Source organism: Vicugna pacos, unplaced genomic scaffold, assembly GCF_048564905.1.
Source record: "Vicugna pacos unplaced genomic scaffold, VicPac4 scaffold_20, whole genome shotgun sequence".
Classification (NCBI taxonomy): domain Eukaryota; kingdom Metazoa; phylum Chordata; class Mammalia; order Artiodactyla; family Camelidae; genus Vicugna; species Vicugna pacos.
The window spans coordinates 37,373,030-37,435,192 of record NW_027328741.1 but is presented as its reverse complement, the minus strand read 5'-3'; the positions used below and the strand labels follow the sequence as shown (position 1 = coordinate 37,435,192).

Sequence of the window (62,163 nt, the reverse complement as noted above, 5' to 3'; positions counted from 1 at the left end):
CACCAACCTAGGTCTAATTTTGTATTTGTAATTTTTTTTCTTTTTATAAAATAGAAATCCCCAATTGCATAGCCTTCAGGTCACCAAAACCTGACCACAGAGATCATGATGGCAACCCTCCTTGGTGAAACAATAAAATGAAAAGCCATTTCCACAAGACCTGTGTGTAAATCTACTAGGGAACTTCATCCTGGACTGAGAGGAAGAGGACTGGGGAGGAGGGGGCAATCTGAGGCACACAGACCCATGGGCCACCTGTCCCACGATGGACATTACACTCAACCCTCACCCTCCAGGAACTTCAAAATACACACAGACAGAGTGATGTGGACAATATATATGTATTTTTAAAGAAATTCCGACTCTCTAGCAGGTCTTGTATCTACCGAGACACAAATGGCTTATGTGTATAATGTTTCACAAAAGCCTTAAAACATTACCACCCCAACTTGACACATTAAGAAACTAGGGATAGAGGTTTATCACATTGTGCAAGATTAGAGAGATGCCACATCAGACACTGTATTTAAACCCAAGCTTTTGCTCCAGTGCTCACACAAGAAAGTGTGACATACTGCCCCTTTCCTGCCCTCTCCCTACAATAAATCTCTGAAGAGTCTTTTCTGTGCCACGTGGAATCACAATCACATCAATTTACCACAAAGAGCTATGTGACTCCTTGGAGGACGTGTCAAAATCTAAAGGGTTGTGATGGGAGGAGAGATTTGAATTTTCTGTTTCTCAAAGGAAACATGGCTTTAAAAGAAACTGAAAAGCACTTATCTAGTCTAAGCCCTCATTGTGCAGAGAAGGAAATGGAGGCTCAGAAGAGATGAGGAAAGGGACTTATTAACAAATATTGCCTCAGTGCAACACCAAGCCAGCCCTGGGCCCTTCTGGGGGAGTACCTGGAAGGCCCAGGAAAATGATTGTTAGAAAAAGGAAAGAGAAGAAGCATACAAGGCCCTGTCTCTACACCACCATACCATGAAGTTCCACGAAATTATCCAGTATTGGGTGAAGCCAAAATTTAGGTGGGCTAAAGAGGTTATAGAAACCTGGAAGTCTCAACCATAGTGGAAATTCCAACATTTACTGTTTTTTTCCAAGTTCAAGCATCAGTTCAGTGGGCGCTCCATACAAGGGACTACACGAGGCCTGGAGTTCTCCCAAATACAGATCTCTATTATCACGTGTGCAAACCACACACAGGCCCACCAGAAGAAAAACGCCCACACATAAGATGGAACTACTGAAACAGAAAAGAGCCAACCAGCATATATTGCTAGCAAAAAAGGTGCTGCTAGAAATAGACTCATGGACATAGAAAGCCAACTGTTGTTAGCAGGCAGGAAAGGGAGGATTAACAGATACACATTAATAAATATAAAATAAATGACAAGGACCTACTATATAGCACAGGGTACTATTTTCAATTTCTTGTAATGAGTTGTACTAAAAACAATCTGAAAAACATTTATATACATATGCATAAGCTTATAACTGAATCTCTGCTGTACATCTGAAGCTAACATGGTAAATTTACAACACTTCAATAAAAAATAATTTTATATAATAAGTAAAAATAAAAGCAACGCCATAAAAAAAAAAAAAGTAAAAGAACACGGTAATCCCCTTAGCTGTAGGTGGTGGAGAACTCTGCAAGCACCAAGTCCACTCGAATACTCCAGCACTGGCGGTCACTCATTCTAACCATCAGAGAATCACTTGGCTTCTACGAGGTTACTTTTCTCTTCAGTGAAAGGCTACAGTTGCATGTAATGATGTATTGAATCTCATCATTCACAAACCCAAGAATTAATGAGGATTTCCCATAGGCCTGGCTCTGGACAGATGAAAAGATAGGGTCCCACATATATTCATGTGTAGAAGAAGTTTATGCCATAAAGACATTAATTCTTCCTGCTTTGATAGACAGATTCATTGCAATTCTGATTAGAATTCCTCCCAGATATTTCATGGAATGTAACAAGTTAATTTATGGTCAGGAACAGCCAAGAAAATTCTTTAGAACCACCACTGGGAAGGGGTGGATAGGTCATGCATTTCAACTGGTCTTTCTGATGTGATGAAAACGTTCTGGAATAATAATGGTTGCACAAATGTGAATATGCTAAAAGCTGCTGAATTGTAACATTCAAGTGGGTGGACTTCATGGTGTGTGAACAATAACACAATAAAGCTGTTAAATGAAAAAATCCTTCTTGCCAATTATTTTTCCCTCTATACTACTAGTCTGTCCCACAATTTAAGTAAAACAAACAAACAAAAAAAAACAAAACAATCCAGATTTTGCCAGGAGCTCTTTAGGAGTGCAATGTCCCTGGGTCTCCAACGCCTCAGGTTGTGCTGTTCCTGTTAACACACAATAGCTGGGCTGGACTAGTTAGGGACTATAAGTATCTTTTTAAGATCGACGGTCTCACGTTTCACCCTGGGAGAGTGAATGATGGAGGATGAGACAGCCTCATGCCTTCAGCTCATTTTTAACTGAACCAAGCCCTGCTTTCACCACTGTAATCCCTCTCAGTATAAAAACATGTGACATCAACAAGCACCGCCATCATAACACCTGAAAGTGTTCAAGGTACTTACCTGGGGCAGAAATCCTGATCAAGGAGACAGAAGCTCCCTCAGCACTGCCGCTCCCTTTTCCCGACTCCACCAGGAGAAGCTGGGAGTTACAGCCGCGGGCTCTCAGCCTGGGGAGCAGCGCCCACGCCGCTAATCTGGACCTCAGGGATCGGGAAAGGGAGAGGAAGGCAGCCCCGGGGTCGCGGGGCAGGGAGAGCGGGGTGGGGGACGCGGGCTGCAGCCCCGCTCGGAGGCCAGCCCCAGCCCCAGCCCAAGCCGCCCGCCCCGTCCGGGTGTGCAGACCCCGCCCGCCCGGGACACAGCCCGCCCAGTGGTGGGGACGGGTCGGCGGCCAAGGAGAGGAAGCCCGGGAGGGGAGGACTCGCGGGCGGGAGAGGGGAAGCGGACGCCAGCCGCGGACTGAGGGGAGCCCGGCTGGGCCAAGAGGCGGCAGGGGCACACCTGGCCCTGGACAGCTGTGGCCGGGGCGCCGGGGCAGGTGGCGCGGGCAGAGGGGTCTGGCCCGAGCAATCCAGCTGAACACACGCTGACTGGCGCCCTGGGGGGCTGTGACACGCCGACCGCCCTCCCGCAGCCGCCTCACCCCTTTCCCGATATCCCCTCACCTTGCACTTCCACAGCCAGAGGCCCCGGCCCCAGGCAGTAGCCAAAGGCCTACAGGGCGACAGAGCTGAGAAGCCATTGGGGCCGATCCCCGGCTCGGAGCTGGAGCTTCCAACCCGCGGTCCAGCTGGCAGCAACTGCGCATGCGCAGGAGGGCCAGCGATCCGCTCTGGGTCCTGAGAGAGAAGGGGAACCGAGGGAGGGAGAATAGGGGAGGAGGAGGGGAGGCGGGGAAAAGTGGAGGGAGACACATGGACAGGAGGAGCAGAGGGAAGGCAGTTATCTGGAATTGGGAGGGGAGTAACAGAGATGGGGAGAAAGCGTTTTACCTCTTGTGGCACCCCGAAGGAGGCAGCAGTCCTGCCTATACACCCTTCTCTTACCCGTCATTGCCCACAGCTCATATTTTACGTCCCTGGCCCAGCCCTCCAGCTAAGGTCTCTGCAGAAACCCTACGGGTATCATACCCGTTGCCCCCACAAGGAGCTAGGTTTACTGTTGCTCAGGGAACCAAGCACCCGCAGGTGTTGTTTCTCAGAACTACCTTGGGAAGAGTACATATTCCCCTTTTACACGTTGGGAAACAGGCAGGCACGATCTCTGCCTTAGCTCCACTGTCCCAAATGTTGGGCTGGCAGGGAGCGGGAGGTAAAATGTCAGAGCCCCAGAAGGAGCAGACTGCCTGAGTGTTGGTGTAGAGTCCCCATCCCTCCTGGGTAAACCACACCCCAACCTCGGGGAATAATCAAGGGCTCACCGTAGGCCCCTGTGTGTGGGAGAGCTGCCCTCAGTCCCAGTGTCCAACTTGCTAGGTAGGTAGAAGTGTTATTGAGTCCAAATTCATTCTCCTCAGTGCAGGACAGGCCAGTAAGTTGGGAGACCAAGTGTTGGGGCATGGAATAGCAAGTTTCTGTAGACCTAGATGGCAAACTAATGTCCTGGAAAACCATCTCCCCAAGTCACAATTCAGGCTGCTTTCCTATGTGCTTGGTTTTTGCAAACTTCTTGGTGTAGGAATTCCTTCTTGTTAGAATCCTTTGTTCTTGCAGCTATCTCCCTGGGTCAGATCCCTGTAAACCTCCAACAAAACAAACGTTATTTTCTATTCTGCAACGTGTTATCTTTATATGATTGGAAAAGTGTTAAATACCCTTAAAGGTCAGAGCCTTCAGAATAGGCTCTCCTGTATATTTTGGGCTCTAGGCAACATTGTTTTACAAGCAAGAAGAAGCCTAGGAGACAGAGCACAGGGTTAAAGTCAAAGGAACAGATCTAATATGGAGTCAGATTTCTTCTTTTCTATTACTGTGGCAGAAGCCACTTGAGGATTTAAATCCCTTAAAGTTAAAAATAAGTAAAACTTTAAAGGAATTTACATACATTGGTGGGAACTTGCATAGCATATCTGGAAAAGCACACAAAGGATTGTAAACATTGGCATCTCCAGGGAGGCGTGTAAGAACAGAGGATGAGGGAAAACTTCTTTCACTTGAGTATTTTTTGCTCTGTTTGAATTTTTTTAACCATATGCATATATTTCTTTTTCAGTTAAAATACATGTGTAATGGAGCAAAGGAGTAACTAGTTCAGCAAATACAGCAGCCATAGACTCACTGAGTCATCATTTTCGATTTAAGCCAGGAAGCATTAATTGTCTCTCTCCTATGTGCCCAGTGCTGTTTTAAAACTTTTTTATATTTTTTTTATAAAATAATAACATGCTATCCCTCACCCCTGCTCAGGGCTGGTGGGAAACCAACTGAGTTTTTATTGAGTTGTTTTCCAAGGAGTAGAGATGAGTTATAAACAGAACACAACTTCAGGGCAAAACAGGCGGACTGGTTTTCCAGCAGGCCAGATAGCGATGACGGGTTTTCAATAGAGGCGCACAGAGGCTGAGAGAGAAAGCCTCCAGGACCCTACAGAAAGCTGCCCACAGTGCCTTCTCCATGGCACTACTGAAATAGGAAAGAACAAATCTGACTCCATATTAGATCTGTTCCTTTGACTTTAAACCTGTGCCCTGTTTCCTAGGCTTAGTCTTGCTGTTTCTGCACCTTTTGTGAAACAATGTTGCCTAGATCCTGAAATATACAGGAGACCCTAATCTCAAGGCTCTGACTTTGAAGGATATTATCACTTTTCCATTCGTATAAAGATAACAAGATACAGAGTAGAAAATAACATTTGCTTGTTGGAGGTTTACACGGATCTGACCCAGGTGAAGAGCTGCAAGAACAAAGGATTCTAACAACAAAGAATTCATACACCAAGTTTGCATCAACCAAGCATTCCCGCTTCCCCTTTTTAATATAAGAAGAGCCTGAATTCTGACTTGGGATGATGGTTCTCCAGGACATTGGTCTACCATCTTCTCCACTGGCTTTACAAATTAAAGCCGCTATTTCTTGCCCCAAATCCTTGTCTCCTGATGTGTTGGCCTATAATGCACGAGTAGAACAAGCGTGGACTCGGAAACACAAACATACATTGAAAGTACGCATTTGGTATATTAAATGACCTGCTTCCACTCGTATTCCTGAGGTTTTCTTCTCTTGACCACTCCTACTTTATTTATGAAAAACCTGTCATGTGGACACATTTCCTTCTCTAGCCACTACCCTTCCATGTAAAAACTGATGCCAAGAAGGCAATGGAAGTTGCTAGAAGGTATTACCTGGCCAAAAAAGAGCAGAAGTGGGTTCTGGCTGATGTTCAGGAGCAGGCCGGGGCACCTGACAAGATGTCATAAGTACGGATAGACAGCTGGGCACCAAAGGAGAAGCTTCTAAACTTCCATGAGGGACTTGGATAGGAAGGAACAGTCCCAGACTATAGCTCTGATCCCACCACGAGCTTCCTGGGCAAGGCTGGGCAAGTCATTTAAATTCTCTAGACCCGTGCTGTCCAACACGGGAGCCACCAGCCACATGCAGGATTATGATGTTATTCTGTAGCCAGACAGAATTATAAATAAACACTTTATTGCAAAGGGTCAGCAGGTATAATATTTAAAAACATTATTGGTTATCTTGCCTTAACAAGTTATTTTTGTATGTCTAGCTTTCTGTGGGTTGTAATGCCTGCGACTAATGTTTCCCTTACAGTGAGGTATTTTGAAATTATAAGTTACTGGACACAGTACACTCATATCACAGTTGAAAAAAACTGATTAAATAAGCAAGGTGATCTGACTTAGTAGTTATGAGCAGGGGCTCTGGGGCCAGCCTGCATAAGTATTAATTCTCACTCTCCCTCCAGGGAGTTCTGTGTGAATCTTGGACAAATTATTGTTGCTGTTGTTGTTGTTGTTGTCGTTGTCATTGTTATTATTTGTGCCTCTTTTTCCTTACCTTTTAAATAGCGAGGAAAATGTAGACTCTATCCCCTACAGTGTTGGCAGGATTAAATGAGTAAACGTCTGTGCTGCCCACTTCCCTGGGTTTCAGCATTCTCCAGGCAATCAGTGCAAAACACAGTGGCATTCTCCACTGTCTTCGTCAGTCTGGGATTCTGTAACAAATTACCGTGTGTCGGGTGGCTTAAACAACCAGCATATTCCTTATGGTTTGGAGGCTGAGGCTTTCAAGGTCAATGTATCTGGGAGAGGATTGCCAGCTCGAAGATGGCTGTCTTCCCACTATCTTCATGGCCCAGAGAGGAGAGAGAAGCAAGCACTTTGGGGCCCTGTATAAGAACACTAATACCATTCATGAGGGCTCTACTCTCATGACCTCATTTTATCCTACTAATCACCTCCCAAAGGCCCCGCATCACTATATCATCACCCTGGGAGATGAGGTTTCGACATATGGATTTTGAGGGGATGCATTCAGTCCACACATCGGCTAACTCTCCCAAACATGCAGTCATCAAACCTGTAGCTAATTTCAAAATAATGTTTATATCTCTCTGCCCATTTCCATTCCTACATCTACTAACACTGAAGCCCTGCTACATTTTATTTCTTATTTTCCTTGTGAGGTTTAATTGATTCCTCTAACTCCAAGGATTCGCTCACTCCAGTCTGCTTGACAGCCCTGCCAGGTAGGTCTTCCTTAAAACACCTTCCCACTTCACCTGGTTGTTTTTAGGTGTAAATGTCAGAATTCTCTCCACACCCCATCCTAGACTTTAATCCCTTACACTACCACTCACTATGTTATTTTCCTATTACCACTGTAACAAATTCCCATAAGCTTAATAGCTTAAACCAGCACAGACTTATTAGCTTATGGCTGTGGATGTCAGAGATCCAACACAGTTCTCATTGGGATAAATTCAAGATACCAGCAGGGTTCCTTCCTTCTAGAGGGTCTAGAAGAGAATGTTTCCTTTTTTTTTTCCAGTTTACAGAGGTCACCCACCTTCCTTAGCTTGTGCCCCTCAACTTCCTCCATTTTCATGGTCAGCAGCCTTTCTGAACATTGCTCCATTGCTACACCTCCCTCTGATTTTAAACTCAGCTGGGAAATATCCTCCATTTTAAGGACCCCTGTGATTACATTCAGCCCACCTGGACAATCCAGACTACTCACCCTATTGTCTCATTTCAGGATCCCCTTGTCCCATCCCACTCAGGCAGTATGTATGTGGCTGTGACATTCACCTTGTGTAACATTTCCTCATGAGCAATTTATGGTTCAAGGCACTTATAAGTGACTTTTTGTTTCTCTTCCTTATCCTTTCTACATTCAGTTTGTCTGGTGAGATTATATGAATCCTTTTTATTTGTGCCCCTGCACTAATCTATAATAATGTATCATGGGTTTAAAGGCTAACTAATAGACAATTTAGGAGACAGAAATCCTCTAAGATTTTTAATCCTAAAATATCTGTCATCCCTTTTGCCATGTACAGTAACATGTCACAGGTGGCTACCCTGTGGCCGGGGAGGGACATGATTCTGCCATCACACTCCCCTCATTCTCACCAATGTGCTGATCAACTAACCAAGGATCTATGCTCTCCAATTCACTCACTTCCTCCTCCTTTCCATTGACTATCCTGTTCCCACCGCTTCCTTCATTCACCACATCAGGATTTCATGACCACATTCTCCCCTAAATGAAATGGGTATCTTGCATCTAATGTCTGACAGCTGTTCTTATTGTATATGCACACACTGACCTACACATAATCCCGTCCATCTCTTTATTTTCCTAGAATCTTCCAGAAGAATCAGTTCCATGATGATGATGATGATACTGACAATGATGACAGGGGCCTCTCAAGGATTCTGATAAAGAGGGAATCGATAAAGGGAGGGAATCATTGCAAAATTGCCCCAGAAAGAGGCTTAAAGGTAAATAACTCTTATAGTGTTTAATGAAATTGACTAATATTTAACTATTTTTAAGACTTTGTATCACTGAATTTAAAATTTTAACGGGAATTTTCATTCACCACTAACCAAGATTCAACTCTGGGACCAAAATCTAAGGATTTCTGTCTTCTAAAAAATTGTCCACTAGCCTTTTAAACACGTGATCCTTTTAAAAAGTTTAGTACTGGGCTGAAAATAAGCAGGATTCATATAATCTCACGAGACACAGTGAATGTGGAAAGACTAAGAAATAAAAACAAAAAGCCATTCATAACGTCTTGAACTTTACGTTGCTCACAGGAGAAAATGTTTGCCAATGTGTGTGTCACATCAACATGACGACTGAGTGGGATGGGGAAGCTGATCTTCCTCATCAGTCATTTATGCTGATTTGTTAGATGCCAAAACAGTTTCCTCATTGAAATTGCTTCTAACAAGTATGGAAGAATTTAGGTTCTACCAAAAGCAGGCTAAACATTTTCCCCTGCTTTCAGGTCTCTGGACTGAATGTCCCCACAAGAAGGACATGATTATGTTTCATAGGGAAGTCTTCCTGAGAAGCAACAGGCTTTTCTAGGGCAGAACTGCAGGGCCCCCCATGGAGGGCTGGAGGAGGTCTAGAGGGGACACTGGAAAAACAGCAGGAGTGAATTCAGATACTGCTGCTCAGGTCACCAAAGACAGCATTGCTATCTCTAAGGATATGACATTCTCCCAAATTTTCCATGAGTGAAGGAGCCTGTGAACACTAAGCAGGTTGTTAAGACACAGCAGCACACAATTTGCGTGACAACACAATTAGAGTATGATTTGATATTTGGAAAATAACTAGCCCATTGTTCTTTGAAACTGCAGTAGTAGCAATAGAAATAAAAAAGACTGAGCCGTCTTGGAGACAACAATCAATAAACAATTCTAAATCTGCAGAATTCCTTGACAATATTCAAGCAATGAGCTAGATGTGTGCTGCAGATACCTCTTACTGCAGGGCTCACTCCTGCAAAGCATAGAACTAGTTTCTCAGCACACAGAGGGAACCAAGTCAAGATTCCTAATCTTTTGAGATTTACTAAATGGCTGGAAAGATCAGACAAGTACATACAGGCAAATATGATTAAATGTAATCAAATAATATCAAATGTGATTTGAGCACAGACGAAAGAGAAATTGCTTTCACCTGGGATCTAGAGAGACTTCTTCAGAAAATGTGGCTTTGGAGACGGCCAAAGGCATGGGTGGAATTTTGGCAGAACAGGATGTAAGGAATTTAAAAACTTATTCTCTAATTCATATAAAAATTCAAAGGATCCCAAAAATCCAAAACAACTTTGAACAAGAAAAACAAAGTTGGAAGACTTGCACTATCTGATTTTCAAACTTTTTTTATAAAGCTACAGTAATCAGAATTTATGGTGTTGGTGTAAAACAGGAAAATAGAATAATGGAACACAATAGAATGTTCAGAACTAAACCAAGACTTATACAGACAATTGATTCTCAAAAAGGATGCTGTGGAGAAAGGATCTTTTCAGCATGTAGTGCTGGAACAATTAGATCGTGATACGCAAAAAAAAAAAAAAATGAACTTTGATCCACACCTCACAAAATATACAAAATTTACCTCAAAATGGATCATAGATCTTAATAGGAAATCTAAAACTATAAAACAGCTAGGAGAACAAGCATAGGCTTAAGGTTTATGGCCTTGGGTTTGGCAAATTTTTCTTTGCTATGACACCAAAAGTATCATCTATTTTAAAAAGAAACTGATAGAGTGAACTTTATGAACATGAAGACTCTTCAATGCTCTTCTAAACACTGCTAAGCAAATGAAAAGACAAGCCATAGACAGAAGCTATTTGCAGATCATATATCTGATAAAGGTCTCTCTTTGTATCTGATCCAGAATAAAGAGGTCTCAAAATTCAATAATAATTCAAACACCTGAATGAATGAGGCCAGAAAACACACTTCAGTAAAGATATCCAGATGGATAATAAGCATATGAAAAGATGCTGATTAAAGGTGTCATTAGTCATTAGAGAAATACTTTTAAAAACCACAGTGAGATACTAGTTCACATACATACTAGAATGAATACAGTTAGAAAGACTGACCTTACAAGGGGCTGGCAAGGAAGTAGAGCAACCAGAACTGATACACACCACGAGGAATTTACAATAGTACAACCATTTTGGAAAAGTCTTTAACAGATTCTTTTAAAAAGGTAAACACCTGTGTACCATATAATCCAGACATTCCTCATCTGGTGCTTTAGAAAGGAAAAGCATATGTCCATACAAAGACTTGTAACCAAATATTCACTGCTATTTTATTTATAATAGCACAAGTTGTAAATAACCCATGCATCCATCAAGAAGTAAATGCAGAAAGAAATGATGGTCTATACAAACACTGCTCACAATAAACTCTTCAGTAAAAACTCAGCACTAAACAATACTCTACTATAAGACAAACAAGCTATTAATACAGCAACACAGATGATTCTCAAAATAATTACACTGAATGAAAGAAGTCAGACAACATAGAGTAGATACTGCATGAATCCATTCATATAAGGATCTTGAAAATGCAAACCAATATGTTGTGATAGAAAGCAGATCAATGGTTCCCAGGGGAAGAGACGGGGAGGGAGGGAGGGACAACAAAAGTCAGGAGAGAAGCTTTGTGGGTGATGGGTATGTTCACTGTCTTGAGTGTGGTCATGGTTCCTTGGGGATATACTTACGTCAAAACGTATTAAGCTGTACAATTTAAACGTGTGAAAATTATTTTGCCAAGTATACCTCAAAGCTGTTTTAAGAAAAAAGGCACTTTAGTCCTGATCCACCTCAGCGCCTGATTGGAGTGACATGATCAGTCCCTCACACTGTCTGCCTAACGGGAAGGTAGAAAAGCTCTCACGGAAGATAACATGGATTTTTCATTTGCAATGTCTGCCATGTAATAAAGAATTTCTAGACATGCAACATGTCCAGACTATATGACAGATAACATGAGAATAAGGAGCATTAGACAAAGGATGCAAACCCCAGGTGATGTAGGCATCAGAGTTACCAATAAAGGCTATAAAATACTTTTAATATATTCAAGAAAATAAGGAAATGATGGGACAATAGATAACAGGGTAGAGACTTTCACCAGAGAAATATACTGGAATGTATTTTTAGGAAAAATCAAACTGATACTCTAGAACTGAAGCTTTCAGCTCTGGAAACAGGTAAACAGAGCTAATTAGGATCCCTTTTAAGTAAAACTTTCAGTAATTCTGGGTAAAATATAACAACAAATTAACACAGAGCTAACTATGGAGAGAGAAGTTCCCTGATGACAATACAAAGAGGACACTTAAAGCCCAGAGTGGTCATCTTGTGAGCTGATGCCACCACACCCTGGAGGGAAGGGGTTTTCATCTGCACATAAATAGGGATACAATGTCCATGTAGGAAAAAGGGTCCATACCAGATGTAGAAGACTCTTCCTCTATATCTATATAGTCAGAGACAGAGATGTAAAGTGGCAGCAGAGGTCACAGTGACACAGGGCCCTGGGCCAAGGAGTGTGAGCACCTCTGCAAGCTGGGAAAGGTAGGATGACGAATCCCTCCCAAGAGCCTCGGTGTGGAACTTAGCCTTGGCCACTCGTTGGTTTTAGCCCACTGACATTGACTTTGCACTACTGCACCATAGAACAGTGAGAAGATGAATGTGTATTGCTTTAAGCCACTGAGTCTGTGGTCCTTTGTTACAACAGCAATAGGAAAGGAACTCAGGAACCAATATGAACTTGAACCACAGGCTGCCTGCTGTGCTGGCAGGAAGTCCTTTGTCTCTGATCCTGGGGGAGTGTCCTGTCCTCTGGCAGCATCCACAAACTACCTCATGCTAACTTGGCAGTTTGCAGAGGGTTAAATCTTATCCCTGCACAGTTCTTCATATTTAGTTAATAAAAATGATGGTGTCATCATGGGTATTTTTCCATCTTTTAAATACCCTTCAGTCTTCTAATAAAGCTACTTCTAATTAAGAGACCGTGTAAATAGTTTTCAATCTTCATAATAAATAACTGTGGTTTTATCTGGTTACTTAAATTATGAATAATAATGTTCACATTTGTAAAAGTTATTAAAATCAACATTGTTTAATGAAAATATCATTTCTTTTCGCATGAACATGTATTAACTACAAGAAATGTTCCATGCTTTCTTCTACGATTTACTGTTAGAGCCTTAAAGAATAATATTTTCCTCAAAAGATATTACGGCAAAGGGATTTCTTTTGGTGGAACTGTTCCGGCATCAAATCTGGTGCATGTCTCAGGCCACTGGCAACATAGAGATGATAGAAATTAGGAGGCATTATAAACACAGAATCATTTTTAAAGGAATTAAAAAAACTGGATGTGTGTAAACAAAGAATCAGAGAATATTCTGGTGAAATAAATGTATTTTTCAGCTTAAGCAAGACATGGGGTGAATAAATCTGAAATGAAAAAACCACCCAGAGATTAGCAGCGAGTCATGCATGCAGTGTGAATGATCAAAACCAAGTTGTTTCCAAACCAGTGTGCAGGCTTGATGCCTTCATGAATCAAATCTGTGTGGCACCAGGCCACCTCGAATACATGTCGATGAGGTATTTATAAGCCCTTCACCATCCCAAATCAAAGCCCACGCACGAGCCACAAGACCATCACCTACACATTTGGAAAACACACAACATGGTGAATAGCACTTTTCTTGTTCAGTAGCCGGTGGCAGTGAACTGTGAGCAGACAGAGATACAGGGACACAGAGGCACCTCCCCTCACTCAGCTGATAAACTTCCGTGCATCCCTGGGGACAGGATTGTCATAAAATGCACCATGGATTGATTCTCCTCCTAGGAAAGGAACCGTAGTGCTGTCATTAGGTTTGAGCAGGGGTGGGTGGAGGATCTCAGAAGAGTTGTTTCAGCACACCAATAGAATTCTTGGCCACCGTGACCACGAAAGACAAGTCCCCTGCCATCCCGGTAGGCACTTGGGCTCCTGACAAAAGCTGGGCTCAGTAAAGGGTTGAGTAGAAGGCACAGACCTGAGGGATGCCCCAGCAATAGGCAGGAGGTAGGGCCTGGTTTATACTGCTCTGGGTGTATCCCAGACTCATCCGAATACGAAATCAGAAATTTGCAAAACAGCAGAGCTGGGGTGGATCATCTACTCCAGACTCCTCACCTTACAGTTAAAAGGGTGGCAACCCTGACAGGCAAAGCAACGTGCTAAAGGCAGAGCGTGGAAGTCGCAGTGCCAGATGAAAAGCAGCGTGCAACCCCCGTTCAAGGCCGCTGACTCTGACGACGGGGCCAAGGTTTCCAATGAGGAGAATAAGACAGTGTAAATACTTTGTTCCCCCTAAAACCCCAAATGTTTTTTAAAGGCACAAAAACTCACCTTAACTAGATCTCTTCTGAGGGGGCTCTCTTCTGCTTCTTCGTCTTTCTGTCTCCATTTCCCTCTCTCAGACACAAACACATTCAGTTTTGTGAAAGGGGACTTCCTTCCATACAAAGACAGACTTCACATCTTCAGAAAGATACCTGAGAAAGCACGTTTCTCAATTCAAGTCTTTGTGGGAGTTCTGGGCAACTGGCTTATTTTCTAGAACAATCGGTAGTTACAAAATCAGGAAATCATCTTCCACAAAGGCAGAGTTCTGGTCCGTGTTGATAAAGTTGGGGATGTCACATTTCATGAGTCTGTTCGGCTCCTCCTCTGGCCACCTGCTGCATCTGATGGCTTCCTGGAGCCGAATAACACTGTAAAGGGCTATGGTAGGGATACCAGCTTTGGCCTTGTCCAAGTGGTCCACTTCATTGATGTAGCAGTGAAAGAGGGACCTAGATTCGTCATTGCACTGCCAGAGAACACCTTGGGCAGCAGCGGTCTTCCAAAGTCTGACACAAAGCTGTTGAGTCTAAATCTCTTCTCGGGAGACTCTGCATTGCTACAAAGAAAACCAAAATAAAATATCGTTCACAGTGTAGCTCGGTGACCTGAAGAATCATAGTTTTTGCCATCTACTGAGAGTAAATCCCTGCACAGAGCATGCTGACATGCACTGGAATTGAAAGACATCACTTCTGAACACATACAATTAAACCCAAGGCAAAAGTCTAAAGTGAGGGCCCATGGACCATCCTAAAAAGACATCGTTCCCTGAGAATCCTCAATATTGGTGCCTCGCACACCAGTGTTTCTCCGTGGGACACTCAGATCTCTTCATCAGGATTCGTTAAAGTGCTTCTTAAAATGCAGAATTCTGGGGTGCACACCCTCAGAGTCTCCAGAGGTAGCGACTGGTAGTCTGTATTTTCATAGCCACCAGGATAACTAAACATGCTCAGGTTTAGCACCGCAGTCTACATCGGGTCACCTGAGCATCGACAATTCTGTCTCACGGGATGGGGGGTGCCATGTGTGTCAGGGTGCTGTCCTACCCATGTGTCTCCCCTGATTCTCAGAACTGACAGTGCTGCCCCATTGGGCACGAAATACCACCGTTTCACAATGCATACGCAGGGCGCCCGACTGAAAAACAATCAGTGATAGGAGAGGGGACAAAACTCAGCTTCCTGTTACCTTGTTTCACTTACTGTGGGACGAGTGATCAATTCAAGGGTAATAAATCAGTGAATGAGTGAATAACATGACTCGCGTTAGTCCCACGAGTGCCTGGAAGAGCAAGCCTGGGCACATTGAGAACCATAACAGCCCATCTACTTAAATGTCATCCTCCACAGATCTATGTAAAGGTTACTTCCACCCAGGCAGTGACTCCAGAAGGGCAAGAATCATGTATGAACACACTCTCAAATCCAGAACAAAACCTGACAACAATTAGGCTCTGGAGTCTGTGTTTAGCGAGTGTGGAATCTCAGGGATTCCAGCTCTTACACCTTGCCTTCCCATCCCACCACACACGATATGGCCCTTATGTCCAGTTCTCCCGGGGCTGGGGCCACGGAACCCATTTATAGGACTGGAAGAATCTGATCATTTAAACCATCCCCCAGATTATCATCAAGATTCACCTGCATTTCAGGGATCAGTAATCCCAGAAGCTTTGCAGTTCAGGCAGCTGAGGGATTTTTATATCAGCTCTGTCTTCTACTGTGACTGCCTGGGTGACATCAGACAAGGAATTCTGAAAAGCCTGAACTTTTCCTTTCAGGAATAATCTAATTAACAAATCTCGTTGACCACTCAACAAATGTGATGTGAAGATCAATAATTTACAGAGGAGTACAACATTCACTAGGTCGTGGATTTAGAATCAGAGGAAAATCATTTTAGAAAGATTGACAGAATGTAGCTTTAATGCGAATTTAAGTATTCTTACCTTTCAGTAAATCATCTTCCCCTACTTATCACTTCACCCAAGTTTAAAAGATGTCTGAGAACAGGGATGAGTGTGTCAGCAATCTGAGACCCAATAACCTAAAATGTCACCTAGGAAAAAGAGGGGAGTAACACATTTTTAAAAAGCATGGTGAGGATGGCGGGGCCATCCCCAACCCCAGACTAAGAAGCTCTGAGTAATAGCTTTCCTGCCTGCCTGGGGCATCAGCTGATGTGAAAATCCACCCAGAAACCTCACTGTCCAGCAGCTCTTCCATAACACAGGCTACACTTTCTCAGAATTAAGAATTGCGTCCAGTAACCACTTCGCTGAAGAATAAAGACAAAGGAGAACAAGAGAGTTCTGCCCCTCCCAAGGGAGAGCCCAGACCTCGGGCTGCATGCACTGCGCCCACCTCCCTGGAGAAGAATAAACCGGAGAAGGGCGTTCTGCGAAACTGCGGCAGCAAAGGTTGAGATGGGAACAAATTGACCAGCTGGCCAGGGACAGCCCCCTCCGTCGCTGCCTTGGCGGCTGCCTCAGCCCTCTCAGCCCATCCTGCCCACCTCCGGTGGCTAAGCTGTCAGAGAAATTGCTTTGCGACCTGGAGCAACAGAGGCTGCCCTCAGGCCAATCTGCGGAAAAGATGGGAGCTAAACCCCCAGCTCCCGAGCGGCAGGCTCCATACCCCCGCCAACACCCCGACGCCCCCGCACCCTACCACAACCCCGGGGAAATATGACCCGAAGAAGTGTGACCTGGGAACGAGGGGCAGCAGAGGCCGCCCCCACGTCAGGCCTGCAGAGAGATTGGAGCTTATCCTCCAGCTCTCCAGGGGCAGCCCCTGTCCTCTCCACCTCCTGATCTCACCGCGCCCACCTTCCAGGAGCAATCAGACCAGGTGTGGGGTGTCAGGCGAATCTTGCGCCAGAGAGGACGTCCCCAGGCCAGGTCAGGGGAGAGGAGAAGAAGTGGCCCCATTAGGCGGGGCAGCCGGCCGTCGCAACTGCCTCTGCCCCTCGACCACATCGGGCCCGTCTCCCAGGAGCAAGCTGACCTGGAGACGGGCATCCGGCTTCTTGGGCAGCAGAGGACGCCCCCAGGATTGGTCACGGGGAAGAGGAGAGCAAATTGACAGGCTCCGCGCTGCAGGTCTTCTACCCCCGCCATCGCCACCCCCGCACCTTAAAGTCACCGCCCAGGGCGCCCCTCCCCCAGCAGGCTGAGTGGGACAGGTGCGTCTGGTGACCTGGGGCAGGAGAGGCCACTCCCACACCAGGCCATCGGGGAGACGGGAGCCAATCCACCAGCTCCCCAAGGCAGCCCCTACCCCCGCAGCAGCCACCACTCTTGCCCATGACCTCACAGTGGCCTTCTCTAGGGAGCAGGCTGACCTGGAGATGGACGTCCGACGAACTTGGGACAACAGGGACCGCCCCCAGGGCAAACCATGGGGGGAAGTGGGAGCAAATGGACAAGTTCCATGGGAAAACCTGCCGCTGCTGCCACCACCCCCAAAGTACCAAGTCCAACTCCCGGGGTCAGGCCGACTAGGATACACGCGTCTCATAACACAGGGCAACAGCGACCGCCCCCAGGACAAGACGCGGGGAAGATGGGAGCAAATGGTCCGCTCCCCCGCTGCAGGCCCCCGACCACCGCCACCCCTGCACCCTGACTACCCTGCCTCCCGCCCCCAGCAGGCAAAGTGGGACAGGGGTGTCCCGGGACCTGGAGCAGCAGAGGCCGCCTTCAGGCCACGCGGTGCAGACATGGAGCTAATCCACAATCTCCTCCGGGGCAGCCTCCCTATGCCTGCAGCCACCACCTTACCAGCCCCCTGACCGCACCGCACCCATCTCCCAGGAGCAAGCTCACCTGGAGTCGGACCTCAGGCAAATCTCCGGCGGCAGACGTCGCCCCCAAGCCAGGCCGTGGGGGAGAGAAGAAATGGAGCAACTCCCTGGAACACATCCCCTGCCCCTGCCGCCTCCGCCGCCGTCTCCCAGGAGCAAGTTCATCTGGAGACCCGCGTCCCACCTCTAGGGCAGCAGAAGCCGCCCCTGGCTCCGCCTCCGGGGAGAGCGGAGCGAATTGATCGGCTCCCCCGCGGCAGCCTCCCTCCCCCCGTGGGTCCCGCACCTTAACGGCCCCGCCCCCACTCCGCACTCAGCAAGCTTAGTGGGACAGGAGTGTCCGGCGACCTGGGGAAGAAGAGGCCGCTCCCAGGCCCAGCAGCCGGGACAAGGCAGCTATTCCACCCGTTCACCAGGGGTAGACCCGCTCCGCCCCTCTGCCGCTGCCACCGCCCTCTGACCTTACCGCCCCACCTACCAGGAGCAAGCTTACCTGGAGTGCAACATCTGGCGAATCTCCGGCGGCCAAGCCCCACCCCCCACCCCAGGCCAGGCTGCAGGGAAGAGAAGAAATCGATCGGCTTGCCCGGGCAGCCTCCCAACCGCCACCGCCGCCGCCGCCGCCCAAAAGCATTGCAATAGCCTACCGGGGTCAGGCTGAATGCAAGGATGTGCACTTGCCTTCTTATCCTGGCCAGGTCCCTGAGCACCTCCCTGCATCCCTACACTCCCTGCACCTCTGCACCCCTGCTACTCTCTGCAATTCTGCATCCCTCCACCACCACATCCCCTGAAATGCCTGCGCCCTCCACAGCCCCTGCACCCCTGTCACCAGTTACACTTTTGCACTGCTTACACTCCTGCACCCTTGCATGTCCCACACACCACCTCTTGGGCCTTTGGCAGAGTCTCTGCTGTTAGACCAATGCACAGGGACTCACTCTTTGCCAGTATATGATGCATCAGTGGACGTCAGGGGTTGCCTGCAGGAAGGTACATGTTCCCGGTCACTAGCCTGGGCCACTAGGGTGATCTCTGTGAGGTCACCCAGGACGGGTTCAGAGATGCTGTTCTCTGGGAAGAGAGGAGTTGAAACCGGTCTTGAGGGCAGAGCTGTGCTCACCAGGCCGTCCACGCTTCATGTTTTACACAGGGCTTCGGAGAAGTGAAATGGATCCGGCCAAGTAATACTGGCCTGCTGTGAGCCCACCTCAGTCCTGGGCTCTGAGTCAGACCGACTGGCTCCCTCAATCAGGGCCCAGTTTGGGCACCTGAATGGTCCCTTTGAGGCATCCCAACAGTTCTCAGGATGAAGTCTGGCTGCTTCCACCCCATGGCCCTCCCTCCTACTGTGCTGGCCTCAGGAAGGTTCCTTATATGGGGAAGAAGGCAGCCCACACCCTACCCCACCCCTCACCTTTCTCTAACCCAGGCTGGTGCTCTCTCTGCCCCTCAGAGTCTGGGAAGCCATCCCTCTTCAGTTATGTCCCTTCTGAGATGGACTTGCTTCCACTCAATTCTAGGCGAGGATGCACCATGGAATGCACTGGGTAAGAGAACCAAAATAAATAATTTCTTCTGTGAGGTTGTCTGTTTATCTACTGGGGCTGGGCTGTGTGTAGTTTGCTACAGCTATTGGTGTGAGAGGCTAAAACAGCCTGTGTGTCCTTGTTTTCATCTCCCCGCTGTCTTTGGGTTTTCCCTAGACACTCCTGAGACATTTACTTCTGTTAGTATTATTCCTGTTATTACACACGGGCCATACTGACATGGAGGTAAGGTGTTGGGGGAGCGGGACAGAGCAGGGCATCTGCAGTCCTGTGATTAGTTCTCATTGAGCCTGTGCCCTGAGCTGTGACCTCCACAAGTGTGTCTCTTTCCCCCCACCCCAATTTGGGTGACACAGAAGGGATTTCCCTTCTCCCAGGTTGGTTAGGCTCTGGTAAAATAATTTCTCATTAAAAAAACAAACAAAAAACAACTTCCCCCAATGAAACAGAATGTTCTGGGTGTATTTCAATACAGTTATTTTCTCCTCTCCAGGCAGGAAGCATGAGGAGTTATCCTCTGACCTTCATTCTGAGAACAGGACACGTTCCTGGATGTAAAATACATGAAAAAGAGCATGGGGCCCCTCTGACTGGCCCCCTGGAGTTGTCACACTCTGATTTCCCCACACTGAGCCTCCTGCTGGCCTCAGGGACCTGTTAAATCTGCCTGCCCCCGGGGTTCTTACAAAAGCAGGTTCTGCCTTGGGAGCTGTGACTCTCCAAGCCTGCCCGCTGTTCCCTTTGCAACCTCTCTGGGTTGGAAGCAGCTTTCCCCCTCAGTCTTCTGGGATCTAGGAAGAGCAGTGGGTTTGCAGCTCCCTCAGATTTGGTGTTATTTTCAGGACAGGAGGAAGAACTTCTGAGCTCCACACGAGCTGGACCAGAGGCTGGAATCCTCCCTTCCTCTGCCACCGTGCAATCAGTGGCTGTGGTTCTAGCCGAGTTTCTGAAGATGTGGACTTAAACACACATATCCCAGCCCCCACAGGAGCACACAGTCCCATAAGTCCCCCTAGGTTCCACTGGTAACTATGGAGCCGATGGGGACACGGGTTTCGGGACCACAGAGGCCTGACTGCATGACTTGCTCCGTGGCCTATTTACGTGGTTGCTCCGGGCCTTGTCTGAAGTGGCTTGCTTACCAAACCTGATACGTGGGAAACACAAAATAAGTACTAGAACCTTCACTTTTTCTCCCTCCAGGGCCTTCAAACGTAGAAAGTAATAAGTGAACTCAGACAGCCTAGTCACCACAATGAGGTCCGTCCAGCCTGGCTCTCCTGAGTGATGGGCACTGACTTGCACCTTAACTCGGAACAGTAGGGGAACTGCCTTCCTCTAACTGGGCCTCTCCCCACACCAGGCACGCCCGCAGCTCAGACGGGGCCAGCTCCCCAACTGAGGTGTGTGCTGGTGGCTTCAGTGTGACCTGGCCCTGCCGGGACATGAACCTGCAGTGAGTTAGGTGGAGGGTCGGGTGGAGGGGGGTCCCTTCTGGGGTGGCAGGGGGCCCGGTAGCACCCCTCCCAGCCTGGTGCCTGGGGCTCCCTAACACCTCCTACAGCTCCTGGGTTGGCTCCGGTCCTGGCCACTCCACACACCCTCCCAGTATCTTTTCATTATGTCCCTTTTCTGCTTTTATCAGCGAGAAGTGGCTTCTGTTGCTTGTTCAGTGAAACAGTACATCGGGAAACCAGACTACTTCTAACATCAGTAAAATACCAACCTCGGTCAGCTCGCCGGGCAGACCGTGCAGCACAAAGGCCTGAACAGGGCTGTGCAAACGGCTTACGTGAAGAGTCCTCAGCATCTGTCTTCAGAGATACAGAAGCTGATGGTTCAGGTAAAACCTCAGGGTGGGATTGAGGAATCCAAAGCTGGTTGGTTTCAAAGGCTAATTGGTCAGACCAGACCCCTGAGCTGTGGTCAGAAGCCTGGCTCACCGTCACGCAGACTCAGCGCCCTAAGTGCCGGGTGGGGCCGGTGCTGTTCCCTTTGCAGGCTCTCGTTGGGGATTCAGTGTAGCCCCTTAAATACAGCAGAAATTCCAGCCCCATTAGCCCCCACCCTGAGTGTTCCATGACACAAATCCCGGGAGTGTTTAATTTTCATCTTTGTTTAGGAGGATGAAGGTGGTTCAAGAGAAGACATAAATTCACACTTAGTGACACAAGGTCACAGCCAGTACTTCCTCCACGGAGAGCTATGTGTTCCCACAGTGGTGGCTGGGGGCTCGGCAGAGACCCTCTGCTGGTCCCAGAAGGACTCGCTCCTCTGGCCACAACTCATGGGTTGGACAGCAGATCCAGAGGGTGACAGAGCATCTTTCCTGGGAATTTGGAACTGACACATAGAAATCAAGTTCACTCATCTGGAGTTTGGTGGAGGGGAGGGGCGGTGGTTGGAAATCAAATGAAACCAGAGCATGAGAGACACTTAGAAGTGAAAGAGCGAGAGACAGAGAGACTGAGCTTGTGAGAGCAAATAGTCAGAAAGAAGGCAAACAATCAGGGGACAGAGGAATTCCAGCTCCTGACTGTCTAGTCTGTCCCAGCCCATCAATGACCCCGTGAGATGTTTAATAACATTCCAGTCTTGCAGATTAGGAAACAGGCTGAAAGAGGTGGGGGCTGGGTTTGGGTGCACAGTTAATTCAATTGCCACTGGACCCCACACTTCCCATTGCCTGAAGGCACCCTAATCCTCACTGGGACCCCTGTGGTCCCCTGACAGCCCAGCACCCTGATCAAAGGGCCCCTGCGGGAGTGGGAACCCCTCTTGAGTGTGGAGAGTTCCCTGCCCCGAGATGCCATGCATCAGCAGGCTCCCGCTCACCCCAGGTTAACATCAGCCCAGCACAGTCTCCCGACCCGCTTCCCTCCCTGCCAGGCACCCCCATCCTTACCACCAAGTGTACTGCAGGAATTCAGGCACAGGGATGCCCAAATCAACACGAGCCCACCGGCTATAGAAACAGCAGACTCCCAGCCCCACCTGGGTTGCGAGGGGACAGAAGGTGTCCTCAACTTTCATGTGTCTAAGACAATCTTCTTCAGCTGGAGGTTCTAGAGAAAAATAAAAGGTCCAAAACATAGTTCGGTGAGGAATTCCTCCAAGGACCTGACTCCAGTGTCTACAACCATGTGTACCTACCCCCGGAATTGGGGTGAAGGTGGATTATTGATCAGCACAACCCCTGGTGGCCCAGCTCCTTGGCTTGGCTGCCCAGAGGGGGCTGGGGGAATGGGTAAGGCCAGGGCACTCAGGAAAAGCACAGAGGACCAGACCTCTCCCTTCTGCACTTGTAAACCCTTCCCCAAATCTCAAGGCATTGGACAGAGATCCGCCACAATAATGAGATGCTCCCATCTCTTCACTCACTCCTGTCGGTTCACTTACATGCTGAGCATCCACTGGGTCCCAGGACAAGACACATAGAATGGCTGATGGGACAGGCTTGGTCCTTCCCCCTGGAACCTGTTCAATCTGATCAAAGAATGATCACTCATAAAGAGTTTCTCAAAATTATACAGAGACCAAAGACCAACTGCAGAGTGAACCAAATTTAAAAATATATATGAAGATCCCCCAGTCTCCCCGCCTAAGGTTAACAGCATAAAGCAAAAAATTCTTGCCTTTAATCACCAAGGAATTTGTCACCCCCTCTCAGGTGGAAAGGAGAGTTATTCTTTGAGCACGTCACAGAAGTGCTCCATCGGATTGGACCAGGGCATCTACATTCATTCAGCAAATGTGTATAAGCTCCTACTACGTACGGGAATCTCCTAACTAGACCGTTCCCAAGGCACTCGGGCTTTATCAGTCAACAAAATAGACATGACTCCCCATCACTGGGGGCTCAGAATTTTAGCAGAGGAAACAGGCAGCATGTTGGGGTAGCAAGAGTTTGGAAAAATTTTTAAAAAAGAGTGATATGAGCAAACTCGGGTGATGGCGGTCGGGTGGGAGGCAGGCAGGAGGGAATAAGGCAATCCTGGCAGATCTCACGGAGTAATGAACTTGAAGCAGAATAGATCCGGAGGAAGAAGGAAGAGCCGGAGCCAGAGGCCCCCAGAGTGAGGGGGAGAGTGTGGGCAGAGAGGCAGAGCACGCCGGGTCCTGAGGCCTTTGTGACGACTTTGGCTTCTAATGACATGGTGACCCGTTTAGTGAGTTTTGAGGGGAGGGGTGATGTAGTCCAACTTATGCTTTTGTGTTTGTGTTTTTTGGGGGGAGGTAATTTATTTATTTTAATGAATGTGCTGGTGATTGAACCCAGGATCTCAAGCATGCTAAGCATGCGCCCTACCACTGAGCTACACCCACCACCCGCAATGTATGTTTTTACAGGCTCCCTCTGACTCTGTGTGGATGAGAGATTGTAGGAAAGCAAAGATGGAAACAGGAGGCTATTGGTATCCAGGAAGGGCTGAAGGTGGCTCTTAGGAGGGCGGGGAGCAGAGAGCAGGTATTTAATTAAGACAGAATATCCAGAATTTTCTAACAAGCTGGATTTGCTGTCTGTGAGTGTAAAAGAAAGAGAGAGAAAGGACATGGTTCCAACATCTGGGCCTGGACAATGGGAGGGATGTCCTCTCCGGATGGGAAAGGGGATGGGAAAAGGTGGGGCTGAGCAGGTGGAAAGGGGCTGGTATCAGCTCAGTTCTTCAATGTCATGGTTATGGGGTGTATTACATATTGCCACAGAAGTGCCTAATAGGTAGAGGAATCTGTTTTCTTTTTCTTTTTAACATTTAAAAAATATAATTTAAACATATTAATTGTACTATGTGAATGATTTGGGAATTTTGTTTCATGCCAAGGTATATGTTATATATAGCCAAATGGAACATATATCAAAAAAGGGGAGAAATGAGGGCTTTCACATAAACTGACTCTCTGTAACTTAGGTAAAATTTCAATAAAACCAGTCTTCAGGGCAAAAACCTCATCTCGGTGTTACATAAAAATAAATGAAAAACGACTATGTTGATGTACCATTATTTCATGTTACATAATAGCCCCAAACTAACACAGTGTTTAACTATGAGGCTTGTAGAAATACTATTCGCTTTATTCACATAAATACAGAAGTGCAGAAATGTTCTAAGGTAGAATTAGCATCTTAGTGGAAATAATACATATTTGAGCATTTTACATGATATATATGTACTGATTCAAAATTTGGAAAAGTAATTACATAGTAGAACATATGTATGAATGAGAAAGCAAGATGAATGAAAGGAAAAGAATGTGATGTGAGTCTCAGGGATAAAGGCTCAGATGGAAAGGGGAAATCAGGGAATTTTGGAGAAATCGAGAAATTGATGGCATGCCAATTTCCAAGGCTGGGTTGCTTCCACCAAAGGAATAGCAGAGAGAGAGAGGAGAGGCCCAGGAACCCACCCTGGGGAACACCCACAGTATATGTTTGGAAAAAACAGGAGACATTGGCAAAGGACCAGCCAGCAGGCCAAAAGCAGAAACAGACAGAGCGATGGGCTGGAGGTTGAATGAAGCAGGAACACGGGGTAGGAGGGATGGAAGAGCTGGGTCAAATGCTGCCGAGGGGCCAAGCATGATGAGGAGTCAAAATTGACCACTGTATTTAGCAACATGGGGTCACTGATGGCCTTGACAGGGCAGTTTCCATAGAGCGAGGGATCAGGCGAAAAGCCAGAGTGGGTGTAAAAGGGGATGGCTCAAGAGAAGATGCAGACAGTGAGTTTAAACAACTCCTTAAAGATTTGCTGCAAAGACACAGGGTGGCAATTGGTGGGGGTGAATTAGGGTCAAGGAGTGCTGTTTGTTTAAGAGGATGGACGTTTATATACTGATGGTGCCAACTAGCAGGAGAACAAAATAGATGAGGCAGTGAAAGAGAGGATGGTTTTGGGAGTGACAACCCAGAGAAGATGGGAGGGATGGGGCCTCGGGGACTTTTGGAGGAACTGGCTTTCGATGCCACTTTTAATAAGCGGTGGGGCACCGAGAGTGAGGTCACAGACATCAGAAGGCGAGCGGATGTGCTGGGAGTTGCTTGTGAAATTTCTCTTCTGTTGGCTTGTTTGCTTGTTCAAAGTAGAAAACTAACCTTACCAGCTGAGGAACAAGGAGGAAGAAAGAGTTACTGGAGCCATGAGCAGAAGATAAGAAAGAGCCTTCCAGGGAGAATGGGACAGTAAAAAGGGCAGGGGGAGGCGGGGGAGTGCGCTCCCAGAAAGTTACATTTTCTCTTTGACGTCCCCAAAAGTGTGATGTGTTATTACCCTTCCTGCTGTCTACAAAATAAAAATTAATTATGGTTCAGAGGAAATGCTATTTCATTCTAAGAGGCTGCCTGTTTCTCATGAATGGTCATCTTAAACTGCAAATATTACAAACAATGTTGAAAAGATGAACCTGTGTACCTAAAATCCCCTATTTTCTATTAATCTGTTTACTACTTAGTTCCCCTATCAATAACACATAACAAATACTGCCATGATGGAGGTACATCGATGCTTAAAAGGAAATGAGATCTGTATCCTTTTGCTAAATTCCATGGCTTCCTTAATATGCAGTTCCACTTGGAATTTAGGAATGTCTGGTATAAGAAGTGAGAAACAGTTTGAGAAAATCCCGGCTCAGAATTATACATCACAACCACATCTCACAAGTATATACAGCCGTAAAAAAGTTTAAAAGCAAAACTCCGTAACTACTCTTAAAGACCTTTGCAAACCTGGGCCTGCCAAGATGTTTCCAAACTGGAAAGTAACTCCAATCTCTTGCCTGGTACCGGACCAGAGGCTGGCCAGCCTTTTCTGTAAAAGCGAGAGAGTAAATATTTTCAGTTTTGCAGATCATTTTGTTGTGACCATGCAGGTAGGCAATAAGAAAGCTAAGAGCACTGGGAGATAGGAAACAAACGGGCATGCCCACACTCTCCCTTCCACTCAGGGCAGCTTCTCTGTGGTGGGGAGCTTTGCCACAATCACTTGCTTCTTTTTTCCATTGGTTTCTTTGTTTCCACCTTACTGCTCGAGCTCAGAACTTCAGGTGGGCCTGGTCCTTCAGCATCCATGCAGAGAAGGCTGAGCGGGGTTGGGAACCCCACCTGATGGAGAAGAGAGATTACTGGGAGGGACATTGTGGAGGCCACCATGACACGAGACAATCACACCTTCCGGGGTGAAAGGGAAAGAAGACAAGGGAAGGACACAGTAGTGGGACCCCTAGGTCGCCTGCCAGGCTTGTTCTCCCTCCACGGCAACCATGGGGGCCTGGGGGGTGTTGGGCTTCAGCTACGGTGATTAGGATGAAGGGACTCAATATAAAGGACCCTCCACCTCCTCACTAGGTTCCAAACGCAGCCCCTCTAATTCCACCCTCTGAGTTTCTGGAACTCTGCTGGAAGAATACATGAGCAGGCCAGAACCAGAGCCCAAGCCAAACATGACAGGGGCTCGTGGGGCTGTAACCCCATGCTCAGTGGTCGGGGACTCCTTGCAAATCTGCAGAAATCCCTGTTCCACCTCATTCCTGGGAGAAACCCCAGATCTCCTCCTGCTCTGTCTGTTCTTCTCTTGAGGCTATTGTCCTGGAGGGATGCTGAGTCCTTGAACCTGGTCCTCCAAACGTACATAAGCAGCCTGTTCAATAAAACAAATTATGCACTTTTTCACATTTGCCAGTTTTTTGATTCCAGAAAGGCTGTGGGACTCATTCTCACAGTCTCCTGTGCCCCCACCACATGGTGGCCCTCTGCTCATGTAAACACGATTTCCCACAACTGCACCCTGCCTCCCAGCTTGTCAGAGGGGAGTGTCCCACAAAGACACAGGTGTTTGTGAGGATCCTGTCCCCCAGCAGAAAGCCTGCTCCTGGAGCCATGGACAGGGATCTGGCCTCCTAAGCCGCTCAGCTCTAATTCAAAGCCTAAAGTGGGGGCCCCGAACATTGCTGAATGACTTTCTGAATCACCTGGACTGGAGGGGACTGATTTTCTTTCCAGGAATGGAGGTAGCGCAGCCTCCATTTTCAGGGCTGACCTTGACGATGGATCTAGTTCCCCCAACTGCACCGCAGGAAGGAGTGGCCCTTCCATCCCACAGGTTGGAGACCCAACCCAAGGGAGTACTGAAGCAGTGCATTGCTGCCAGGTCCAGCATCCCTGCAGAGTGGCCTCTGCCCTGGAATGACCCCCTTCCCAGGGCCTTTCTTGCCCGGACACCACCACAACCCAGGCTGTGCCAGAGCTCTGGGGCTCTGCGTGTCCAGGGCACACAGGTGGGACCTGAACCAGGTGTCCCCTGGGACTCAAGGGAGAGAGGTCTGCTTCTGCATCAGGGGAAGGTGACCCCACAAGGCTGGCAGGACACTCTCAATATGGACCTCCAGGAGCCCTGAGAGCAGTTTCCCTGCAGGTGTTAAGAGCCATCATCAGGAGGGCAGTCCCCTCTTTGTGCAGACCATCCAGCAGTGCTGGGCCCACGTGCTGACCTCAGAAATCTACATGCCCCCAGGATACCCCAGGCAACCTCACAACTTCGTCACTTGGTGACCTGGGTACCACGAGCTCCTTGGCCATCCCATGAGGGTGGTCCTTGCAGGCATGGTCTCCAGGTTCTCCCGTTGAGAAATCCCCCTGGGTTTCTGTGGTCACAGAGCAGACACCAGAAGATTCTAGTCCTGCAGTGACCCCCACAGCAGTCAGCTCCCCTGTGCATGTCCAGGGACAAATGACAGCAATTTATTGCCAGGTACCGTGATGAACAAGGGGGTGTGATTCCATACTAAGTTCAGGATCCTGGTAACTCACTCTGCACCCCAAAAAGCTTCCATGAGAAATGTGTGTATTGGGATGTCTGTGCCCCTAGAAGAGCTGTTCCTGAGGGTTCCTGGGACCCTCCAGCCCCTCTCAAGTTTCTCAGATCCTGGGTCTAAATTTCTATCTGCCTCTTTTGGTGTACGGCCACCTGTGTCTCGTGGTCATGGGTCACTTTATTGCATGACTTGGCATGTTCTTAGTGCTCGTCCTCCACCCCTGCACTAGACTCCCAAGATGTTCCCACTGACCCTTGGTTCCCTGGGTGGCTCAGGGGGCCCTAAGTGTGCACCCTTCACTCTCCTCCTCTACCCCCACCTCTGGGGCCACCCCTAGGTGGACTTGGAGGTGTTTGTAAATGAGTCTTACACAAGGACATGTCTGGACAAAGCAGGACCCCACCCCCGGAAACCTCACCTGCTCCCTTCTCAGAAGAGGACCCCACAGCCCCACATTGCCTCCCAGGGGTCTACTCAGGACATAGTCCCCCAGTTCTGGGCAAGGTGTCTCCCTGGAATCCTTGCTTCCAGGAAGAGTCTCTCTGTCCTTCTTCAGAGTTTAGAGGTGTTCCCATGTCCCTGACCACCAAGATGCCCAGCACAGTCCCTTCAGTGACCTGGAGAGACAAGTAACTTATGTGGCCACAGGTCTCACAGGACACACCTGCTGGGACCCCAGGCTAAAGGGCTGTCCTTCTGCCTTCTCAGGTGTGGCTCCCGTGGTAACTTTTTGCAGGGGGCCCAAACGGGGAGTGTGGCCCAAAGCAGTTCATGGGGCTCTCTGGGCAGGGAAGACTTGGGCCAGGTGGCCTTGCCTGGTTTCCCTGCTGGGCCACTCTGAAAACCCCCGCTCCTCTGGCTGTGGCTGGAGGCCCCTCAAACCTCAGGGCGGGGCTCTTTCTCTCAGCCTCCACTGACTCCAAAGCCACGCTGGTGCTGGCGAGGGGAAAGAGCTTTCTTGCCTTCTTTTGGCTAAGTTGCCACAGGTGGATGCTGCGGGGAGCTGGAGAGAGAGGTAGCACTTGCTCAGATGTGAGTGGTTAAGCAATTTGACACCCTGTCAACTAGCCTTAAACATTGGAATGAGGTCTTTCCCGGTAAAGCTGGAAGTTACTTTCAGTAACTTGTCTAAAGATTTCTTTTTTTTTTCCACTTAAAGACTCATAAAACCTCTCCCAGGTCATTCCTGGTATGGACCATTATCCAGGGATCAATCAGGAAATGCAGGAGGAGAGGGGTGGGGGTGGGGGAGAGGGGAGGTTAGATCAGAGCCCACGGAGAGGAGATGCCCCTCCCAGGAGCCTCACACTGGGCAGTGGCTTCTGGCATCCAGCTCTCCTGTTCTCAGGCCCATTCCATCTGCGGGGTTTTCCAAAAACATAATGGTGGAAGGGCCATGGAGGACACCTAGAACTTCCAGAATAGACAGGGGGAGCAGAGTTACCATGCTGGCCCTGGGTTTGGAGACAGACCTACAGTGGAGACCACAGGCTTCTGAGAAGCCAGTTTCGAAATAAAGGCAGTATGCACTGGAATACCCGGCTAGAGAGAGTGCTTCATCATAGACATGTAATTTACATAGTTCTCACCACTAAATTCTGTGTTCCCAACACGCTACATGAATGACGGCTTCAACACACACTCATTTCTGAGATGTGAAAAAGTGTAGAGCTGCTCTTTCATCCTGCATAATGGGCATGGCTACACTTAAGAACACTTACCAAGATTTCTCAGCAAGAGCCAATTTCGAAATAAAGGCAGTTTGTGCAGGAAAACCCTGTTGGAGTGAGGGCTTCCCCATACACATGTAAGTTATAGAGTTCCCCTCACCATGAAACGCTGTTCCCAACATGCTACATGCATGAAGGCTTCGACACACATTCAGTTCTAAGATGTAAGCATGTGGAGAGCCGCTCTTTCATTCAGCATGAAAGGCATGGTTACACCCAGGAAGATTTACCCAGATTTCTCAGCTGCTTCCTTCAGCCAGATTCAAAATAAAGGCAGTTTGTGCTGGGAAAGCCTGTTGGAGCGTGTTCAGAGCTGTTTCGGGCTCTGTCCCAGCTGGAGGGTGCAAAGCCCAACCTCCAGAAAGAGGGACCAGGACCCCACCCGCCAGGTGGTGTTGCCTTTGTAGGGGAACAGTGATCTTTGGGTAAGATATATTGCGGCTCTCTCTAAAAACTGCTTTGACTTAAGTTTGCATCCTAGTCACCAGTTCCAGGACAACAGAAAAGGCATACCCTACATCCCTTTGCACTCAACTCTTCCCAAAAGAGCAAATATTTGTCCATGAAAATACCAGCTGCTCTTCTAAGGCCCACTAAATACCCAGCAGTGTGGGCGGTGCACTCTAGATCAGGGACAGGTGGAGAGGGAACAGCGGTCCTCCAGCAGGCTTGGCCTGGTGTGGCAGCTGCGCTGTGGGTGCGTGGTGGGGAGGGAATGCAGGGAATCCTGTTTGAGGGGCCTCTGTGCACGCCTGCATTATAGTCTGAGGTTTCATACAAAGGCTCCAGGCATCCTAACTGGTCAGATACAGCCCCCACCCTTGGGCTGGAACCACCAGGAGATAAGTACCTGTAACAGGGACGGTGCCTGGTGTGGGGAGAGGTCATGGGACACTCCGGGGGCAGGGGCGGTGGTGCTGGGGAAGGCAGGGGATGCAGTGAAGGGTGGAGGGAGCAGGGTCCTTTGCTTGGGGGTGCGAGTTCTTTGGGAGACCACAGGGAATGGCACACATCATCCCCACCCTATACCCCAAATTCCTAGCCCCGCCAACACAGGGGCTGCTCTGCACCCTCTCAACGTGGCTCTCCTGTAAGACCGCACCCAACCAGGCATCTGGCACCCTGCCCTACCTCCCCTCTTGGGACAGATCCCGTCTTCTTGGAAACTGCCTAGCAGCGCGTATTCAAGGCCGGCAGCCGGCCTGGCGGATCTGCACTTCAGGTGCCCTACCTGGCCAGCCGTGCCTGCCTGGGCTCAGTCCTCTATCTTGCCCACCGGTAGCCTGGGTCCACTTCCGGTGCAAGCGGAGGCCGCGGAGCCCAGGCTGAGCCCCGCACACAGACAGGTGAGGGTGCCCCCGCCCCGCTGCCCCGCCGCCCCGCCCACTGTTGGCAGCATTGCCCCAGCCTCCAGCCGGTGCCACCTGCAGCTGAGGACCTCCGCGTGGCCCCGCCCGCCCCGGCCCCGCCCAGCTGCCCCATAAGCCTCCCCCCACCCCCGTCCTGGCCGCGCCCTGGCTCCCATTGGCTCCGAAAGTTCTGCCCTCGCACGTCTAGCCTCGGGAGGACGTAGACGCAAGCGCTAGGGGAGGGCCCCGCGGCGTTGCCATGGATAAAGACGCCGCGCTCCTCGCGGGCTGGCGCGCGCTTCTGGGGCAGGCAGCGGGCTCCGGAAGTGTTCAGCTGCCCGGGACCATGGCGGTGTTTGCTGCTGGGGATGGCGGCTTGCTTGGCCGGGCCACTAGTTCTGGCCGCGTCAGTCGGCGGCCGACATCTTTTCTGGGGCGGCGTCTCACAGACGGTAAACGTACGGCCGCGCCGTTGGCGGGGCCAGTGGACATGGACCGGGGTGGGATCCGGGTTGGTGTGGCGGCCGGGGAGGGCTGTGGTGCCGGGGAGCGGGTTGGGGCGGGGGGGACAGGGCTGGGGCACAGCCTCCGGCTTTCCTCCCCCTCGGGCTCTGGGGCTTGGACCGCGAGTCCGGGTAGCCCTGCGTGGCCGCGGCCTCCCAGAACCCCTGGGAAGGGCAGGTGGAGGACCCGTCTTTTATGAAGCGGGGCCTTACCCGCGTTTTGAAGAGCCCCAGAATCAGATGTTGGAATAGGGTGGTTTATCAGCCTTGTATATCAGCAGGGAAATTTCAGTTCCATCCAGATGTTGGCTCCTTCGCTAAAACTCAGGAATAAGACAAGGGTCAGTGTCAATTAGCAGTTATCTAGGGCTTGACTCAAAATAGACTGTGCGGGGTGTAGAGATGGTAGATGGGCCCGCCCTTTCAAGATTGGTACTCTTCTGGGATTAGAGGCCTCAGTTGAGGATTACATCCTCATCTGCAGTAATGGAGGTTGTGGGAAACATTAACACAGAGAAGGGAGGGGTGTTGCTGCGGTAACTCATTAAAGAAGCCAGGACACTTGCCTGGCTCTTGTGTAGGGGAGTCTCGCCTAGGGTAGGGCAGCAGTTATCAAAGTGAGTCCGAGGCCCCTGAGATGCAAGACTATTTTCGTAGGAACGCCGGGAGGTCACCTGCCTTTTGCACACTCTTGCACTCCCGAGTTTCCTGTGGGGTTTTCCAGGGAAAACCTAGTCTGTGATATCACAAAACAGGTAATGTAGAGGCAGATAGAATTAAGCTCTCACCAGTCCAAAAGAGATTTTCAGAAATTAAAATCACTGCTATTCCTCTCATTAATGATTTTTGTTTAGAAAAATATACTTATTTTTTGCTTAAGAGTATTAATGGTATCATGTAGTAGGTTGTTATTATTTTTAAGTGAACTCATAAACATTTTTTAAAGTTCTTATTTAACTTCTAACACAGGAACTATTGATAGATTTAACCCACATAAACAGCAGCCTTTTGAAGTCCTCAGTATTTAAGAGTGTACAGGGGTCTTTAGGCCAAGAAGTTTGAGATCCCCTGGAGAACGGGTGCTCAGGTACTAGTCAGGTGCTTAGCGTTGATAGACAGATGCCAAGATGTCTTCTGCATGTGCTCCCGGACTCGAAATAATTGGCCACACAGATCGGTGGGCAGTGCCTCCACTATACAAACCAGAAGCTGCTGAACGTGTCTTGAGTCTAGGCCATGTGCTGTGCAGAGATTCCCATTGTATCTGTTCTATCTAAGCCGGGATTCCTGTGCAGAGACCTGGCTCTGAAGACCCGCTCTCCTTTGCTCCCTGCTAGGTACCTTCTGTGTTATGTCAACCCTCCGGAGGGCTTCAGCCTCCGTAGGGGCGTCTGTATCCACATCGCCTTCCTCCTGAAGACCCTGCTGAAAATGGAAGAGTCGGTGCTGGTGATACCCCCTTGGGGCCGCCTCTACCATTGGCAGAGCCTGGACATCCACCAGGTCCGGATTCCCTGGTCTGACATTTTTGATCTCTCAAGTCTCAACAGAAACATCCCTGACAATGAGTACGAACAGTTCATTGCAGGTGAGATGGTGATCGTTTAACTGGGGCCAGACGGTTTTTGTTCTGGTTCCGATGTGAACATCGGGCCGTCTTGCTTCGGGTTTGTCAGTCTGCTTAGGGGCCGTGCTCATGTTTCCTGCACTGCAGGTGAATTTGGTCTTTCCACAGTTTTTCTCAGGAAATATATCTGAAGTGTATGAGCTCTGTGTTCCCTCCCCTCTGAAAACCCTGGCCTTCTGGTGAGATGGAGCGGTGACAAGGAGGCCACTGCCACAGAGGCCTTGTCCCAGCAGGACTCGCTCCCTGGGCAGTAAGGGCCATTCTTACCTGAAGGAAAACACGATGTATGTGTACCATGGGCCACGTGCTGGAGAAGGTATGTAACCTCTCATTCAGTATAATTTGGTCCTGCTCAAGCTTCCCATTTTACTTTTTGTAGGAGGTAAGATTTGAAGATTTTCTTTGAATACAGCTATTTAGAGCTTATCTTTTTTTTTAATTGAAATGTGGTTGATTTACAATGTTTAGTTAGTTTCAGATATACAGCTGTTTTGTTAGTTTCAGGTATACAGCATAGTGATTCAGTTGTACATATACATAGTCTATTCTTTTTCAGGTTCTTTTCCATTATAGGTTGCAAGATACTGAATATTTTCCCCTGTGTTCTACAGTGAATCCTTGCTGTTTGTCTGTTTTACATATAGTAGTTTGTAATTGTTAATCCCAAACTCCTAAGTTTGTTTTCTAAGTCTGTGAGTCTGTTTTTGTTTTGTAAATAAGTTTATTTGTATCTTTTTTAAAAATTCCACATATAAGTGGTATCATATGTTACTTGTCTTTCTCTGTCTGAGTTATTTCACTTTAGTGTGATAATCTCCAAGTCCATCCATGTTGCTGTAAATGGCATTATTTCCTTCTTTGTTACAACTGAGTAATATTCTTTTATATCTAAATACTACATCTTTATCCAGTCATTTGTCAGTGGGCGTTTAGGTTGCTTCTATGTCTTGGTCATTGAAAACAATGCTGCTGTGAACATTGGGGTGCAGGTATATTTTGAAATTAAGGTTCCCTCTGGATATATGCCCAGGAGTGGGTTTGCTGGATCAAATGATGTCTTTTTTTAGTCTTTTGAGGTATCTCCATATTGTTTTCCACATTGGCTTCACCAAACTACATTCCCAGCAATAATGTAGGAGGGTTCCCTTTTCTCCAAGCCTCTCCAGCATCTATGGTGAGTGGATGTTTGAATGGTGGCCATTCTGAGTAGTGTGAGATGATAACTTATTGTAGTTTGGATTTGCATTTCTAAGATAATTAGCGATATTGTGCCTTTTTTTCATATGCCTATTGGCCATTTGTATATCTTCATTGGAGAATTGCTTGTTTAGTTGTTCTGCCCATTTTTGGATTGGGTTGTTTATTTTTTTTTCTTATTAAGTTGTATGAACTATTTTTATAGTCTACAAGTTAAGCCATGTTCAGTCTCATCTTTTGCAAATATTTTCTCACATTCCATAGGTTGTCTTTTCATTTTGCTTATGGTTTCTATTGCTTTGAAATAGCTGATAGGTGGAACTAGGTCCCATTTGTTTATTTTGGCTTTTATTTTCTGTTGCTTGGGTGGATTGCCCTAGGAAAACACTGCTGAGATATATGTCAAATAATGTTTTGCCTATGTTTTCTTCTGAGAGTTTTTTAGCATCTTGTCTAATGTTTAAGTCTTTAAGCCATTTAGAGTTTGTTTCATTTTTGTTTTTTTTTTTCAACTCTATTATATGCTTTCGATTTGTGGTTACCCTATTCTTCAAGTATATCAACCCATTATCATATCTATTTCCTTTAGACTGATAATCACGTAGGCTCCAACACATCCTAAGAATAATGAGAAAAAGGAAAAAGAAAGAGAAAAAAATCTATCTTTTCTTGCTACCGTCTCCCTTTCCCACCTTTTTGTATTTGGATATACTTTTTCTTTTTTACATCTTCATGTTTATTGTCTTGTAACTCGTTATTTCATTTCCAATGATGGTTTTCCCATTTCTATAGCATCCTGCTTCCTTTCTGTTTAGAGTAGAACCTTTTAATGTCTCTGTTTGGTTCCATAATGCTGAATTATCTCCCTAACCCCCTCCACCCTGAGCCTCTGAATACTCAGTACAGGGAAGCCAAACCATCCTAGCCTTCATCAGTCTTGGGATGCAATCTTCAAAGTGGGAAAGAAGAATCATTGAAAAATAATATTCTGTTTGTTGCTTTCTACCCTTGCCCAGAGAGTGAGAATCACCTCTGAAGGCGGAGGAAGAAAGATGGGGGCATGGGGCACAAAGTCTTTTCTCCTTTTGCTACTGAAAAAAATGATTTCTTTTGTAATTAGTGATGATGCCCTTTAAATTGGTAAGATCGAGATTCCACAGCTTCAGCGCCTGTGAATAACCAGCTGGGAGAAAGCTCTCCAGGGCCCCTGCAGTGGGAAAGGCAGCCCCTCTGAGCACCTGTTGTTCTGTATTCTTCCGGCCTCCACACAGGTTCGTTAGGCACTGTGCAGGACGATGCAGTTCCCCAAGGTGGAGGACTGGGAGACCCCTGCTTGGTGGCAAGCCACAGGAGCCCACACTTGAAGGACAAAATGAAGAGTAGTGGGGCGGGCATAGGAACAGAGGATGGTTGAGACCCAGGATAGTTTCCTGGAGGCCAGCAGGTGAGACTGGCGGGGCAGATGGGGCCCTGGTGCATGGGCAGTCCTTGAGGGATCTGAAGCAAAGATATGAACCAAGATACTGGATTCGTGTGGGGGTAAATCGCCCCCTGGAAGCCACGTGGCAGTGCAGCGAGCCCAGGAGGAGCGGGCATTTCCCCAAAGTTGGGTTGACAGATCACAACCAACTCACTGGGAACCGAGAGGTACAGAGATATTGTTAACTTTTTGTCCCTCTTCCTGGAAAAAAAATTGCTTCCTGTTGAATAGCCTGTGTAGTTAGTGAGAATTAAAGACATGAAGTAACATTTCCTCAAAAGTCATCCATTGTGCAGTTGTTAATAAGGGTCAAATGCAAACTTGAATAGATTAAATCAAACAGTCATCATCGTATTTTAAAATCTTTTAAAATAAAAAATCTTGCTGTCTTTGTTCTTCATTTCAGGGTTCACTTGGTGATAATAGTAACAAAAGCAACAGCAAACCTTTAAAGAATTCTGTCCTGCTGTTCAAGGAACTCTGTGTTCATGACAAACAAATGAGGTGGCACTTTACAGGAAGGACAGTCATTAATCACACAGCTAGTAAATGGCAGGGGTGGGACTTGAACCCAAGCTGCCTGACCCCAGAGCCCCCTCTCAGGCCCTTCAGTGCAGCTCATCACTTGGTATGCCCAACAGAGGCCAGCATTAAAGAGCAGCATGACCTTGGCTGCTTGGCCTCTGTTTCTTCATCTGTAGAATGGGGGTGTGGGCAGTGAACTCTGTGAGCTCAGTGGTCACTTCCTCCAGCTCTGCTATTCTACTGCTTTGAGTTAATTTAAGAAGTATCCGAGCCCCTGAATGGCCCACCCATAGGCTGGCGCTTTGCTAGGCCGTGGGTTACGGAGAAAAATAAGATCATCCTGCTTCTCCAAGGAGCCTGTGTCCCTCCACGGCAAACGGCTGTGAGGCCCAGGCTCCCTCGCTGGCAGTCGGGGACTGGGCAGGAATGTCTGATAGAAGATGGAGGCAGAGCCCCTCTGGGAACAGTGGTGGCCACAGAGCTATCAGGAGCGGGAGCATCTGTCCAGGCTGCTGAGAGGGGGGCCCTCATGAGGCCAGTAGCCCCCCCAAACTAAGCCCTCAGGACAAAGATCCAGCCATTCCTGCAGTGTCACAACAGAGCCAGTCCATCCTCATCACTGTGCCCCTGTGCTCCTTTGTCCTGGGGCCTCTCTTCCCCCTACACCCAGAAGACTCATCTTTCTCTCTTCTCTGAGTGTCCCCTCACTTTACCCATGGTCCCTGCTTCCTAGGCCACCATCTCTGGAGTTGACGATTTGCCCCCTCACACTCTCCGTTTGATCAGGAGCCTGGGTTGACCTCCTTGTGCTCACTTTCCCCCATGAGGTGATTTCTCCTCCTCTCTTGGGAACACCTGGAAAACCCAGTCCATTCCTAGCAGTGCCTGCCACAATGGCCTCCCTGCTCATCTGCCTCAGTCAGGAGCAGCTGGACCACCAACTCTGTATTGCCTCACCGCCTACCATCAAGACGTCAATGTTGATTCTCCCTCCACCACCCAGTATGGTCATTGTAGGGTCGTCTTCTCCGTCAGCCTGAGCCAGACACCTCCCATTCACCCTACCCCCGGGCTCATACCCGGGCGTGTCTCCACCCCAGGTCCAGCCTCTCTCCTTTATGTGCCCAACTCTAGCCATCCAGCTGCTTCTCCACCAGCCTCCTTGGCCCTCCTTCACCCTCACTGGGGCATCATGCACTGACTCCTCTGCTTTCCTACCTGTCCACGTTCCTCTTACTTCCACTTCCCCACCTTCCAGCTCTGCATCCACAGTCAGCACTCTCTTTATGACAAACAAAACTCCCTTGACCCTTGATCTTTTCATTTCCTCACCAGGACGACTTCCATCTCGGTTCACCCAGCTCTATTTGTTCTGAGCCTGCAGGCAGCAGGCTCTCCCAGCACAGATTTCTAAGACTACAAATCAATGCCCAGCATGTTGCCACTGCCAGGCAATCCTCCAGGATTTCTCTAGTGAGCACATTTCCCCACTTGCCACACAGTGGTGTCAACATTCTATGCTCTCTGCACACCTCTAAGCTTCCCTCTGTCTCTTCCCTGACTCCCAGCAGATGGCCTTGCCTCCTGCTTCAGAGAGAATGACATGTTACTGGAAAGGAACTCGCTCACCTGCAGCAAATCTGCTCACCTCACCTTTTATCTGTCCCTCTCCCACCTGGACTCTAGCTGTAGTTGTTCTTAATTTAGTGAGTTTAGTTGACATATATATACACAGTTAAAAGCTTAGCACACTATAGGCTACCTTCTTGGGCTTACTTTTTCAATTTAACATAGGGTGTATGATGCATCCACTTCGTTGCATGTACCTGCAGTTCATTTGTTTTAACTGATCTTAAATGTTGTGTGTGTGAAAGTAACACAAGGCAAGTGTAAGCCAGGATTCAGGATGCTGGTTACTTCCTGTGAGAAGAGGCCTAGGGCAGGATAGGACACAGTATGTCACTGTCAATAGTCCTGTTCTGGTGCTGGGTGATAGGTTCACAACTGTTTCTTATAATATTAATTTTAATACATAAATACTTCTGACAGGCACCTAAGGTGAGAATGTGTCATGAGCCAAGATATACAATGGATAATATTACATCATTATTGTTATGTAATCTTGTTGTAAAATATAATATTCATAATCCTACATTGTTATGTGTTATATATTATATAGATGCATGAATTATATATTATGTATATAAATAACTACATATGTATTATATACTATCTGATAATAAATAAACAGAACATAACATGCTAGTATATCTACTATTGTGTATTATTTAATAAATAATATACTATATCCTGTTATATGACATGGCACCTAATCTTTAATCAAATAAAAATATGTCACTATATGTAATGGTAATTAATAAAATTAAATGAAAATTCCCGCAGCTTTTAACGCCAACACCGCTCCAGCTGTCACTGTCTATCTTCTTCCCTTTCATGGTCGAGGTCCTCACGGTGCTATCTGTTCCCCTTTTCATCTCGTTATCCTGAACCTTCCTCCCCCTCCCATCCCATGCTGCCTTCTTCCCCGTGGTCCCTCTAGTCACCAGCGGCCTCTGGGGCACTGATTTCAGGGCAGTGTCTCAGGCCCAAGCTCACCCGCCTGTCCTCCGCCTCTGCCACTGCTGGTGGGGACGGGGCGGGGGGCAGAGTGCACCTGTTGTCCTGGAAGAGAATACAGCACAGACTCCGTGACCAGCAGGAGGTGTGGCCGGGACCTGCAGGACTGGGGGGAGAAGCAGACTGTCTGCATCCAGACCGGGGGCACTTGGAGTGTGAAGAAGCCCAGTCCTCACTGCCCCTGAAGTGAGGAAAACACCCTCAGGTGAGTTAAAGTGCTTATGACCTAGGTCTGTTGGCTGCAAAGGACAAAGGGGTCCCTAAGGGGAGGTTAGTTGATGTTCCAGGCCCCACAAAGGCCCTAAGGGCTGGCGGGGAAGCAGGCTGGACGCTCCACTGGACCCAGTGTCCCCTCGGGGGTGGGGCCTTCCGGAACAAGCAGAAAGCCCTCAGTCTCTGGGGGAACGCGGCAGTGTGGGAGCATCCCTGCAGTGAGTCAAGTGACGTCAGGGCCTGTGGGATCCGTTTTTATGGCCACATTGAGCCACAGCAGAAGCCACAGCAGGAGTGGCTTCCTGTCTCTCCAGCTGACATCCTCGTGTCTGAGTGCCAGGCTTCAGACCCGATCCCCTGGGGTGCTAGGACAGTTATACACAGAGGCGGCTCGGGGAGGCCTCAAGAGGGCTGTACTGGCCTTGCTGTCGACATGATTACACAAAGATCAAACAATCCATCAATGGGAAGAAAATAAGAACCATGGTCACATCTGGACCGCAAGCTTAGATGTGGTATATGGGTGATATTTATCGACAATCTGGCGAGGATCTGGTCAAAGCTAGAGGCCAAGGCAGCAAACCGGTAGTGACACTAAGGAACATCGTGGTGCAGAGGCTGGACTGGGGGTCTGAAGGCTCCTCCCAGGAGGAGCCTCAGAGTTTGGGAGGTGGCTAACGTGCCTGCTTCATGTCACTAGCAAGTGATGCCACCTGCGGAAAATCAGCTATAATCCTGAGCCGGGTCAGCCCTGGGTGATGTGATAAAGGCTCCTACAAGAGGAGGCGCCAGACGGATAGTGAACCAACCAACAGGCTGATGAGTTTCTGGCCTGTGTTTATCGTGCTTTCGCAGCCAAGAATGAGGAGAGAGTTGAATGGTTCACCATGAAGATTTTAACAACTTAAGAGAGTTCCGTGTCTCACTGCATTTCAGTGTCACCCGGAGGAATTCAAGAGGTGTTTAGACCCAGAGGGGACTAACAGCCTCTTGGTTCCTCATCAACCTGACAAACCCACCAGCCCTCTATGGCCAGACCTTGGCAAGTGCCTTCCCTTGTTCTAACAAATCCCTTTCCACTCACGCCTGTGGTATGCTTTTATTTTTGTTTAATTAATGGGAATGAAGATACCTTACAGCCTCTTCAGAACTTTCCTTAGGCCTTCTGCTCTTAGACCCCGGCAAGGGGGCCCGCTGCCCTGGGTCCTGCACTGCAGAGGGTCCCTCTGGCCCTGACACTTCCTCTGGCCACGCCCTCCATGGGGTGGAGTCAGCAGGGCCAAGGGGGCAGGGTCATTGGCTCCATCCCATGCTCTAGAAGCCCAGGACCCCAGATGCCCTGTCTCAGCAGCCCCTGACCCATTCCTAGTGCCTGCACCGGCTCTCCCGGAAGCTCAGATTCCCAGGACTCACAGAGAGGCCAAAGGGCAGCTGTATGTATGGAGGGTATGAGCAGATCCCGAATGTGAGTTTTGAGTGTCCCCCTGTGAACATCCAAGGCCACTTGTGGCAAGGGATGGACCCAGCATTGGGAAGAAAAGGATCAGGCTAGTGGTCAGAGACTGGGAATCAGCTCTCCCCACATGCTCACTTTCTTTGCCGGACTCCCCTGTGTCTTGGAATTCTAAATTTGAACCTGGCCTTCCCCCTTATAATGAACGTATATTTGTAAAGGCAGGACTTTAGAACCTACTGCACTTAACATGTTTACATGTACAGGATGTGAGCTCCCAGGTATGCTCTGGCCTGCACTTCCAAAGGTCCAGAGCAGTTATGTTGGCTCTACTGAGACTGTAATTGGTAAAGACCATCTCCAGAGAGGAGAGCTCCTGCTTCACGCTCCAAAGTCAGGATCTTCTGAGTGGATAAAACAATGGACACTGTGACCCTCAATTGTAAATTGATTTAGAATAACGCCAAAGTGTGTAAGACGTGCGTGTGTGCACGCACGCACCTGGGGACGTGTGTTGTACATGACTGTGTGTTTGTGTGTGCTCACGTGCACCTGGGGATGTATGTGGTTCTGTATGTTATGTGTGTGTGTGCACCTGAGGATGTGTGTGGTTGTGCGTATGTTATGGGTGTGTGGGTGGTACATGACTCCATGTGTGTGTGCCCGTGGGGATGTATGTGGACTAGAGCCAGTGTGTCTGCACGTGTGTTTGTGTGTACGTGCATGCATTACTTTTAATAGTAGAAGCTTTCCTTTAGAAATACGATGTAGTAAAAATTGTATGGTGTCCTTTGCTGTATAAATCAAAATTAAAATTATCTTCAATCACCAGAAATTTAGTCCCCCTCAGATTCTGTTTTTTTTCCATATTGATTATGTCCTCATTTTACTGATGAGGAAACTGTAGCTTAGAGATGTTGACTGACTCAACCAATGGCATGGAGCTCGCGCGCCCAGGGCCAGGACCCAGTCCAAGCCGCGCTGCTCCAGAGGCCTGGAGCCCTGCTCATGATCATGCGTGGCCTCTTGGCGGGGGAACAGATTCTGATGGGCTGTGGCCAGCGTGCAGGCTGCCCGTGCCGGGGACTCGGGAAGCCGGGTGGAGAGTACCAGACAGCAGACAAGAGTGAAGGGCTGCTCAGAAGTCAGATAGTTTCCTAGGTCTTGGATGAGGAAGGAGGCTCACTGCTCATCCTTGATCCCTTTGCTGGTGGCCAAAAGGGACCAAGGCCCACGAGAGCACTTCTGGGAGCTGCCTGCCAACACCTGGAAAAGGACTGCTCAGGACTGGCTCTGCAGTAGGAGCAGAGGAAGGAAATGTCGCCTCCTGGTGGACATCCTTTGTGATGGCAGTAGGAGGCCTAGGAGCCTTGGTATCGAGGTGGCAAGGCAAGGTCCTAGTGGATGATCGTTTCCACGTGTCTTAAAAAGCATTGCTTCATATATTTTATCCATTTTGTGGTTTATTTTAGGGTGGTAAATATGGTCAGTGTTACTCCATATTACCTAGATTAATTAATTTTTTTATTGTTAATTTTCTCTTCAGTGATTTGGAAGCTATATTGCCTCTTAAAGAAAATTCTCTCTAAATCTTTATAAATCATCTCTAAGTTCATAAATTTTTATGCAATTGGACCAGTATTCCTATAAGTGTCTCAAAAATGAAATAATCTATTAGATCCTGTTCCTCAATAATGATAAATTTAGCATATTTTACCTCTCTGTTGTTCTAAATTGTGTGTGTGTGTGTTTGTGTGCTCCAGTTACTACTTTTTACACAGTTGCTTTAAGTTTGTTACATTAACAAAGAAAATATAGGTATATACATCTTGGATTTCATTGCTCACTACCACTATTTAATCCCATGTCTTTCCCACTTTTGAGTTATTTACTTATTGGGATTTCCCAATCAACTGGACACATGATTGACTAATTGTTTTTGAGTGGTGGACTTGGAACACTTACATATCTATATGTAGATTTATGTTCTCCTCGTCAACAATTCTCAGAGTGTTGTTGATGGCCCAAGCCTTGTTTTAAATTAAGGCATTGTTTTTCATCACCAAAAAAAAAAATTATTAATTTAAGGTGTTGTCTTTTTATGGCTGGCTAGTCTTTTATGGTGAATGGATATTAATAGAGATTTCCTTAACCTTCCTCCTTCTTTTTGCCATAACTCGAATTCATTGAGAAACATGTTTTTACCATTTCTCAGATGGGCTTCAACTTTGACTTCTGCTTTAAACCATCACCCCACTCTTTTTCTCCATGCTTATTCCTGAAAAAGTGAGCTCTCTATTGGTTTATAGGTGGTTCCCGTCAAAGATGTGTGACTCTCTGTCCAAAGTTCCAAAGGAAGAGAAAAGGAAAGATTCCTGTTTCTGGTGGTTACATTTTGTCAGGTTAGAGATCTAGTTATCCATGTGGCTGCAGTGGAATCTGCAATATCTTGGCTCAGAGTTTTGTTTTTCTGGCTTACTAGGGGAACCGCATTAGCTGGGGTCACGTCGCTGTGGCCGTTGTCAGGATCCTGGGACTGAGGCAGCCCCTTTGCCTCCTTGTTATTTTGATCCTGCAAACTGGGTCCCAGTTATGTGAACCCTGCACCTGGTGGCCAGGATCGCCCCACACGTGACGTGTACCCAGTTCCTTGGCGTCCCTCACTGCTATCAGCTATTTCCAGTAAGAGTACGTGATGGCTTCCACTACTGTCCTTCCTCCATCCTCTCCAGGCAGGCCCTCCTTTCCCACTAGTTGGCCCTAAACCTTCTCTCCTGCTCTACATACGCTGACGGAATTCCTCAGGGTTTCCAGCAGGTAGATGGGTCTCTTCTATGTTTGGACCCCTTCAGTGCTTGCAGTGAAAATATAGGATGTGGGAAGGAGGAGCTTGGGGATTCTCCATATCTAGGGCCTCCCTATCCAGCAGATTCAACTAACGGTGGATTGAAAATATTGTTGAAAAAACAGAAAGTTTCAAAAAGCAACACTTGAATTTGCCATACACTGGCAACTACTTACATAGCATTCATGTTGTATTAGATACCATGAGTAATCTAGAGATAACTTAAAGTACACAGAAGGACACAGTGAAAGAGAAAGTGACAACAAATATATGTGTATACTCATGTATAACTGAAAACTTGTGCTGTATGCTGGAATTTGATACAACTTTGCAAAATGACTATAACTCAATAAAAAAAGTTTGTATATATATATAAAAGTAGATGGGGGGATGTACATGAGTCCCATGCAAGTCCTATGTCATTTTATACAAGAGGCGTCAGCATCCATGGATGTTGACTTCAGGGTGAGTCCTGGAACCAGTGCCCCATGGTTACCAAGGGATTACTGGAAGTCCAGGCTCCTTATACCAGCCTGCCATGTCCCCACATGGTCTGACTCCTACCTGTACCACACTTCCCTTGTCACTCTCCTCCAGCCCTGGCAGACTGCCCTCTGATTCTTGAACAGGCCACACTCACTGCACTTCATGTCTGGCCCTTAGAAATACCCATTACTTTCTGAGCATGGCTCTGCTTTCACAAGATGGGCTGCATTGTCACTAGAGAAGTCAGTGTGGAGGTTCCTTTAAAAACTGAAAATGGACTTAACTCATGATCCAGCCTTCCCATTCCCGGGCATATGTCAGAAGAAAACTCTAATTCAAAAAGTCACATGCACCTCAATGCTCACAGCAACAGTATTTATAATAGCCAGGACATGGCAACAACCCAAATGTCCATTGACAGGTGACTGGATAAAGAAGTAGTAGTATATTTATACAATGGAATACTACTCAGCCATGAAAAAACAAATAATGTCATTTGCAGCAACATGGATGGACGTAGAGATAGTCATTCTAAGTGAAGTAAACCAGAAAAAGAGAAAAATGCCATATGATATCACTTATATGTGGAATCAAAAAAAGAAACATATGAACTTAAATACAGAAGATAAACAGACCCACAGACATAGAGAAACAAACTTACGGTTCACAGGGAGAGAAGGGGATGGGAAGGGATAAATATGGGGATTCGAAAAGTGCCCCTCTTGGGGAGTGATGGAAATGTTAGCTATCTTGATCGTGGTTATGGTTTTCTGGGTGTAGACATTTATCAAATTCACCAAGTAGTACATGTGAAATATGTGTATTTTATTGTACAGCTATCATACCACAATAAACGTGCCCTTAAAAAAAAAACAGGAAAACACTGGCAGCATTTTGTCCTACGTTTTTATGTGTCTTAAGTGAGTGGGTCTTCAAGATTCTGGTCTGCCATATTTTCTGAACCAGAAGTGCCCTCCTTCCCTTTTCTTTGGTAAACTGTCAGTGGGCGGCATTTATTCCCGTGGCTTCAACTGCTCTCTGTCCAATGATTAACTGTCAAATCTTTTCCAGCATGGACATCTCAGTTCAGTCCCAGAAATATATTTCTAATTGACAAGTAGACATTCACATTTGGTTAGCACATAAAAATCTCAAGCTCTGTTTGTCTGGATTTACACTCGCCCAGAACTAGTTTTACTTTTTCAAACAATGGCATCACTGTCCCATCACTTTTCTGTGCCAAACATCTGGGAGTTTTCCTTTATTTTTCCACTCCCTCACCCCATCAGTACTACAATTCTATTCCTTAATGTCCCCCAACTAAGTCCCTGCTCCTTGCTCCCCACTGCATTAATTCCCACCCCTTTCTAGTCTCCCCAGTGCTGTACTTTAGAGTGAACAATCCACTTTGCTCACTTTTAATGACTAATCTGTGTCACTCTCCTCCTTAAAACCGCAAAGAATTCCACGCTGCGTGTGTGAGGAAGTCCACGCTCTCTGATTTAACGTCACACCTTCTCATCACCTCGTTGCTGCTTTTTTTCAGCCTCAGCTTCCGCTAGTTCCCCACAGCCTCTAGCCTCACTGACCTTCCTTCCCTAAGTGCAAAGTGCTCTTAGACATGACCAGGGGTCTGCACGAGACACGCAAGCTGCTGAGAATCCCGTCCCCACCACGCACTCTCCTGGTCTAGAGATTTGCTGGAATCCGCCAGATGTCAGTGCAGAAAGCATTTCCTCTCTGACACCTTCTCTACCTTCTAGAACACAGCCCCAGGCAGTGCAAGAGCCCCTCTGAACATATAGTATATATGATGCAAAGTGACTCTTACCACATTGTTTTGAAAATCTATTTAAAGTTGTATCTTCCACGACACACTGTGATCTCCTTGAGGGATGGGGGGCTGTGTGGTATTTGTCTAGACAGCTAATGTCTGGCATAGACCCCGGGCCATCGGAAACAGTCTGCTGACTCATCAAGAAGACTTGTCGTCTTTGCGATGTACGAAAGACTACATGCTCTCTGATCTTACACCATCCGGCAAGGGTCAAAATAATTTCACATAGAACTACAGAGGCAAAATATGTGTATTCTTTTCCTCTTTGTGAGCCCTAGATCATAGGCATCCTGGAATGGAGGTGTCACTCAAAGCTGTCTGTCCCCTAGGCTATTACGCCCAGCTTCAACATATTTTTTGAACTTGTAGGGATACGTGTACATCACCCCGTCTTAGAGCAAATGGTGCTTCAGCCTGACCAAGTTTAATGTCCATATAAAAATCAGAAATCTTCCAAACTGAAGCCTGAAGAAACATTTCCCTTTTCTCCTTCCAGTCTGTGTGTCATCTGCACCCCACATCCCCACTGCTCATCTGCGTCAGGCCACGTTCTATCTAGAAACATTTCCGGTGGGACACTTGGACAAGAACTAATTACAGCAGTAATGAAACTGGTCCCATGAACGTAGGCTCTGCACAACAAGGATGTTTGACGGGAGGCCTCAGCCGCGGCCTGCAGGGTCTGTTCACGTTTTCTGCCTGGCTTCCCTGCAGATGTTGTGCAGAAAATGAAGCCTGCAGTTAAAGTCATAGAAGGCCTAAGAAATCCAGAAAAATGGAGTGAGATTCATCTCCTTGGGAATATTTTTGAAAACCATCCACTAATAAGAAGAAATTTAAGAGGTTCGTTTCAGAGCAGATGATGTCCAACTGCAGGTGGGTCAGTTTTGTCATTGTTGCTCGCTAGTTGGCTTTCTGCTGCTTCTAACACACCGCTTTTAAGAGAAGTGGCCTGAGTCGGCCCTCAGAGCAGAAAGGTGAGCTGGGCCTGGAGACAGCCAAGCTCCTCTGCTGTGTAGTGACCCGCTGAGAAGGAAGGGTTGGCCCAGGGCTTCCTCTGACTCTCTCCCTCAGTTATAAACTCTATGAAGGGAAAATGGAATAAAAATCTTAATTCAATATGGTATTGTCAAAGTATAAAAATAATTGTCTTTGGAGGGGATGGTATAGTTCAAGGGGTAGAGTACATGCTGGATTCAATTTGCGGAAACTCAATGTAAAAAAATAATAAGAAAAAATCTTTAAAAAAAGAAAAATAATGAAGAAGAAGAGATCTCAAACAACCCCAGTTTAAAAAGAAAAAAAATTCCTTTAAAAATAGTAGTCAGCTAGGTCTTTTGCTAGATTAGGAGTTTGGGATTAACAGGTACACACTACTATGTATAAAATAAGTAACCAACTCTCAGGTCCTTAATAAATTATTTCAACCTGAATCCTTTTTCTTTTTTCCCCTAAGCAACCCGTGGAAGCCTCTGAAATTCTCATCTTATAAAAGAATTCATTTAAAAGTGGTTTGAAAGTTACTGGTTAAAACAGTTATTTGTGGTTCCATGAATATAGGTCTAGTAAGAAAGACAGACAGTAAACCAGTAAGCAAATAAATATATGATGTACTGCCAGGTACTAATAATTGCCACAAAGAAACATAAAGCATTTTAGGAGGGAAAATGTTTGAATAGGAAATATGTGCGTGCTATTCTAAATAATCTGGTCAGATAAGTCCTCTCTGAGGGTAAATAATTTGAACAAAGTCCTGAATAAAGCAAAAGAATAAGCCACGTATGTAACAGACAAGAAAAGCCTCCCAGGCCGGAATAAGTGTAAGTACTAGACTTGGAGTTAGAAACGCAGCTGTCCTGGTGGGGACCATCGGGGCGGTGAAGATGGGCTGGAGCAGAACGGTGAGAGCTGAGGCTGCAGAGATCGGTGAGGGCCCGGATCACATAGGGCCTTGGTAGGGACTCTGGATATCCTTCTGAATACAATGGAAAATCACAAAAGTATTTTGCAATGCGGAACAACTTGATCTGATTCATACTTTAATAAGACCGTTGTGGGTAACGTATGGGGAATAAGCAATGGAAGCAGGGCAAGGTAAGCTGATGGGAAGCCAGTGGGAAGAGTACTGCTGACCTGGAGAGAGACACCGAGGTTGGGCTGGGATGATGGTGGGAGACGGGCAGAAAGGGGGACACGATTTAACAGTAACGGTCACAGGCCTTAATGCTCGAGTTGGACACAGACACAGAGTGGTACAGGGTGATGGGTATGTGATATTTGGGGATGAGCCACAGTTTGTGTGCAGAGACCTGACAGGAGAATAAAGTGGGGATGTTGACGTCGGTAAGAAAGGTTGGTGGGTTTTGAATTCCCCCTAGAGTCGCGTCTGTTTCTCTGTACATGACGTCAGCCGAGCAGGGATGGGTGTTCCTACTTCTGCAGAGAATTGCGTGTCCTCCTCATCGACTAATTCGAGAGGCCGACCTGCCCATCCAATTGCAACACCTTGAATCTGCTTCTTTCTATCCAGGAGGAGATTTCCAACTAAGATGCTAATCAAAAATTCCCGTGTCCAGAGTTAGAGATGTGTGCCTTTGGGAGGATCTCAGAGATGCCTCCACAGAGGCTCGGTGTGCTCTCTCTCCCTCAGGGAACACAGTTCCCTTCAGTCCGCTGGGTCTCAGCAGAGAAGATTTCACACATAGCCCCTTTCAGGCCCTGGGGACCAACCTCCCGCTTGGCAGAGCTCTGAAAATGAGCACGAGTTCCGGGCAAAGGGCCTTCTCCAGGGGGCCATCTGGCAGATTACATGAGGACAGTGTACAAAAGGGTGGGAGGGTTGATGGTATAAATGCATTTTAATTTTTGCTCTGAAACTGATTCTGTCCTTCTGTTTTGTTAAGCAAGTGTTCTTAGGCCAGACATGATTCTCCTTTTTTCTTTATATTTGATCATCCAAGAGGTTTAGATAGGGGATTTGTTTTAGGGTAAGAATCTTTAAAAAAAAAAAACCTTGCAAATAGCGTCTTGTTAGGCATTTTGACAAGTGAATTCTCCAGGCAGTATTGAACCCCCTTGTTCCTCCAGGGGGTCTCCAAAGGTATACATGTTCCAAATCTGACCCAAAACCAATGAGACTTTTCTTTTTTTTAAGAACTTCACCATGGGCAAAAGATGTCACTAAAGAAGGTGAGAAAAGAGCAGGTCCCCATAATCCAGAGTCCCTCCCAAAGAGCCCACAGAAGTAAAGAGGAGATGAACGAGAGAAACGTTTTATTTATACACACGCAGGAGCCAACCAGAAAAGTACCTACCATGTTAAATGGTGAAAGTTAAAGGCTTTTTTATCAACCTAACTGAATAGGGAAAAGGGAAAGGAGAGAATTGGCTTCCATGACAGGTTTTCTTCTGCATCTTTTGAATCTCAGTTATCTTCAGCTTAAAGAGGTTTTGTATTAACCGTGGGTTCCATCTGACTTTCCATTCCTCGAACTTTGTTCTTCTTTTTCAAGATTCACTCATGTATTCTGACCCCCTGGATTTTCCACGTGAATTTTAGATTGATTGTCAATTCCTGCAAAATACCACCTGGGATTTGGGTAGGCATTCTTTGAATCCTTAGATCTATTCATGGACCTTTGTCATCTTAGTAGAATGAAGCCTTCTGCTCCATGAATATGGGATTATTCTCTTTGAATTTAGGTCTTAATTTCTCTCAACAGACTCTCTCATCTATTGTAGTCTTCAGTGTCCAAGTCGGGTACTTCTTGCTCACCTGTATTGGATGCTGATTCAGAAGAGACACGACCTCCTGGAGAACCTCTGCTTCCACTGAGCTGAAATGGAACTGAGTCCTGAGAAGGCTTTAAATTCTTTTAAAAATAGGATTAATGTACTTTAATTACTCCATAGATGAGTAATGAATGGGTCACATTAGCATAGGATTTTAATCCTTTTAGAATTAGTAGAGTAATACAGACACGGTACAAAAAATTGAAATATTGCCTAAAAAAGAAGTGATTTGTAATTCCCACCCACAGCGGTGTCTGTCATGAATGATTTGGTGCTTATGTCTCAGTCTCTGTGTCTCTCAGTATGTCTCTCTCCATCTCTGTATCTCACACACTCACAATCAGATCAATTTCCATCTATATTGATTTCACACACATGTGGTCGTGCAGATGGGACCCTGGATGCAGAGAGTGGGTCTGCATACTTCCACCCTGAGGCCTCCCTTGACATTGGGTTGAGACCAGGCACCCACTTTTTCAACTGAACAGCATTCATTCATCCACATGAACCAGAACGAATGGACCCCATCCCCTCTCCATCAACATTAGTGTTGCTTTAATTCCGACTGTTTCAACCAGTGCTGTGATGAACAGCCTTGAAAAGGCATCTTTGAATAGGTGTGTAAGGGCTTTAGTGGGGTGAACTGTACGGATCAGAACTCCTGGGGAAGAGATGCATCTGTAGCCCTTTGATGCGTCCTGCACCCTGTTCTCCTGAAGAGGAGCGTCCCTTCACTCTTCCCTCCAGGGGATCTGCTGGAGCCTCTGCCTGCTTACATTGTCACCAGGGCTGGTTGTCACCTGACTAAAGAACCGCCAGTGTGATGGTGACCAATGCTGTCTCTGCAGTGTTTCCGTCTGCCTCTGTTCTCACCTGAGAGGTCAAGCATCTCTAACACACACTGGCCACCTGCATTGCCTCTCATTGGAACTGCCCATGTCTGTTCTGTTTCTGTTTAGAACACTGAGTTTCAAAAGGATTTTGGACTACAGGAATGGGAAAAATTTCTCCAACCTTGGGTTATGAGGAATGCATTTTCCAGGTTGTGGTTTGCCTTTCAAGCAATTTTTCTGGGCTTTTACTAATTTTTTTGATTCGTTTGGTTTTGTTTTTGCCACAGGAAGAGCTAAGCATCTCCCTTGTGTCTTCTGGCTGTGGTGTCACAGGGGGAACAGCAGTGTCTACCCTGAGATTATGCACAGAGTTACCAAAAGGGCTTCATTTTGTGCATCACATCTTTAATCCTCCTGCATATCCCCTGAAAATAATAAAAATGCTGTTTCAAGTGAAAACAAACAAAAATCCTCAGCCCCAGGTGAAAACATGTGGGAAGGAAGGAAAAAATTCTTTTTTAAAATTTCATTGGCAGGGAACAACCAGTAGAGGTAAAGACACGCAAAGAGAAAGAGGACTTGGGGTTGTCAGGGGCTGGGTGAGGAGGGAGGGGAGTGCATGCTCTGGATCCAAGGTTTCACTTTGAGGAAAGAAATAGTGTGAAACTAGATGGTAGTGATGGTCGCACAACATTGTGAATGCCCCTAATGCTCCTGAATTGCACAATTTAAAAGGGGAAAAGTCTACATTTTATTACATGAAACTCTAAAAAGAAAAATAAAGGATGTCATAAATGATGTGAAACAAGCAAAGGAAACTAAAGAAAATGAAACAAAAACATCTCCAGCGGAAGGGATGTCAAGTTTGTGGGGGGACTGACGGTGGAAATTTGGAGAACATTTTGGAGAAGAAGGTGTGGGTGGGTGCAAAAGGGGCTCTACCCCAGGTGGTGGTGATTCCTGAACTGTTTCTCCGTTGCCCAGCAGTCCAGCTGCAGACGCAGGTTCAGGAGGAGCTGCAGGAGCGGCAGGAGGGAGCTCGAGGTCTGCTGGATCCAGTTCGTCCCATTTTTGGTCTCTGACATCTTCCACTGCCCCTGCCTCCTCTGTAACTATTGGAAGTGGAGAGAGTTTTAAGTCTTGTGGAAGATCTCATGCTGTGAGAGAGGAAAAATTTACGCACCTGCCTCCCTTTCCATGTGCCTCTACAAGGACAGAAATCTTCCCAGAGCTTTCCAGACAGCTCCCACCCAGAAAGTGCCCACAGGATGTATTCTGTGACTGAATTTTTCCAGACAGGTGTTCTGAGGCCATTCTTTTTTCTGGTCCCAACAGTAGCCTCTAGGGACACCTCCCTGTGTGGCCCAGCCTTCGCCCCACCCTCACCTACACACATACACCAGCCCTGCCTTTTTGACCTTTGGTCTCTGCTTCGGGGGCTCCTGGTCCTCCACCTGACTTGCAGCGAGGTGGGCACGGTGCTCCAGGTCAGACCAGGGTGTGCTGAGCTACCCGTCAGCCCCGGGTAGGTCCCTGGGAGAGCCCTGGGTGATGTCTGGGTCGGAGGCCTGCCCCACTGATTTGTGGGCCATGGTGGTGGGGACCCCTCCATATCCAGACCCACCAGGAGTCTGCGCTGGCCCTCAGAAGAGTGACACACCAGTCCTTCACTTGGGGAGGGGACGTTGGTGTTCTTATTCATCAGCTTCATTTCAACATGTGGTATCTGGCTCTGCAATGATAGTGACCAGCAGCTGACCCAGCATGGAAGTCTCAGAGTCCTTCCCGGCCAGGAACACTCCTGATTCTGTAGACTCTACCCTCTGCTGCTAGATCAGACTGGAACCTTGTTCAGCTCAGACATCCGGGAGGGAAAATGCATACCCAGAGAGCATGGGCTCCACCTTGGGCGGCAGGACCCTTCCCCGGCTCTCCACATCCCAGCCAGCCAGCTTTGTCCTGGGCTGTCTACGTGACCAGGCCCCCAGGCCTCTGTCCTGCTCTTTCTTGAGGCAGATACCCATCCCCAACATGACTGCTCCACCTCCACCAGGCAGGATGGGGCCGTGTGGCTACCTGGATGGGATCTGAGTGGTGGCCCAGCTTGGGGGAACTGCCCTGGGCCTCCCTGTGTTACCTTTGGGTCTCTCTGGCCAAAAGGCCAGAGGCGCCTTGGGTGAGACCTGACCCAGTGCCGGCAGCGTTGGTAGAGACCCTCGCTGCGGGCTTTCCGGGGCCTGTGGCCTCAGGATAATGGGATGCAGCAGAACATGCCTCTGTCTCCAACCAGGTGAGCTGAGTAGGGACTTCTCTACAGAGCGGGTGCCTGGTGACTTCGGTTCCAAGTTCTGTTGGGCTCTATTGCCAGGGAAGTGAGGTCACTTCCTGGGGTCCACTTCTCCAAGCTTCCTCCTGACACAAAGCTCCTCAAGGGCCTTTCTGGGCTTCCAATCTCTCATTTCTCACTCCATGCCATGTCCACACACAGTGACACCAACTCAGCCCCCCCCATAGCCCTGGGGAGTCCTGGATGCAACCAGTGCCGCAGCTCTGAAGACACAGCTGGGTTCAGACCTGGCTCCCCCTACTCAGCAGTGTTATCATCCTGGACAAGCCACGTGCCTCTCAGGGTCTCCCCAATCCCCCATCAGCACAGTGGGGATCATTCTGGCCCCTGCTTCCTAGAGAAGCCATCCTGTCTGTAGACCTAGAAACAACTATTGCATCTGTCACCCCCACGGGCTGGCATCACAGGGAGATCGTGCACAGACTCAGCAAAGGAAGGACCCCACAGAGGGCTGGCGGAGTGCAAAGCACACCCCACACAGGCCGGGGTCTGCCCTGGGGTCTGGAGAAAGTCACTTTCCTTGCTGCTTGCTTCCCCGCTCACAGTCGTGAGACTGAAATTAAATACAACTCTGACATCGTCCGCTCTGGCATACAACCTCCTAGGTCATTCTGTCATGTTGACATACAGGCCCAGTGTCCCATCTCGGCCTCTGTGGTGGACTGCCCCACAATGGCTTCCTATTTTTTGCCTTCTGTTCCCACACCCTTGTGGGATCCCCACACCCTCCCCTGGAGGGTGGATCGACTTTGGGACCAGGTTCTGACACATACACTGACTTGTGAAAATGTATGTGAGTTCCACTCATTACCAGCTCCAGTGTTCCTTCTCTCTGTCTCTGTCTCTCAGTGCCTCTCTGAGTTGTCTCTCTCTCTGTTTCTCTGTCTCCCCCTGCTTCTCTGTGCTTCAGTCTGTCTGTCTCTTTTCCTGTATGTATGTGTGTATATATTTATGTGTATATGTGTGTATTTATGTGTGTGTATTGTACGGGTCCAGGGCAGGTCACTTCTGAAAATCCCTTGATGACATATTGATTATTTTGAATTCATGTTACTGAAGAAACATTATCTTTGAAAATTGTGCAAGCACTTTGGTGGGATCTTCTCTAAGGCTCAGCACTGCTAGGGAATGGATGCACCTGTGGCACTTTGATGCATCCTACAACTTGTTCTGCCGGAGAGGAGCGTCCATTTGCTCTTCCTTCCAGGGTACCTCCTGGGGTCTCTGCCTGCTCACGTTGTCACCAGGGCTGGTTGTCACCGGGCTAAAGACCTGCCAGGGTGATGGTGGCCAATGCTGTCTCTGCAGTCTGTCTGTCTGCCTGTGTCCTCACCTGAGAGGTCAAGCATCTCCAGTACAAACCGGCCACCTGCACTGCCTCTCGTTGGAACTGACTCTGTGTGTTTTGTTTCTTTTCAGAACACTGGGCTTCAAGATCTTTTTGGACCACAGGGATGTGAAGCTTTTTTCCGATCTTGGGTCATGAGGAAAGTTTTTTCCAGGCTGTGGTTTGTCTTTCCAGCTGTCTTTCTTGGCCTTTGTTTTCTGCTTTTGTTTGGATTTATTTTGCCACAAGAATTGCTAAGCATCTCCCTTCTGGCTCTGGTTTCACAGTTAGAACAGCAGTGCCTACCCCGAGATTATACACAGAGTTACTAAAAGGGCTTCATTTGGTACGTCTCATCTTTAATCCATCTGGACTTTCCTCTCAAAATACAAAAATGCTAATTCACGTGAAAACAAAAAAAAAAAATAATTCACCCGTCCCTACTTAAGATATGTGGGCAGACAAACCAAAAAAAAAGCCACCTTTTATACGATTTCACTGATAGGGAACCTCCAGGATACGTAAAGACATAGAGAGAGAAAGGGGATTAGGGCTTGTCATGGGCTAGGGGAGGTAGGACGTGGGGTGCTCTTTGTATACAAGCTTTTACTTTGAGGAAGGAAATAGTCTGAAACAAGTGGTGCTGGTCTCACAGCACTGTGAATGCAATTAATGCTCCTTAAAATTGCACAATTTAAAATGGGAAAAGGCTAAACTTTATTCTTATATACTTAAAACAAAAATAGAATATAGTATAATAGAAAAGAAAAAATCTGACTCCATAGAAGATCTGTCCTTTTGGCTTTAACCCTTTGCCCTCTTTTCTAGGCTTAGTTTTACTAGCTCTGCACCTTTTGTAAAACAATGTTGCCTTTAGCCTTAAATATACAGAAGAGCCTACTTTCAAGGCTTTGATTTTTTAAGGATATTAACACTTTTGCACTTATATAAAGACAACAGGTTGTAGAATAGAAAACTACTTTTGTTTTGTTAGAGGATTTACAGAGGCACTATGACCTGGTCTACGTAAACAGCTGTAAACCAAGATAATGGCGGACTAATATCTTGGAGAACCATCTTCCCCATGTCAACTTCAGGCTCCTTTTCTACTAAAAAGGGGAGGGGCTGTGGTTGGTTGTTGCAAACTTGTTGGTGTAGGAATTCTTTGTTCTTGGAATCCTTTGCAGCTGTCCACGTGGGTCAGATCATGGTGTTCCTGCAAAACCTGCAACAAAACAAACATTTTCTATTCTGCAACTTGTTATCTTTATAGGAGTGCAAAGTGTTAATATCCTTAAAACTCAGACTTTTGAGAATAGGCTCTCCTGTTTATTTCAGGCTAAAGGCAACACTGTTTTACAAAAAGTGCAGAGCTTGCAAGTCTAAGCCTAGAAAACACGGCAGAGGGTTAAAGGAAAAGGAACAGATCCAATATGGAGTCAGATTTGTTCTTCTCTATTACAGTGACTTTTGGTGAGAGCTAAGTGGATGATTCCTGGGTGGGTCCTCCACTGTCCCAGGCTGGATTTCAGGCAGGATCCCTGCCAGATTCACCATGATTTTGGACCTAATCTACCACAGAGAAACTGAAAATTATTGGATTAAAATTACCTTTCAAAATCCCTTCAATTGCCTGTAAACTATACCACAGCAGGGGATGTCTCATTGGCCAGTCAACTGCCAGTCTCCCCTGATGCAAGGGACAAGCGTTGCGGCGAGATCCATGGTGGCCTGGCCAGTGCACCTTCCTACTTTGCTCTAAAGCTTTGGCTTCCTCACTTTGACACTTTAAAAGCTCCCTTCCCTCTTCCCTCTGGCCTGGTGTGAATGAACAAGTTCCCTGCACCCACCTGTGCTGAGTCCATGCCATGCACAAAGCCCCATGCACACAGCCCACCATCTGATGTCTAACCCTGGGATTAAGTGCATACTCTGAACTCCCCCACCCCAAAGGTCCGTGTGCCCAGTGCCTCCGCCCTAGGAGTCCAGATCACCATCAGGACCATCAACCACCGAAAGCCCAAGGCCAGTGGCTGGCAGTCTGGGATCAACCTGACCCATCAGGTCAGTTCAGGCACAGGCTGCGGGGATCAGGGTGCCAAGGCAGGATTTGGAACCACCTTCATCCCAGCCTGCCTCACCCTGTAGCCTCAGACATTAACTCTGAAGGTACACACTAGGCTCGATCCCCCACTTGTGGCAGTAGTCATCATTACTGGAGCACGGATTTCCCCACCCCAACCACAGGGTGAAGGGTGAGTGAGTGAGCTCAGGGTAGGGGTGCACTCAGATTTAAGGGGATCTCATGGTGTGGGGGTACAGGTTGAGAGGTGTGGGGCCCGATCAGAGTGGAAATGACCTGGCTGAGAGGTGAGGGGGATAATTTCAGGATGTTGGGTGTCCTGTGCTGAGGCATGAGGGGTAAGCTTGTGGGTGTAGGGGCCATAGGTTAGGACCTAGCAGGATGGAGTGTCAGGGCAGGGACCATGGTGTGAGGAGAAGGAGCCCTGTCTTCAAGGTCTGGTGGGAGACTGGGCCTGGCCAGTGGTGGGAGGGTAGTAACAGGGAGGGGAAGTTGAGCAGGGAAAGTGGGGCTGGGTGGGTGAGGCCTGGCCTAGGGCAGTCATGGTTCTAGTTCAATGCCAGGATCCAGTCGGTGGCTGGGTGAAGGCTTTGGGGATGGAGACCCGGCAGGACAAGCAGGAGGGGCCCCACCTGGCTCCTCCCGGCCCCAGCGGCCAGGGCCGGTAAAGCAGGAGACCCACCCGAGCAGTTTGCGCTGCGGGCGGGAGGAGGAGGGGCGCGCACGCGCAGACGGACAGACGCGCGGACGCTGGAACCCACCCAGAAAGCGTGGAAGCTGGCGGCAGCCGGTTGCTCCTGGACCAGCTCCTGGAAGAGGAACACGGCCTGGGGCCTGGGCCGCCGCTTGCCCACGGCTCGGCTGCCGCTGCCGGACATTTAAGAGGGCGCTGGTGGGGGCGCGCTGCTCGGGGAGCCGGCGGGTGACGCCTGGGCTGTGCAGCTGAGGAGGCGCCCAGGGAGGGGTGCGGAGGTGAGGTCCCGGCCGCGCGTCCCGTTAGGACCCTGAGGCGGGTCCCAGCCGCCGCTGTGGTTCGTGGTAACCCCGGTATTAGTAGTTCCTGAACACCGCGTTTTTGCCGCCGCTTATACACGGGTTTAGGAGAGCAGGTACAGCCCCGGGAGTTGGGAGGGCGCCGGACGGTTCCAGAGCATCTCCGACTGGCCCTCAGACGATGGCCTGCTCCTTGCAGGCGGGTGCGGTGCGGTCGCGGGGCCTCGGATGGAATGGGGACTGCCCCATGAGAGCCCCTGGATTTGCTCCCATCTTACCCGCGGCCTGACCTTGGGGGCGGCCTCTAAAGACCCAGGTTAGTGGGACTCAGGTTACAGGTCAGTCTGCTCCTGGGAGATGGGCTCGGTGCGATGAGTGTGCTGGGATGGCTGCAGCAGCAGCGGGAAATTGTTGCAACCCCCGCGCTCTCACAGGGCAGCCCCAATCCCACCATCGCAGCTGCCGCCTTTCCCTGACAGCACAGCACCCGCCTTCCAGGAGCAGGCTGACCTGTAACCTGAGTTCCACGAACCTGAGGCAGCAGAGGCCAAGCTCAGGCCATGCGCTGGGGAGTTTGAAGCAAATCCAAGGGCTCCCATGGGCAGACCCCATAACCCGCCACTGCCTTCAACCACACCGTGCCCTCCTCCCGAGAGCAGGCTGACCTGCGGACCGTGCCTGGAGCAGCAGAGGCCGAGCCCTGGACAGGCCATGGGGGAGATGGGGGCAAGTCTACCAGCTTGCCAGGTCGCTGCCCATCTCCCTGCCGCTGCCCCAGGTTCGTGGATCAGTTGTTTTCAAGTCAGTGGTTTCCTGAGATGCAGGCGTGGTGCAGTCAGGTGGCGGGGGCTGCAGGGAGGGGTTCTGCCCCAAGGGGAGCAGGTGGACTTGCTCCCATCTCCCCTAGGGCCAGACCTGGGGACGGCCTCTGCTGCCCCAGGTTTGCAGGACGCATGTCATGTCAGCCTGTCCGTGGGAGGAAAGCTCAGTGTACTCGGGGCAGCCTCAGTGGCTGACAAGGATTTTAGAAGTGGGCTCTAGCCCAGCATAACTAACTCTCCTTTCTTCTCTTGCTTCCTCAGTTGGTGGCTGTATCAGCTTTTTCATTATAGGTTATTGCTAGATAATGAACATAGGTTTCTGTGCTATATAGAAGAAACTTAATTTAAAATCTCTTTTTATATATAGTGGCTGACATTTGTAAATCTCGAACTCCCAAATTTATCCCTTCCTATCCCCTTTCCCTGGTAACCTTGATTGTTTACTAAGTCTGCAAGTCTGTTTCTGTTCTGTAGATGAGTTCACAGTGTCTTTTTCTCTCTTTTTTTACATTGCACATATGAGTGGTATCATTTGGTATTTTTCTGTTTCTGGCTGCTTTCACTTAGAATGACGATCTCTAGCTCCATCCATGTTGCTGCAAATGGTTTCATTTTGTCCTATTCATGGTAGAGTAGTATTCCAGTGTATAAATATGCCACAACTTCTTTATCCAGTCATCTGTTGCTACATTTAGCTTTCCTCCATGTCTCGGCTCTTGTATACAGTGGTGCTGTGAATACTGGTGTGCAGGTATCTTTTCACATTGGAGTTCTTTCCAGTTATATACCCAGATGTGGGATTGCTGGGTCATAGGGTAAGTCTACTTTTAGTTTTTTCAGGGATTTCCATGCTTTCCATAATGACTACACCAAACAAGATTCCCACCAGCAGTGTAAGAGGGTACCCTTCACTCTACAGCCTCTCTAGCATTTATCATTCATGAACTTTTGAGCGATGGCCATTCTGAATGATGGGAGCTGATACTTCATTATAGTTTTGATTTGAATTTCTCAATTTATTAGTGATATCGAGCATTCTTTCATGTGCCTATTGGCCATTTGTGTCTTCATTGGAGAAATGCTTGTTTAGGTCTTCTGCCTATTTTAAGACTGAGTTGTTTTTTTTTTTGTTATTAAGTTGTATGAGCTGTTATATATATTCTGAAAATTAAGCCTCTGTTAGTCGTATCATTTGCAAATATTTTCTCCCATTCGTAGGTTGTTGTTTCCTTTTATTTTACTTATGGTTGTCTTTGCTGTGAAGAAATTTATGAGTTTAATCATGTCCCTTTTGTTTATTTTTTCTCTTATTTCCATTGCCTGGGTAGATTACCCTAGGAGAATGTTGCTAAGATTTATGTCAGATAATGTTTTGCCTATGTTTTCTTTTAGGAGATTTATCATGTCTTGTCCATCTGCATCTTAAGCCTGTACTCAACATCTGTGCTTCAGTTTTGAATTTTGAGCTTCTTAGAGAAAACCTACTCTTAGCTCATAGGTCAGATTCAACATGTCTAAAGCTGATTTCATAATCTTTTTTCTTGCAGCGTCTCCACTTATTCAGTGGGATAATCATTCTTTCGGTCTTGAATACACAAAGGCTTGGAGTGGTCTTTGATTTATCTTTCTCTCACCACCCTCCACATTTTGTCAGCTTCTTGAACTGTATGTTTTTGGTTTCAAGTGTCTATTCTGATTGCTGATACTCTGATGAAGAGCTTTCATCCCTGATACATGAATTTTTCCTTCTGCTGAATTCTTGGATATTCTCTCCCCCCCTTTCAGTCAACCTACAGTTTTGGTGCTCCCACATCTACAGTCAAGTCAAAGACTTAACACAACCAGATCTCAGCCAGGGAGTCTCGACCCTTCATCATTTTGGACTTACCTTATTTGTTCCAATCATTATGTAACTTAGCCTCCTAGGGTAACCTGTGCCTTATTAAAAACCAGGAGTCACCAGCCTTTTCCTATCCAGTCCTCAGTTAAAACAGCTTAGAATTGCCCTGAGAACTAGTTGGAGCCCCATCACCTTCATAGAGTCTTCCCTATTTATTCCAAAGACTTCTAGCTCCTCTTTGTATTCCTGTACTGTTTATGATCAGTAGTCTGTAATCTTGGATTTGAGTACTGACTTGGTACCATTCCTGGGTGGTTTCCAATGTGTCTCCTCACTTAGCTGGTAACTGGAGAAGACTCACTTGTTCAGCCTCCTTTATACCCCTCACCCTGCTTAGCATCGGGCAATAACAGGCATCCAGGCAGTGCTTACCTTCTTTATTTATTCGCAGTGGTGGTGGTGTGGATTATAGCTAATAACTATTAATTCAGTGTTGCAATTAAAAAAGAAAGCCAAGAAAATCCATAAAACTTTATCTCCATGTTCAGTTTAGTGCTTTACCTCAATAGTTTTCTTAAGACTGTGTTTACATTCACATAGTGTTCAGTGCTTGTACAGTTCCCTGAAGCAAGCAGGTGAGATGTCATTATGTTTGACTTTCATGTTACATTTCATATTGGATATATTTGTGCAATGACAAAACCTTCTTTTATAAGTAAACAGCCGGAAGCCCAGAGAGACTAAGAGCCTAACCCAGGGTCACCTGGTTAGTGTTTGGCACAGGCCAGGACCGCAGTTCACATCTTCCAGCTGATCCTCTTCCAGTGCCTTTTCATTCCACTGCTGGGAAATGTAGCCCCATCAGCCAAACGGCCAAGTCACATTGCTGCCCCTTTACCTGCCAGTGATGGCAGTGCTTCAAAAAGTGGCAAAGGAAAGGTCAGAAATAGGAGTGATAAAAGACATGGAAGTGCTGGAAATGGATCCTCAACCTCCTCCTCCCTACTTGAGCGCCACACAAGTGTCCCACTCTGACAGTGCTGTTCATTGTTTATAACATAGCCTTAAAATCAGACTGATCTTTTATAGGACATGCTTTTATCCTGGTCCCTTTCCTGCTAGTAGTCACCGTCATGGGCAGAAAGTGCCTGGTTGTGCTCTGTTTGTCACGTAGGTGGGAGGGAAAGTGGGAGAGGGAGTTGGTTGAACTGAATCCGAGCTTTTTACAGCTCTGTTGTTCTAGGATCAGAGCAGTTCCACTCTTGCTTTCATCACCTCTCCACCTCCGAGTCCCAGCCACCCATTCCTGCCTGCTTCCCCACATGCCACATCCTGGGGGAGGACAGAGTGTTGGGCAATGCCCCCTCCGCCCTCTGCTCTGGGAGGTGCAGGAGTCTGCATTAACTTTTGAGCTGTTTTGGTAATTGGGCTTTTCCAGCTTTTCTAGACATCTCCTTTCCAGCTCTGAGAAATTGGAGATGTAACTTAACCATACATGGACTATACTAATGTATTCAGTGACATTAGTGTCATGTTGTCTATAATTGTGTTCTGTGACTGGATAGGAGGTTTTTTATCTCACAGGATGCTTCACATCTAATTCTAAAGTCCTAGAGGCTTGCAGGTGTAATCCAAGTTCTTACATGTCTGTAAGGTAGACATGAACATTATTTGATAATATGACCATATGTTCATAGATTACGGTTAGTCCACCGGCTCTGTATCTAATGAAAGTTTAAATACCAAACGCTTGAAGAAAATTTGCGGGCCATGTCTTTTTGCCTGTAAGTAGTTGCAAAAACTGAAATCACAACTCTACCACAAGCCACAGTGTTTCCCAGTAGAGAAAGCCCTCTAATTTTACAACCTCTAAGTAATGCAGTGGTTCTTTGAGTGAGATGAGGGATGCCAGAGTATTTTTTGGGACACTAGTGTGGCATGACAAGTATTCTGGGACTGGTTACAGTTGAATCTCTACTTCCTATATCCTGGACTGATTACAGAGGCAATGTTAGTGCGGTAACTATCTTGTGAATGCAAGTGTAGCTAGGAAGACAACAGAGAAAATAGAAGGGATATAAAGAAAT

At 47.6% G+C, this 62,163-nt stretch overlaps 1 protein-coding gene and 4 long non-coding RNA genes across 10 annotated transcripts; 1 reads left to right on the top strand and 4 right to left on the bottom strand.

Moving 5' to 3' along the window:
• Positions 1–1,894: 1,894 nt before the first annotated feature.
• Positions 1,895–14,273, bottom strand: LOC140693915 (uncharacterized). 6 transcript variants are annotated; one of them, XM_072957474.1, is made up of 5 exons: positions 6,573–6,731; positions 3,977–4,137; positions 3,222–3,502; positions 2,617–2,695; positions 1,895–2,100 (listed from the first exon to the last, which is right to left on the bottom strand). In XM_072957474.1, exons 2-5 carry the CDS (start codon positions 4,113–4,115, stop codon positions 2,069–2,071), a joined length of 531 nt encoding a protein of 176 aa, XP_072813575.1. In that variant the 5' UTR covers positions 4,116–4,137; positions 6,573–6,731; the 3' UTR covers positions 1,895–2,068. The 6 variants fall into 6 exon arrangements, 2 of the variants coding, with proteins under 2 accessions (XP_072813575.1, XP_072813574.1); XR_012069621.1 differs by lacking the exons at positions 1,895–2,100; positions 3,977–4,137; positions 6,573–6,731 and adding an exon at positions 2,309–2,376 and having other exon boundaries at positions 2,617–2,756; positions 3,222–3,432; XM_072957473.1 differs by lacking the exon at positions 1,895–2,100 and having other exon boundaries at positions 2,466–3,502.
• A 1-nt stretch (position 14,274) lies between these two features.
• LOC140693916 (uncharacterized) lies at positions 14,275–18,017 on the bottom strand. The gene is made up of 3 exons (XR_012069624.1): positions 17,823–18,017; positions 15,945–16,054; positions 14,275–14,549 (listed from the first exon to the last, which is right to left on the bottom strand). It is a non-coding gene; the product is annotated as an uncharacterized lncRNA (long non-coding RNA).
• A 319-nt stretch (positions 18,018–18,336) lies between these two features.
• On the bottom strand, positions 18,337–21,131 carry LOC140693914 (uncharacterized). The gene is made up of 4 exons (XR_012069619.1): positions 21,077–21,131; positions 19,218–19,346; positions 18,742–18,874; positions 18,337–18,354 (listed from the first exon to the last, which is right to left on the bottom strand). It is a non-coding gene; the product is annotated as an uncharacterized lncRNA (long non-coding RNA).
• Positions 21,132–22,749: 1,618 nt separating this feature from the next.
• Positions 22,750–29,164, bottom strand: LOC140693913 (uncharacterized). Its single transcript, XR_012069618.1, has 7 exons — positions 29,041–29,164; positions 28,577–28,775; positions 27,897–28,053; positions 26,868–26,984; positions 26,275–26,449; positions 26,075–26,156; positions 22,750–22,836 (listed from the first exon to the last, which is right to left on the bottom strand). It is a non-coding gene; the product is annotated as an uncharacterized lncRNA (long non-coding RNA).
• A 3,913-nt stretch (positions 29,165–33,077) lies between these two features.
• LOC140693912 (uncharacterized) lies at positions 33,078–36,596 on the top strand. The gene is made up of 3 exons (XR_012069617.1): positions 33,078–33,328; positions 33,476–33,683; positions 36,451–36,596. It is a non-coding gene; the product is annotated as an uncharacterized lncRNA (long non-coding RNA).
• The last annotated feature ends 25,567 nt before the right edge of the window (positions 36,597–62,163 follow it).

What these genes read in the sequence shown, in the direction of transcription:
- LOC140693915 (XM_072957473.1), bottom strand. Translation starts at nt 4,115, where the DNA reads ATGCCCCAACACTTGGTCTCCCAACTTACTGGCCTGTCCTGCACTGAG. An exon ending in CCCACACACAGGGGCCTACG is followed by an intron (nt 3,503 to 3,976) that starts GTGAGCCCTTGA and finishes TCCCAATTCCAG; the next exon opens with ATAACTGCCTTCCCTCTGCT.